Source organism: Papaver somniferum, chromosome 6 (genome assembly GCF_003573695.1).
Source record: "Papaver somniferum cultivar HN1 chromosome 6, ASM357369v1, whole genome shotgun sequence".
Lineage (NCBI taxonomy): Eukaryota > Viridiplantae > Streptophyta > Magnoliopsida > Ranunculales > Papaveraceae > Papaver > Papaver somniferum.
In genome coordinates, this window is record NC_039363.1 from 81,307,577 (window position 1) to 81,379,665 (window position 72,089).

At 37.0% G+C, this 72,089-nt stretch overlaps 4 protein-coding genes and 1 pseudogene across 4 annotated transcripts; 2 read left to right on the forward strand and 3 right to left on the reverse strand.

Annotated features, from left to right (window-relative positions):
• Nucleotides 1-17,597: 17,597 nt before the first annotated feature.
• On the forward strand, nt 17,598-18,310 carry LOC113288155. Its single transcript, XM_026537115.1, has one exon. The coding sequence runs from the start codon at nt 17,689-17,691 to the stop codon at nt 18,043-18,045; it is 357 nt and encodes a 118-aa protein (XP_026392900.1). The 5' UTR covers nt 17,598-17,688; the 3' UTR covers nt 18,046-18,310.
• A 23-nt stretch (nt 18,311-18,333) lies between these two features.
• Nucleotides 18,334-23,604, reverse strand: LOC113288154 (annotated as a pseudogene).
• LOC113290984 lies at nt 19,051-20,308 on the forward strand. The gene is made up of 2 exons (XM_026540565.1): nt 19,051-19,635; nt 20,240-20,308. Exons 1-2 carry the CDS (start codon nt 19,051-19,053, stop codon nt 20,306-20,308), a joined length of 654 nt encoding a protein of 217 aa, XP_026396350.1.
• A 13,344-nt stretch (nt 23,605-36,948) lies between the features above and the next one.
• On the reverse strand, nt 36,949-37,886 carry LOC113285804 (putative protein FAR1-RELATED SEQUENCE 10). The gene is made up of 2 exons (XM_026534559.1): nt 37,721-37,886; nt 36,949-37,641 (listed from the first exon to the last, which is right to left on the reverse strand). Exons 1-2 carry the CDS (start codon nt 37,808-37,810, stop codon nt 37,123-37,125), a joined length of 609 nt encoding a protein of 202 aa, XP_026390344.1. The 5' UTR covers nt 37,811-37,886; the 3' UTR covers nt 36,949-37,122.
• Nucleotides 37,887-38,069: 183 nt separating this feature from the next.
• On the reverse strand, nt 38,070-38,855 carry LOC113285805 (putative protein FAR1-RELATED SEQUENCE 10). The gene is made up of 2 exons (XM_026534560.1): nt 38,285-38,855; nt 38,070-38,180 (listed from the first exon to the last, which is right to left on the reverse strand). Exons 1-2 carry the CDS (start codon nt 38,690-38,692, stop codon nt 38,097-38,099), a joined length of 492 nt encoding a protein of 163 aa, XP_026390345.1. The 5' UTR covers nt 38,693-38,855; the 3' UTR covers nt 38,070-38,096.
• Between the last annotated feature and the right edge of the window lie 33,234 nt (nt 38,856-72,089).

Genomic DNA, 72,089 nt, shown 5'->3' on the forward strand with positions numbered 1-72,089 from the left:
CAATGAAGTCTTCAAGTCGTTAACCTGCAGGGTCTCGATAGATGCCTAAGGTTAAAGGAGAATCGACTCTAGATAATACCACTAGTATCACACAGGAGGTGTGGGGATTAGGTTTCCGAGTTGCTAGAGTTCTCCTTTATATAGCCTTTCAAATCAGGGTTTGCAATCAATGTTAGCTTAGTAACAAAGTATTCAATATTCCCCGTTAGATGAAAACCTAATTAGATTCAAGCTAATATCTTTCAACCGTTAGATTGAAACTTAGCTTGTTACACACAAATGAAATGCACGTTTATTTAGGTTTGTGTAACCGTATACAAACACGTACATTTAGTTGGTTCAACAGTAGTTAACCAAATGGTTAGCCATATGAGCACTTTCATATCAACCATATTCTTCTTTACCATAACTAGTTCAAATGACTCAAATGAACTAGTTAGAGAGTTGTTCAATTTCTTAGATATTATAGAAGTATACAAGGCACAATTGAAGCAAAAACGATTTGATTTCCTCGAATCGATTCATGAACTTTATAGCCACGGTTTGCAAACTTGCATTCCTTAGTTTATATAAGTTTAAGTTCACGAATAATCGTTTTTAGAAAATAACCAACTTAAGTACGCATACTGGTACGCGAACTTAAGTACCCGGACTAAGTTTGTTTTCAGTTCACAAACTCCAGCAGAAATTCACGGGATGTGAACTTCCGACAGTGCGCGTTCTGGTACGCGGACTTTAGTTCTGGTTTTTCTGAGCAACAAAGTACACATACTTTGGTTCACGGAATAAGGACTTACACACGTATGAGTTACCACATAATGTTATATCCAATCATGGTTATATAATCTAAACTCTCATTTCAATCATTGAAACATTCTTAGAGGACGTTAGATAGTTGTTATTCACAAACCATTTTATGTCAAAGAAATTTTCAAGTAATTGAAACTTAAATGACTTTCGTCACTAGTAAATATGAACTTGGCCAAAGAGAAATCTTACCAACACATATTTCGAGAAATTGATAAGCGAGATAAACTCGGCTCGAAATAGAAAATGTGTATAATCAAAGTCTATATAGCAATACGACTTTTGTCTCAAAATAGGAAATAGAGTAGATAGACTTTTGAGTGATAGATAAGTTCAAGTCTCCACATACCTTTTATTCGATGAAGTTCCACCAGTTCCTTGAGTAGTTCTTCTCCTTTGTATGATGATCGTCATGGAGTCTTTGAGTTCAACTACACTTTCTATCCTAGTCTGAGACTTAGATATAAGTAGACTAGAAATCAAGAATTATAGTTTTGGAAACTAAACTTGACAACAAGCTTGAGATAGTAACGCTTGTGAGTTCGACCGAGCTCTAACAATCTGCCCCTTTGTCAATTTTAGTGACAAAACTATCAATACATATGGAATACAAAATAAATAAATAAACTTTTGTAGCTTCTCTTCCACATGCATGATCCTCTTGGTTCGTCATCATTACTCGAAATCTTCGTCACTTCCAAGTAATCCAATGATTCCAAAGGTTGTAAGTTTAGCATCATCGTTTTTGAAAATCCGTAGCCATAACAATGAGAAAATAAGAATTCTCAATCATTGTTACACAATGTCATAGTATTATTACACAACATCAAAGTTCAATCGCATCACAACTTCGACAACAATACTATGGTGATATGTATCACTCTCCTTAGTCCATACTCCATCTCACATGGAAACCACTCCCCCTTACATAATGATCCGAAAACCATATGTATTTGTAGTGTGACCTACACATTAATTCTCCCCCTTTTTGTCAATAAAATTGGCAAAGGTACGAAAACTAGTGCGATCCTAATGAAATTTCCATAGAGACATTTCATGACCAAAAGAAAACACATATCAACTTTTTAGATGCAATCATATAGCCGAAGCTAAATGCTTTCATCAAGGAGTTTATAAAGATACAAGATAACCCCTATAATATTTCACAGCCGCACTCCCCACAAAGATTTGGAAATTAAGCACAAGTTCAATTAAGAACTCTCCCCCATAAAATGTCATTCCCGAAAGAACAACAAGAGCGACCTTATTTTCACAAGAAAAGAAGGATTCTTTGGACATAACAAATCACATACGAATATGAATTTGAATCCAAAAGTACTCAACTAATTAACCACAAGAAAACATATGATTAATTTAATTGGAATTGCTCAACATAAAAGAACTTACAGAGCCGCACAGTATATACATAAAAATATGGATCAGAGAAGATAAATACTGCGGAATAGACAAGGATTCATTCTATTTTCCATCACTATTTGCACAATGACATACAATAGACATAATTCTCGTAAACAAAAGTTCATCCTACCTTACATCAATATTTGCATAATGACATATAATAGGCTTAAATTTTTTGTAATGTCAAAAGTGCATTCATTCTTTAATCAATACATACATATCGACATATGAAAGACTTAACTTTTGACAAGGTATGGGACAATCATAGTTCACGGACACAAACACACATATCCAATAACAAATTGCAATATATAAAACCATAAAGATTAATACTGCAAAAATCATCTTCCAAACAATTTTAGAATTTAAACAAATAAACCTAAAAACATGAAGATGAAAACGTTGGACATAGTTATGTGTAATCACAATAATGGCTATTCCAAACTCTAGTTATTCTTCTAAAAAAACAAGAAAATAAATTCTCATCAGAAGATTTACTAGATGTTAAGACCTTTGAAGAATTCTTTATTGTCCCCGAACTCCTTGTCGTCAACAACCATTGGGACATAAGGTTCATGAAGATAGGAGTTAGTGTCAATAAACCTTCTTGACTGATGTCGAACCAGGGCCTTCTGAATCTCATGAGTCTTAAGCACAAAAGTATTTATCTGTTGAATCTCCTTTCGTGTCTCCTTCAACACTTCAAGAACATCATAAGACTTCTGAGAATTTGAAGGAACAACTATTGGCTTCCCCACATTCCTTCTTTTCCTTTTCAAAGTTGGAGACAACAGAGATTTAACTTTTTCCTTCATGATTGATTGATTAACAATCATATTAACATATTTTCCATAAGATTGCTTGGAGTATCCATGAGCGTATGGGTTTGTGATAGGAAATCACAATTTAACTCAACAAGTAGTCTTAAGATAAAATAAGTTTCAGGAAAGGAAAAAGGAATGTAGGATTACGTAACCTTTAACAGGTTCGTGCACGCATAATTCTGAACCCTAGAAAGAGTAGAATTGTCGAGAATAACCCTCCTTTATTAATAGACATGGAATTCCTATTTTGCATAAAAACCAAAACTAATAAAAGAAGAAAACAAACTTTTCCTAAAACCTGAGAGGTGCACAACCTTGTCTCTTTTGATCAGGCACATGAGACAAGATACATAAAACAACACAATCAAGTTGTGTTGCGGTGAACAATAATTGTCCACCATGTTCCTTTTGAGAGAAAACCATAGACCTTTGTCTATCAAAACGATTCGACCATACTTTCTTCTCTAATGGTCTTGTTTTATCCTTGGAAACTAACTTCTTTGACGAAGATAAAATCTTACATACCTCAGCGGTCTTTTTAGCAAGTTTAAGCTTGTTTGCTAATCGATTTGCTCTTCGTTGAAGTTTGTTGACATGTCTCAATTTGTGTTTGTACTTTTAAAACTTTGATAGTTCATAACCTTTGAGTGAACAATACGATCACGTCAATCTTGGATATAATTCAGGCGTAAATCAATATTTTCACAAAGATGTGCAACATTTGATTTTTCATCTTCATTAGAATCATAGGTGTCAGACATTTCATCAAGAGTTGCAGCTAGACCTTTGTTCCCTGTGTATTTCTTTCAATTTGGACACTCATTTTCAAAATGACCAAAACCTTTACACTTAAAGCACTGAGGCATATCCTCGTCATGGTTTCATCATTAACCCTATTTTTAGGAGGAACACGATTATGAGGTTTATCTGATGACTTGAATTTATCTCTGGAGAACCGTTTACTTCTCTTCAAAAGAAGATCCCTAAATTGTCTTGTGATCAACGAGTCTGACTTGTCAAGATCTTCATCTGATGAATCAGCCTCAGAAAGATCATCTTCAGATATGTAAACACTTTTTACTTTTATCAATTAGTTTAGTGTTCTTTAGTGCTTTGAAAGCAACATCCTTGCTGGACTTGGACGTATGCTCATGATCAAAGATCTTTAGCTTCCCAACCAGAGTATTTCTGGACAGAGTTTCGAGATTATTTCTTTCAAAGATGGCATGCTTTTCTTAGAATCATATCTAGATGGCAGCAATCTGAGAATTTTCATCACAATGTCCTTCTCAGGAATTATCTTACCCAATGCAAAAGATGCATTAACAATTTCAGACACTTTGTGATTAAACTCATCAAAAGATTCTTCATCTGTCATACGAAGGTTTTCCCAATCAGAATTTAGGTTTTGAAGCCTAGCTTCTTTCTCATTGGTATTTCCTTCAAATAAGGTTTCTAAGATATCCCAGGCTTCTTTAGACTTTGTGCACGTAGTCATATGGTGCTGAAGATCTGGGTTAATGGCATGTATGATAGCATTTAAGCCGTCAGAATTTTTCTTTGCAGCAAGAATTTCCTCTGGACTATATCTACCAATATCCTTAGGTATAGATACGTCGCCTTCTGTATTAACCGGAGGATCATAGCCATTAACAACACGTACCCATGTTTGAAAATCACGAGCTTGAAGAAAAGCACGCATAGAAGTTTTCCACCATAAGTAGTTTGAGCCATCAAAGACTGGTGGTACATTTATGAAGATAGAATTTCTGTACATAGAGTCAGATCGCTACAAACACATACTTATAAGGTCTTTAAACGTGTTTGTCTGCTCTAATACCAATTGAAAAAGAGGGGGTCTAACAACCACACCCAATATTTTTCTTAGCAATCTGTATGGACAAACTCCAATATACTTTTAAGAGAATCAACTAGACATTCAGACTCAATCTTAATAAAAGTATTTCAAAGATTTATATCTCACTTTCTCGATTCAATACTTACTCAAGCAAATAGAAATCTGCCAGTCTAATTGAATACAAGATAAATCACTTGAATGGTACCAAAGACCAACGTTCAAGGATCAATCAATTTCAATTAACAACCGAAGGTTGGATTTCCCAATTGATCGATGCAACACACAACCTGTGATATTACAATTATATAACAAAATATAATGCATAAAAGAAATAACACAGACACCACAAGTTTTGTTAACGAGGAAACCGCAAATGCAGAAAAACCCCGGGACCTGGTCCAGATTGAACACACATTGTATTAAGACGCTACAGACACTAGCCTACTACAAAATAATTTCGGTCTGGATTTTAGTTGAACCCCAATCAATCTCACACTGATCCAAGGTACAGTTGCGCTCCTTACGTCTCTGATCCCAACAGGATACTACGCACTTGATTCTCTTAGATGATCTCACCCACAACTAAGAGTTACTACGACCCAAAATCGAAGACTTTAATAAACAAATCTGTATCACACGGAAAAATCTACGGTAATAGATAAATCTGTCTCCCACAGAAATACCTACGAGTATTTGTTTCGTCTTTTGATAAATCAAGGTGAACATGAACCAATTGATAACCCGGGCTTATATTCCCGAAGAACATCCTAGAATTACCAATCACCTCACAATAATCTTAATCGATTAGCGAAAGAAGATATTGCGGAATCACAAACGATGAGACAAAGATGTTTGTGACTTCTTTTATATCTTGCCAATCGAATAAATCAATCTCAAGCCAATCTTACGATTGTACTTAGTACGATAGAAACAACAAGATCAGATCACACAACTACAAGAAAAGTAGTATCGATCTGGCTTCACAATCCCAATGAAGTCTTCAAGTCGTTAACCTACAGGGTCTCGATAGAAACCTAAGGTCAAAGGAGAATCGACTCTAGCTAATACAACTAGTATCACACAGGAGGTGTGGGGATTAGGTTTCCCAGTTGCTAGAGTTCTCCTTTATATAACCTTTCAAATAAGGGTTTGCAATCAATGTTAGCTTAGTAACAAGGCACTCAATATTCACCATTAGATGTAAACCTGATTAGATTCAAGCTAATATCTTTCAACCGTTAGATCGAAACTTAGCTTGTTACACACAAATGAAATGCACGATTATTTAGGTTTGAGTAACCGTACCCAAACATGTACATTTAGTTGGTTCAACAGTAGTTAACCAAATGGTTAGCCATATGAGCACTTTCATATCAACCATATTCTTCTTTACCATAACTAGTTCAAATGAACTAGTTAGAGAGTTGTTCAATTTCTTGGATCTTATAGAAGTATACAAGACACAATCGAAGTAAAAACGATTTGATTCACTCGAATAAGATTCATGAACTTTATAGCTACGGTTTGCAAACTTGCATTCCTTTGTTTATATAAGTTTAAGTTCACGAATAATCGTTTTTAGAAAATAACCCAACTTAAGTACGCATACTGGTACGCGGACTTAAGTACCCGGACTAAGTTTGTTTCAGTTCACAAACTCCATCAGAAATTCACGGGATGTGAACTTCCAACTTGGTGTAAACGATCCTATAACTTGTGCAACCGATCACAAGTAATACCATGAGATAGTGGTAATCGATCCTGGTACTTAGTTAGCCATTTTATGGAAATTAGTATAACCGATCCTAGTAGCCACTTGGAGGTAGAACCGAACTTTGTGTTTGGTAGAACCATTAAACCCATGAATGGTGATTGAATGTTTTTGATCAATCACATAGTTTTTGGAAATGAGATGAACCAATTCTAAACTCGTTTGGAAGTGTGGCAAATCGGTTCCAAGATTGTAAATATGAAAAAGGATTTAAAAGTAAAGATGTCGACATACTTTGAACATGTGCAGTAATTCTTATCTATTATTGTTCAAAGATATTCCTTAATAACTAAAGGAGAATCCCGGATCGAAATAAATTGAGAATCTTTTAATTAAGGTTTTTAATTTTATATGCTTTTAATTTCCAGCAATTAAATGCATATCTTTAGAAAATAAAAATTGGTAATGTGCGTTTACTAATTGGAGATTTTCTACTGAGATTTAATTAATATTTGAACAGAGCATTTCCAGGAATTATGAAAATCGATTTTGGCTTTATTGCATATCTTTGAGAATATTCGGTTTTGGAAATTCCTTGGTGTCCAAACTTCCTTGGTCTAAAGACTTCCTCGGAGAGGAAAGTACCCTAATTAGGCGAAATCTCTTACGATCGCTCGTTTTAAAGACTTCTTTGGGATTGAGAAGATCTACGAGTACCGTTGGTGGGAAACTAGATAATTGCAGTTTATTATTAGTTTTCGATTGATTTGATTGACTAACGGTTGTTGAACTTTGATTGCACCTAGTTTTTTTATGCTTGAGAATCTTCTCTTATGATAAAAGATTCACTCAAACTAGATCGAAGTATCGACGGGGATCTTTAGACTGTTTGTAGATTTAAAGATGTCTTGTGATAATCCATCGTTAACAGACTTCTTTTGGTGTGTGATTGATCACAAGAGATTCAAGTTGTTTGTGTGCAGGTGTTTATTGAAGATCTAAGAAGATTTGAAGACAAAGAATATTTCTTATTTGAGTTCATAATATTTGGTGTGCAGAAAACTTGATCGGCTGGGGATCCAACTATAATCGGTTTATCTTTTGATAGATTGGATTGATTAGTTGCGTAGATCGGCATCAATACATTTCTTTGTGATTCATAGTATTGATTGCATAGTCTAAACAATTACTTTGGTATTTGTTAAATAGATTGATCTAGAACCCGACAAAGGAGTTTATTGGTTAAACGGAAGAGCCTTTTGTCAAACTCATATCACGTTGTTTGAAAAAAGTTGTTATCGAACAGATTTGTTGTTCCTTTACTGTTTGGAATACGAACCAAAGGAATTGTTCCAAGTACATGACTTATTGCAAGTTGGAGGCGCTGGGATACTGAAGGAACTAGGTGAACTATAGGTTTAATTGCTTGGTCTCAACTATACGAAGTTGGTTTAGATTTTGTATAACGTCTTAATTCGGAGAGTATTCAATTCTAGACAAGGTCCCGGGGTTTTTTTCATTTGCGGTTTCCTCGTTAACAAAATCTTGCTTTGTCTTTTACTTTTCTATTTCCGCAATTATAATTGATTTATTATAATTAGAAGTAAAATACACAAACGTTAATTCCTAATTACTTGATAGCAATCAGATAGTGTTTGGTTAAGTCTGAACCTATTATCAAGTAATCATACTTCGTTTTTGTATTGTCTCGATCTTGTATCCATAATCAATCACGCAAGTTATCTTGTTGTCGTATTGTCTTGATCTCGTATCCATAGACGATCACACTAAGTGTGAACCGATTCGTTGTATTGTCTCGACTCAGTCCATAGACAATCACATTCGGAGAAAGGACTTATAGGTGGAATTTTTTTAGATTGAGGTATATTTGGGTACCATCGTCTTTTCATCTGCCTTAGGGAAATTAAATCAAACTTGCGGAAATAAGAGAGATAATCTACATAATTATCAATTATCTTGTTATTGGACTGGTATTGGTTGTTGTTCCATTTCTTCTTGACCTCATTCATAAGCTTCTTATCGTCCATTTGGATCCTACAATGTCTTTCATGATGTTGTTGTTTCCACTTCAGAGCTTCTAGGAGACACATGGTGTTCCCTTGTTGGTGTGTTTCCACTCTGCAAGTGAAGAATTTACAGTCTTCAATTGAGTTTTCTTTATCTGCAAAAATAACAATTACTAGAGAGCGCAGTCCTCGTTTACAATATATGACAACAATCCTCGTTTTCTGTTGAGTTCTCAGTTGCATTGTGTGGAGTTGAGTTATTGTTGGGTGTATGTTGTATATATGTGTAGAGGGTGGCGGCTCGGTTTGTATCAGAAGTTGTTTTATTTGGATGATTGTTGTTTCTGGTTTGATCGATACTGCTTGGAGGCTCTTGGCACATCGATATTTCCATATACACCAGCAGACCACAGATTCAATGCGTATTCTCTTTATACTATCTTTAGTGGGTATGCCTGCGTTTATAAAACAATTTTGTATCCGTCGATGGATAGTTTCATTAGCATCAGATGGGCCTCTACATCCTAGGCCGAACCAGACTTCCCTACTGAAAGGACAGTGGAGGAGCATATGATACAAAGTTTCATCCTGCGCATTACACAGATCACAGACAGAGGAGATATGTGCCATATGGGAGGACAGTTTGGACTTGACTGGGAGAATGTCACTATAACATTTCCATATAAAAACCTGAATTCTATGGAGGAGCTTTAGGTTCCAAATGAGATTAGGTTGAGCTAATTGCATAGTCGTCTGATCCATTTCAGTGAGGCACTTATAGACAGATTTGACACTCGGAGATACATTGGAGGTGTATTGCCAAATTAGTGTATCATGTTGATTTGCTGAGGCATTTATCTGAATTTTCAGTATATTTTCTATTGTGTCCTGGTAGAAGAATTACTTTAGAAAAGAAACATTCCATTGTCTTATTTGCTCAACTATCACTTCACTCACATGGGAGAGGGTATTCTGTATGAATGGTCTAGTCTTCTCTTCAGTGAGCTGGTTTAGGTAATTTTTAGGGAACCAAGAGTGTTTCCAGATTTGTATCCTTTCACCTGTTCCTATTTGCCAAGTACCCCACTTCTTTATTATCACTAACCCAACATTCAGAGACTTCAATAAACAAGAGCTATTTGATTTTAGTTTGTCAATATACAATGGAGAGATACCTTTTAAGTATTTTTCCTCCATGACTATAGCCCAAAGCAGATTTTTGTTTTCTACCATTCTCCAAGATGTTTTTTGTGATTAAGGCTTTGTTGAACTTTTCGAAGTTTTTGAATCCCATTCCTCCCAATTCTTTTTAAATACACACATATTTCCATCTTTTGGGACAATATCCCCTCCCATCTTCCCTTTTGTGTCCCCACCAATAGGATCTATTTCGCTTATCCGTTCTCTTAGTGATAGTTTTGGGTATTATGAAGCACGTCATGTGGTAGGTTGTTAAAGAATCTTCCACGTGTTTGATCATAATGCCCTTTCCAGACCCAGATAGGAGTTTTCCTGTCCATCCCGATAATCGACATTTGTGCTTCTCCGCTACCGTTTCAAAGCATTCAACTTTGGATTTGTGGGTAAAAGTGGAACTCCTAAGTATTTGTCATCTAATTTTATTCGTCCCACTTTGAGAATGTCTATTATTTCCCTAGCTTTCCTATTAGAGGCAGATTTGCTGAAGAAAATCACGGATTTTTCATAATTAATCAATTTTCCGGACCCTTTACAGAACATTTCCAGAATTTCTATTAATCTCCGACATTCCTTTTTGCTCGCTCTAGTGAAAATTATACAATCATCCGCGAAAAGGAAATGTGAGATAGAGAAGGAGTTCTTGGAGAAACTGACCCCATTTATCCATTTTCTTTTCTCTGCTTTAATTAGCACTCTTGAAAGGCTTTCCATACAGACAATGAACAGGTAGGGGGATAAAGGATCTCCTTGACGGATTTCCCGGCTTGGTTGGAAGAAGCTAGTCGGAGAACCATTTACTAGGACGACATTAGAGGTAGTACTAAGGCATTGTCTTATCAGGTCCATCCAATCATCGCTAAATCCCAATTTTCCCATTACCGCAGCTAAGAAGCTCCACTCAACTCTATCAAAAGCCTTCGACATATCAAGTTTTAATCTCAAGTATCCTCTCTTTGTTTTCTTGGTTCTCATAGTATGAATAACTTCGTGGGCTATCACTATGTTATCAGAGATTTGCCTGACAGGGACAAAAGCCGATTGATAAGGGAGATGAATTTATGTAGGAAAGGCTTCATTCTGTTTGCAAGCAATTTAGAGATTATCTTGTATATGGTATTGCATAGCGAGATAGGTCAAAAGTCGGTCGGGATTCTGTAGCATCTTTTTTGGGTATGAGAGTGATGAAAGTGACATTAATTTCTTTCAGGAGATGTTTAGACTCGAAAAATTGTTTAACCAGACTAGTAACATCGTCTTTAAGGAGATGCTAATTTTTTTGGTAAAAAGCTGCTGGGAAACCATCCGGTCCCGGGGATTTATTTGGGTGCATATCGAAAACGACAAGTTTGATCTCATGCTCCACGGGAGTTCTCAGAAGTTTTATGTTATCCAACTCAGTGATACTTGTTGGAATAATGTTTATGATTTCCTCCTGAGTCAAAGGTTTTGAAGAAGTCGCCATTTTCTCAAAGTGTTTGAAGAAGGTATTGGCAATATCAGCGCGATTATGGCATCAGTCACCATTGTCCTTTTCTATTACCTCAATCCTCAGTTTCTTTGCCCTTACTTTAGCCTCCGAATGAAAATAACCGGTATTTTTGTCGCCTAGAGTTAAGTTATTATCGATTGCTTTGATTTTCCAAAAAGCTTCCTCAAAATTATACCATCTTTCCGATTCTTCTTACAAATGGGTTATCCTTGGGCTGTTTTCCGTTTTTTTTTTCAGAGTGTTTTTGGCATGTAAGAGAGTATGGGTGATGTTTTTAATATTATTTTGAATATTACCAAAATGGTCTCTATTCCTAAGTTTAATCTTTTCCTTTACGTTTTTTAATTTGGAGACAAATTTAAACACAATCGAACCATCAACTTCTAGCTCCCATGCTTCTTATATAAATTTGAAACATGACGGGTCTTCTTGATAAATTCCAAAGAATTTAAATGGTTTGGATCCATCCTTCCAGCAGGGGATGCTCTGATGGGCAAAGGACTATGATCTGATCCCATCACCGGTGGGTGATATACCACGGCTCTGGGAAAAAGATCAAACCATTCCGAGTTAGTCAAAGCTCTATCTAGCCTAGCTTCTATGAAATCCTTACCTGCTCTTTTATTAGACCAGGTAAATTCGTATCCCACAAAGACCAAATCCATTAGGCCCGCATCATCAATGAGATTGGAGAAAAATTGAGATTCAACAGAATCCAACTTCTTTCCGCCTCTCTTCTTACCAGACTGAATCACAAAATTCAGATCTCCCACAACCAACCAAGGAAATCAACTGTTTCAGCAAGGTTTCGAAAATAATTCCAGCTAAGATGTTTTCTAATCTTGTAAGGGCATCCATGAACTGCTGACAACATCCACTCAAAATTTCTAGGTTTATCGGTGACTAGAGCATCAATTTGATTATCTGAGGTGTGAAGAAGTTGAACAGAGACATTGGAGGACCAAGCCAAAACCATTCCCCCCAGCAGTACCAATTACCCTAGTCGGATTTACAACAATCATATTCAGGTATTGAAGGTTTGATGTAATTTTCATGATGTTTAGTTCTTGGAGGAAGATGATGTCTGGGTTTTGGGTGTTGATTAAAGTTGCAAGATGTTTTTTGGTGTTTTATTTAATCCCTGACAGTTCCATGCTAATATATTGAGAGAGATAACTTTGATCGAAAAATTTCTAATAAAATTGAAGATATCTGATTGAGAAATTGAACTATCTGATTGTAGAACTAGTTTGCGATTTACCTGATTCGCCGCCGAGTTTGATCGCATTGTACTTGAGATAGAAGCTCCATTGTCTGTGTTAGAGTTCACAACTGTAGTCCATTTCTCATATTGTGCTTTTGTGCAACTTCGCAGGGGATATATCTGAAGGCTCTCGCTGCTTGACCCCACATTTCTATCAGCAGTGGATGGGAAAAGGATGTTTAGAGGAAGATCGAACAAAGCATCATCAGTCACATGTAATTTAGCAGGGTTCAAAGCGGATGGGAAAGGAATGGCTAAGGGGCTTGATCTGGATATGGAGGCTGGCAGAGGAAAAATTGGGATGGATGATGGAATGATTTGGGTTTGGTTGAGGGGCAAGGTCTCAACAAGTACTTCACCACCATTCTCTTGATTTTTGAGCATGAGTTGATGAGGGAGTTTCAGATTAGGATTGATTTCAAAGTCCATGTTGATTACTTTTTTCTTCATCCTTTTTTGTTTTTCCTCAGTGAGTTTAAGCATTGCTTGCATCAGTGCTTTCTCCAAATTAGTCTCAAAGGATTCTGGTCGATAATCTTGCATTCATCTTTTTCTTCTTCCTGAACCTAGTCTTTCTTGAGGTATTTCCGTTTCTCCTTTGGTGTTGTTGGGTTAGAGCATGTGTGTTGACATTGATTGAGGGGAGCTGTCCAACAACATGTTGCATCGGTCTCATTTGTGCCTGACTCACTTTCACCTTTTATCCAGAGCTAATAGAAAGTTTCGATTTGCTTGTGTATACTGCTTAGATTGGAAAGTTTCAAACTGATAAATTCTTTTTCCTGTAGAGCCATCTATTGAGAGAGTTGTTTTTCCTTTCCTTCCCATGCAATATTCCACCATTTCTGTTGCTTCAGTTTGCTTTCCTTTTTTTTTGTCAGTCTTTATCTTACCCACTTTTTCAATTCCAGTAATATTCTCTATTTGGACTCGCTGAGTTGATTTTGTAGTTTTCTTGAACTTTTCGAATGCGGGAGGAGGCTCTGTGAATGTGCTTGGATTTATCCGGTAAAAAACTGAATCTTTTTGAGCTTCAAAACTCACTTCTGCTGGTGGGTTATGCACAAATCTGAAGCAAGAGCCTGAGGAGCGATGCATTCCACTCGCTATCTCAGAGTCTGTCCTCTGAATTTTATTGGCTGGTGTTATTTCATCCCCATCAGTTGATGGTCTTTTAGAGTATGCTACCTATTCTTCTAGCAGAGTCTCCTTATGAAGTACCCCTAATTTGAAACTCGGTTTAGCTTTCACCCCTTCCTCCACTTCCTTGTCTTCCACCATCTTTTGAGTTTGATTTATTGGCTTGGTCTTGCTAGATTCACCCTTGAAGAAGATTTTAGCGCCATTAGTGAGAGTGGACAGTGAGTCCTTAGAAGCAGCAACTGTGATAGCTAGGAGTTGATCTTCTACAAAGTTCTCTTCTTCTTTCTTTTCCTCCATCTCTTCCATTTGAACATCTTGGGGTAACTCTCTCTGAATTTTTTGCACGCACTTCTTCTTTGGATGATTGAGAATCCCGCAATGCTTGCAGAAACTTTTTTGGAGTTTTTCGAAGAAAAGCCTCACTATAACTGGTTCAGTTTTCCCAATATTGACCGGAATGCGGTCCCATAATCTTTGATTGGCGTTTATCTCCACTAGGGCTCTTGGGCATGAGAGAGTTAACTTGCTTCTGGATGGTTGTTCTACCATGAGGCATGTAGCCATTGAACTTGCTATGTTGTACGGCATCGGATCTGTTGCTAACTCAGGTGTAAGATTCATAAGGCGAGTCCACATCGTGATGATGTCCATGTTGATTGAAGCAAGTGGTACCCCATAAAGATATTCTTGGACCACCAGTAGAAACAGACCAATACTCCACAGGTTCTTTGTTAGAGCACATTGTACCTCGCTAGTGAAGTCAAGACCAAAAACAAAGATGTTTTTCTCCTTTCCTTTGAAAATCAGGGTGCACTCCGGTGTGTGATTAAGATGCCAGACATCTTGTACTATTTTTATAGCTTTCTACATGCTGATCATGAACTCACAGTTGATTTTTGTTATTATTAAGAACTTCGTTTTGACTATGCTGACAACTATTTCTTTTTCACCCATCTTGTATTCTCTGTTGATATCTAAATGGGACAATATTTCTTCAGTTTATGCCTCTGTTGATTCCTCCGCATTCATTGTTGGGGATAAAATATGAATTTTTAAGCATTCAGGCGAGATATTTGACATTAGATCTTTGATTTTTTTTTGCACCAAGAGTTTGAAATCATTGTGACTAATGCAAATAACCAGAACCAGTAAAACCACCACAGGAAATTTACTTCCGTTTTGACCAAAGTCTTGAGGGACTTAAAGAAGCAGGTACGTGAGCCCCAGAGGGAGACCATACTCAAATAAATTCAAGGGCAAGCCTACACACTAGCAGGGCAGATAGAGAAAATAAAGACGGGCACAAAACAGTTGGGGGAGAGGGCTGGTAAGAGACGCTAACAAGACGGAGAAGAATAAGAACGAGAATAATTAATGCTATTGAAGAAGCATAAAAGCAGTTGGGGAGCAGAGGATACATGCAAGGACTGAGAGCAAAATTGAATACGGTTAGGGGCATAGGGTATTGAATAATGCACTGTTGAAATCAAACCAACCCGGGAAAAGAGGAAGCAATAGAGAGAGCAAAAGAAATTTGTAATCAGCTCAAACACCACCAGGAGAAGAACACAGGAAGGGAGAAACTGATAGATTATAAAGAAGCTTGAGCTACTTCAGACGAATACCCTGCAAAAATCACAGCATATTAGCACAAATAAAGGAAATGAGACTATTATCTTATAACTCCATTACTGCTAGCTCCTGGGACTCGGACGAATTAGGCAAAACAGTTAGTTTGCGCACATTTCAAGGGACAGGAAAAGGAGAGAGAAATGAATAACCGGAAAGAAGTTTGGAGGGAGAAATAATAGAATGATGAGAAAAAATGTACCCCATGCAATGTGGGGAAAAAAAGCCTCCCTAAATTGGGTCATATGGATTTCTTCATCCACCCCATAGAGAATGATAAGGGGCGTACAAGTTTGATGAAACTATCATTTTACCCTCTATGAAATTTTAATACTACCAATTTATCCTCATTAAATCCTAATAAAAAAAATAAAAATAAAAACTAAATCAAATCAAAATCATTTCCATTTCCATTTCCATCAAAATTAAGAATTCAAAATCAAACGAAAACATTGTCGATCACCAAATTCACTAAAATATGTAATTTTTCGTTTTAGTTCCAATCAGGTACTTTTCTCCCCTAGAATAGGTTTCAATAACATGTAATCACTCAAACAATCCAATTTTTTTAAATCAAAGTTTTTTGGGTTTATAACAATCGGCCTTGTAAACCGATTTCATTTATAAACGGTTATTGTTTATGCCCACAAAGACCGATTATCCTGGATGGGCATTCTGGTTGGAGGAAATTGAACCAGAATCGGTTTACGTTAATGCCCACATAGCCCAATTCTGATATGGAAGAGATAATTATTTTTCTGTGTTTTTTTGTTGCTAGAATCGAATTACATGAGCATTTTTATAAACCGATTCCTGTTGTGCAATGTCAGGAATCGGTTTTTATATATGTATCGTGTAAACCGATTCTGGGTAACCCATTTTTTTCAGTTAATACTCGGGTATGAAATCATACTCGATTTCATTTCGATTACAATGATTTTACCCAATTTGAAAACGAGTATAACTTTATACTCGAATTGAAAACAAGTATAACATCTTTAGAGATTTGAGATTGAGTATGAAGTCATAATCATTCTTAACTCGGGTATAGAATGAATTTTAAATTTATTTGATGTTTAACAACACATAATTCACAAATAAAAAAGAAAAAATTCACCCACAATCGGTTTATGTTCATGCGCATATAAAACGATTCTGGATAAGCGGTTCATTTTCATGTCCATATAAACCGATTATGGGTAGAAGTAAGTTTCAAAAAACCTATGTATGTTTTTGAGGTTACAATCGGTTGATACCAATGACAACATATACCAATTCTGAGTTGGTGTTCTTCAAAAAATTTCAAATTTTCAAATTTTTTCATGTTCAAATGATTCATTAACACAAGTTATAATTTTACATCTAACACGATATTTTATCACTAATCACCCTAATTAACATTAATTAATCAGGAATAAATTAGCCATTAAAAAAATAATTGGTTAAGGAGTTTTCCATTTTACTTTAAAATGTTTTTTTTTGTCACGTAGTGATAGGCCCAAATTAATCTTTATAACCCAGTTTAGCCGGGAAAAAAAGACCATGTTCTCTAATGTGAACTTTATTTTGACACCCACAGTAATTAAACACCAAACCTGTGGTTAAAGTAATCCTGTTTTATTGCTTAAGAGAATATGCGGCTCAAATTTTTACACATTGGACTTTTTCTATTTTTGTGATAAATGAACCGTTGAACCTTAAAAGCATTTTTGTTTTCTTTGGGAAAGGCTCAAAGAAGACCACAGATTTAAGCAAGGTATTAGTATTAAACAGTGCTTTCCCATTTGCTCCTTCAAGTCAAGTGTGGGTGGGTAACACTCAGTTTTATATTGACTGGTGCAGCATCGTCAGGTGTGATTCAAGTACGTGTCTATGTCGACGTAATCAGGAGATCTTAGCACGTAAGTTGCTTTAATTAGTGTTTCACCCTGTGTTAACACGTAATTTGCTGCTGTAATTAAGTTCCACTTCTGTTGAATGAGACTACCACGTAACGTATAACGCGTAAGATCACCAAAACAGAAACCAAAGAAACAAATACCAAAAGCGACTGATAACTAAGGTGTAACGAAGGAAACAAGATCTTTTATAGTCACCAGTCAGTAAAACCGCAGTTGTTTTCATACCCATCATGACATACAGTGTGCGCTAGCTGTTTTTTTTCCTTGTGCGAGCTAGCTTCTAACTTTACCCATTCAACTCTCTCTATATATATCTGTTGCATCTCAAATTGGGTTTTCCAATTCAAGCTTTCGTCTTCCTCTAGTTCTTTTAGCTTCGAAAAATAACTTCAAAGAGTGACATCAAGATTTCGTCGATGATCATGGAGACTTTCATGCTATTGAAATGGCTTGTTAACTCAATAGGCACAATGAATTTCGGGTGCAATAATTCATCGTCATCGAAGAATGATAAGGCTCAGGAGATAAGTTTCTACTCGATGCATGATGATGAAGAGAAGAAATTCAACAAGGGCGCAATGAAATGTGGTGCATCATCAGGTTTTCAAATGCCACTTCACTATCCTCGTTACAAGAAGTCGGATTATGAGAAAATGGAGGAATGGAAGGTTGATGTGCTTCTCAGAGAATATGGTCTTCACAGTTTTAAGGGTACCCTTGATGAGAAAAGGGAATTTGCTATGGGTACTTTCTTGTGGCCTGATCAGATCTAATTATGCACCACCAGTCCACCTCCACCACCAACTTAAATTCTGCAGCTCTCGGTATCTTCCTATAGTTGCTAACTAAATAGTTGTAGAAAGTACTTCAGTATCTTCTTTTTTTTATTATAAGGTATCACTAATAGTATCACCAGTGTCCATGTTATTATAAATGTTCCTCGGTATGCTAGTTTTTGTTTTTGTTTAGGGTTTGCTGTACACTGTATGTAAGCTTTTCCATAATCAAGTGGTGGACATATTGACAGTTTACAAATGATGATTGGTAGCACCATGAAACACTGACAAGAATAGTCACTTTTTGTACTGACCAAGATAAAACCCATTCAAATTCGTTAGTTACAAGAATGAAATGAATGTTAAAAAATTTGATCAGCACAAATGCACAATAATAACTGTGCTCTGGAGTAATGACTTCGGCAAAATAAAATGCAAATGATCGGCTTTCTACACTGATTAATAAAAAATTGGGTGCTTCAATAAGAAATTTGATAGCATTCAGTTTTTGATTGCGACTGTTTCAACAACCTTCATCTATCTTTTCACTTTACATGGAATACATAATAGGGACGATATAAATACGAATGACACAACAATGCTGGGCCATATATATGCACCTGAATATTAGTGGCTGTAGACGGGGGAGTGTAAATAAAAATTCATAGTTGATCAAATTACCCGGTTGATGAAGTATTTTTCCGGAAATTATCTTCCCTTAATCTGAGGGTACTCAGGTCTTGTCCTAATCCAATAAGTTACTCCAAAGAAAGTTCAAGAATCAAGAGTGTTGTTTTATCAAAGATGGGCAAGTTCAGCAAAGTTACTCTTCATTCCTTGAGCTTATAAATAGTGAACAAATAAGAAATGAGCACACATTATCAGTTGATCTCATCCATAGCGTGCAACTGCGCGAACACAAAATCTCTCTTTATCTCTGTGGAAGCAAGTAGTTACAAAATCAAGCCCAAGTACTGAACCACTGATAATTAACTAAAGAAGATGGATCAAATTAAACATCATCAAATGCAACAAACCACTGAAGGCAGTAATGGTGTTTTTCAGAAACCAGACAACTTACTAAAGAAGCCTACTATTCTTCAATTCTTAATCTCTCTTCTCTCAATACTTTCCTTAATCTTGTCCTACTCATCTTCACAGATTCCTGCTTTTTCTTCCCTTTCTTTTCATTTATTTACTTACACTATTGATAGGAAGTACATGTTCCTCCTTTGTAATGGAATCCTTGTATTCCTTGCCAGAAACTTCGAATTCCTCTCTTCCACTGATCAGCATCAGCAGTACTTTAGTGACAAACTAAGCACAGGAAACGTAGACCAGTTGTGGTTGAAGCCGGAGGTTTTGGAGGTGGATGGTTATGAGGGAGTATTTGTCAAGGAGAGTACAGGGACTTCAGAAACTTGTGATGACGAACTACTAGTCATCGATGAAGGGGGGAAAGAAGTAACAGAATGTCTAAAAGAAGAGGAATATGAGTTAATGACTACCAAAGACAGCGAGAAAGATGAGAAAATTGGAACTTTGTTTACCAAGGATGATGAGGAAGAGGATGCTAAAATACATTCAGTTACAGAGGATGAAGAAAAAGATGAAAGAAAGGAAGATGAAGATGATGAAGAAGATGGAGGAGATGGAGAAGGGTCACTTAGTGTAGAAGAACTGAACAAGAAATGTGATGATTTTATAAAGAAGATGAAGGAAGTAATTGTATATGTGTAATTACTTAAATTGGAAGAACATTTACTTATTGTTTTACGGCAATAAAACTTCAGTAATTATGACTAATCTCCTTGCATTATTTAAAAAAGCAAGGACAAGAAGAAAAATAATACTAAAACTTCAGTAACTACATTCAATCACTAGCTAATCATTAGTAAGTTGGTTGTACTTGTTACTCATTCTTCTTTCTCAATGTCTTCCTACCTCCTTATCGGCTGCACTGAACTTTGCTTTTAGGAGCTACTAAAGTTTGTCTTTAAGGTTTCAATTTTTTTTTGCTAACTTGCCTTGCAATAAAGTGCAGAGTGAGGAAGTAATCTCATTTTTGCATTTGTTAGTGTTCAATCTTTAACACAGCAACTACTAACAGATGTGGTCTTAGAAAAATAAGATAAAATAAAGAAACAATTAAACGTACCTTATGATACAGCATTTCAGTATTACTGTCTAGCATTTTAGCGCAGAAAGTAATGGCTACCCTGCTTCCCAAATTGACGTGGCAGTGCTCACGGCTCAGTAAAAGGATGCTTTAATAATTACGACTTGCCGGATAGAGAAAGAAAGTAACCTAATTACCTTTCAGTTCCCATGGATGTTACGTCCACATCCACATCCACAACCAGAATCTCAGAAAATCTTGCAGTTATGTGGTCAGAAGTTTTTGGCTTTCCTTTCTATTCTTCTGGCTTTCACTCTCCAACAGAAGTAAAATGGATGCCCCACACATTTTGAACCATCATGTTCAGTTTAACTAAACATGTCCTTCATTTCCCCAATCAACAATCACGGTGGAATCCAACCATCCAGAACTAATGGCCCAAAATCTTTATCAATTGATTGTTTTCTGTGGCATTAACAACCTCTGTAAATAAGTAATTATGATAACCAAACTTGCAGAACAATCCTGGTCCTAAAATTTGACCAGATTTTCATCGAAGGTTTTCAAGTATTCACATTAATATCCTACACCGCAAATGGAAACCATCTTACAATTCAGGTGCAATACATTTACTTAGCATCAAAAGAACTGATTAAAAACCAGACCTCTTTCATCTTCTTCTGATCTGTATAACTCTTCATGGAAGCCGAATAAGAACCGAGAAAGAGAATTTCATTGCTGAACAATATCTTGTGTCTCCATAGCCCCTTCAATACCTTTCAGTTCTGTATTGGCTATTGGTTAAAATCAATTCCAAGTGGAGTTGCATTCACTGCCATTTGCAGCAGCATCTATTCTAACATCTATTGGTGGATTACACTCCAAATTCAAAACAACTCCATCACATGCAGACATATTTCTAACATCGTTAAGTACCCTTACAAGTTCTTTACGAACATAATCAACACGCTCCTTTGAAAGTGATGACTCGGCATATAAAGCTGAAGTAAGGGAATGAAATGCTTGAGACCAACCATCAGTGTTGCTTTGAAGTAAAGAGCTTTCTCGTCGCCACCGAATTGGTAAATATTTTTCTGGAAGGTTAAAATAGTTCTTCAGTGCAAGTACCCGAAGAATGTGCCTACACAAAATTCCTGACACTTCAAATTAAACGTTTGCAAGAACAACAGATCTTTTCATCCTTTGGCATCCAACTAACAAGACACCCTCCATCCATCCTCCTGTGGTGCCGCACAAGATATGATCCATTGGCCGTTTCAAATGCTGCACATTGCATGGATAATACAATTTCATTTTGTAATAAATTGAAGGCATAAGGTGTTAGGATACTAGAAGCGTGTTCCTCAATGGGCATTGAAGTTTTAATATGCATATCTTCCATCTCTTGCTCCCCTGCTTGAGTTCTAAAATTGGAAACAATACCAACCTGCATGTGTTCCATAACAATTGTTACAACCACGATGAGTTCAAAATCCATATGGTAAAATAATAGATTGTACAATGTTGTAGCCACATACCTGCTCAAAGAAGCTTTCTAAACATGTTTGTGCACTCAAGATCCCTTTCAAGAAAGCATCTACGGACTTAGAATATTCTGCAGTTGTCATTTGGGCGATAAAGTGACCTCTCAGGTAAGGTAGTGCCCATGATGCCCGGTGAGAGAAGAGTAAGGCAATGTGTTTATTTGAACCAAGTCCAAACCGATTAACCATTAGGATCCACTGACTCTCAAAATCCTTTTTACTTTCGAGATTATACAACCTATCAAACTCGGCCTTGAAATCTTCATATTGTGGTCCCAGTTGAAAAGAGAACCAGCTCGAAAGTTTTGGAACAATATGCCATATGCAAAAGACTTGCTTACTACTTGGCAACCCACTTGTTATAGCATCCCCAAGCCCCAGATCAATATCAGTTAGAATAGTCTGTGGGCATCTGCCATGCATAAATTGGAGAAAAGCCTGCAAAGACACAAATCTGTAAGAAAAAGATAAAAATAAACATATATTGTGTTAAAAATAAGTTGATGAGTAACAACCTGCAATGCCCAGGAAAAAGAATGGTAAGACTCGTCCCTCAACAGAACACATCCAAAAAATATGGTTTTCCCATGGTTGTCAATACCAAACCACACTCCAAGAAGTCTGTCATAAGTGATCTCCCGATACGTGGCATCAAATACAACTACATCACCAAATGCATTGTATGCACAAACAGAATCTCCATATGTCCATGCAATGTTTGCAAGCTTCGCATTCTCATCCATTGTAAAGTCATACACAAAGTCTGCATCTCTTTCCTTTACAGACTTGCACACATTAAGAAGCTCTGAAACATCATTTTCCCGATCAACCTTCTTACAAGACTGAACAAAGTTTCTCACGTCCCTCCCGATAAATGGCAGTTGTTCTTCCTCTCCCTTCTCCACTTGCAGCACCTTCATTATATGACGGACAGAGCACCCAGCTTTATGGAGTAATAAAATGCGTTCTCGATCTGCATCAGGAATTTTCCGATACGCAGGAAGAAGACGTACTTGATCATCTTCCAGCAACTCATGGTTATGCTCATTAACAAATTTCTTAACAGACCATCTAGGAACACCTCCAATAATCTTCTTCAAAATGTACATTTTGGATTCACATCCACAAACGGTTGTTTTCCGGTCTCTCTTGCGCTCAGCCTTAGCTGATTTTCTATGTCTTTCAGGTCCATAACGATGACAAACAAATACTCTTGAATAAACACCTCTATCTTGATTACTCCTCGAGCTCTCCCTTCTAATGGCAAACCCACTCTTCCTAGCAAAATTGGTATAATATTCAAAAGCTTCATCATCAGTTTCAAATGTTTGTCCAATAAATGGTGGCGCAACATCGACATATATGATTTCTGAGGGTTCGGATGATGATGATGCTTCCTCATTCTTGCCGTCCTCAAATCTTATATAGCACTTTCTTTCTCCACATGGACATTGTTGCTTTCTTATCCAACAATTGATACCAGTTTGTGCTTTTGATGTTATCATTTTCACCAACTTAACATCAACTAAGCTTGCTTGACTAGTACCACTAGCTTTCAAATTTCCATTTCGTTGACAAATTTGTAACTAAATTAGTTCAAATTAATACTGAGTTCTACTGAAGTTTCAGAAAAACAGGTAAGCGAGTGGAATCTGGAAAATAATGAAATTATACCCAACTTTAGAAAGAATCAGAGTATATTTCTACAAACACATATTCATAAGTACAGAGGGCGAAGAGGAGAAAGGAAGAGAGTTACCTTTAGATTTGTTGGTTGCTTTCTGCATCCCTAGTTTCAGAATTTCTGTAATTGTAGAATTTGCGCCTGGCGATAGAACTAGGTTTTCAGTTTATGCTTACTTGTTTTGTTTTGAACCCTCGTTTGGGGCATACAGGATAATTTTGGGGCACACTGGCTTATTATGCCATCCAATGATAGATTATAAGGGGTGTCCTAATGATGCTTAAGTTACTATAATACCCCTGCATAGTTTAAATTACATTAATACCCTTACACTAAATTAAATTCTAATCCTAAAACTCTCCCACTAATTAACCCATCCCCTAATTAACTAACCACCCACTAATTAACCCACTAACCGTTACTTAAAAGAAAATTATAAATTTATAAAACCAAAAACCAAAAACCTTTCTCTCTCACTCTTCTTCTCATCTTCTTCTCCAAAAACACAAACAAAATTCTGAAAATTTCTTTGTTCGATTAAGTTCTCGATTAAGCACATTAATGGCACCTCGTGTTAAGCGATGCCCTAGAAATACGATGCTGAATCCTGGTGTTGCTTCTATAGAATCTCAATCTAGGGTTTATGGAAAAGATGGTGATGAAGAGGATAGTGGATTGATTGGTGTTGGAGAGCGAGAAATAGAGCCCGATTCTTTAAAATTGCACATAGAAAGGTATTTCCCACAAACCCATTGCTTGGTTTGTCGTATTTCGTTGATTTGTGACATGTAATCGATGATTCCTCTAGGTTTTGGAAGTTCCAGAGTAGTGTCCGGCTGAAATTTAGCAACCGAGTTTAAGTTTTTTTTACAGGCGAAGAACAGTTCGGCTGAAAACATGTAATGTTTTGAAAATCGCTGGTTCGGCGCATTCGATTTTTGTATGATAATCAACCGAACTTGGATACCATTATTTATTAATCGATCTAACACTGTTGGGCACATTGTTCGGCTCACAATGATAAATATCGAATGTGCCGAACTTTACTCTGTGTATGGCCAATAGCTTACTGTAAACTTGTCCACTTATAGGTGACTTATCACATTGTGTAGTAGAATCATATTTATTTAATTTGGAAAACTAATTAAGGTTTATCATTTGTTTTAGCACCCATCCGGAAAAATTGAAAGCCAAGCTTAAAAGGAGAACAATGGAAGTGACTCCTTCTAACTCAAAAACTCCCAAACCTCGAGGTGGTGGCACAAATAACTTACATGCAGGGAAAAGGGGAACTGACACGACTTGCTCTTTTCCTGTAGAACAAGAGGATGACAATGATGAAGATGTTGGTGAGGAAGGTCAAGAGGAACAAGAAGAAGAAGAAAAAAAACTAGAACAAGAACAAGAGAAAGTTGTTACATCAAAGGAGACAGGTAAGCACATTCCTCATCCGGATAATGTGATATGTCCTCGCAGGGATGGTTTGCCCCATGGTCTCCCGGAAGATGGTGGAAGAGTGTTGATTGGCTACAAGGAGTCATGGGCGAAGATAATTTACGAGACTCCGGATCACAGGGATGTAGTCCGCGTACTTAGACACCAAAGCGCCGCATATTGGGATATTTTCAAAGAGACTCCTGAGGTGGTCGCTTTAGGTGGTGGCTTTAGTACAAGGATCTGGTTTATGGCCTGCTATTTTCTATGCACAAGAGGAATTTGATGCAGTTACAAACTCAGCCTTTTGTGAGAGATTTTGTCCGGAGACTTACACATTTCATCTCCCCTTTGGAGAGATGTCAATTACTTGTGATGATGCACATAAGATTAGTGGTCTTAGAATGAAGGGGAAAAATGTGAACTCAACGGTTTATGAAATGACTTGGGATGAGTTGTATGTACTGGCTAAGGAAACTCTAGGTTGGCCAAAAGACAAGACATAATTGGAATTTGCCTGCGCTGCTAAAGAGGTGAAGTTTGTGGATTCTAGCACAAAGAAGCTGAAGAAAATCAAGTTCATCGCTTTGAAAAAGTATTTTGGAGACACGAAAGAGAAAATTTCAAAGGGAGACTTGGTTATGGACGAGGTCACATCTAGGCGCGCTGCTACCGCCTATTTGTTGTATACTTTAGGAAGCGTTATGTTTCCCGATAACAATGGAAACAAGGTCAATGCTCAATATCTTCAATTGTTAAGGGATTTTAAAAGCTTCCACAAGTACTCTTGGGAAACCGCGACCCTTTCTTTCCTAATCGAGCAACTTGGAACTGCCTCTGGAGGTTATTTCATAATGCTTCAGGTAAGTTTACACATTGTAGTTCCATTTTCATGACAAAACTCGGGTTAATATTATAGTTTTTTTTTATGCCGAACCTACTTTTAAAAAGGTAATGGGTTCGGCTTTTAACTGTGATTTGCATATAAGCCGAACTTGCTTCTGTTTCCCAAAGTTGACAACCTCCATGATCCAATTCTACTAATTCTAATAAATAAGTTTTGGGATTTTTTTTTAATATTGTTGATGTAGGTATGGATATATGACCATTTCCCAGAATTGAATTTTTCCAAGGAAGATGACAAGTGGGTAGATACATTTCCTACCTCGGCCAAATGGAGTTTCAAGGAAAGTAAGAAGAGGAATAAAAAGGAAATCTTGATAGCTTTGAGAGAAAATTTAGACTCTTTGACTGTTGAACAAGTTGTATTTTAACCATACAAAAAGGATGAAGAAGATGATGAAGGTGTTGAGGATGAGGATATGCCATTGGGGATGTACTACGGGCCGTTGTTTTATCCCGAAGGCTTTACATTGTTTGATCCCCGTCGAGTACTCCATCAATATGGATTTATCCAAACGATTCCGGTGCTAGAGGAATCAAAGTTCAAGTTGTTGCCCAAGGGTTTCTAAGGGAACAAAGAGTACGGAAAGTTCATGGAATGCCGAATATGATCCCGATCTTACCCTTGATTGTTGGGATAAATTGGAAGAGAACAAATTAAGTTGGGTTGACTTAGAAGAGTTACGTGAAGATCCTTGTGAAGTTGAATCGGCTTATATAGATTGGTATAACCAAATTTCACATCCCTTAATCATTAATAGGGAAACCCAAGCTTTGGTAGATGGTAAGAGGGGAAAGCGAACACAAAAGGAAGTGGATCCGAAGACGAGGAAGAACACAAAGGGCATGGTTGAAGATGTTTCGAAGTCTTACCGAACTATGGTATATTGAGTGCATACTTTTAAATTTGTTTTCATTATCTTTGTATATTACTGCTTATATGTGGTAACTAAATTTTATTAGGTGGATGGGGGTAACGACGTGTTGAATACGATGAAGAAGATAATTGATTGCAATGCAGACATGGCGGTGGAAGAGCAAGAATATATGTCCAATCGTTAGGATGGAGTAATCAACAAAGGTGAAGGTGCGAGTGGAAGTGGTGGTAAAAAAGGTCGTGGTGGTGGAAGACGCGGTCGTGCTCAATAAATGATTATGTTCAAATTGAAGTACACTAGGGTTTTATGGTTTGGTTTTTAAGTAATGTTTGAATTTAGCAAAATTTTATTTACTTGAAGAAACAATGTTATGTGTTTGGTTTTCGGTACAATGTTTCGATGTTTAACTACAATGTTATGCTTTTATTTTTAAGTGAAATGTTATGCTTTGAGTGCAATGCGATATCTAAGTTATAGTATCAGGTTCAGCTTATAAATATGTAATACGTATTAGCCGAACCCTGTTGCTGACATTCCTTAATTTTCTAAGTAAAACGATCGGCTTATAAGTGTTTAACGCGTATCAACCGAACCAAAGTGCTGGCACTCGATAATTATCCAAGGAATCATGTTCGGCTTAAACCGACAATTTATCAAGATCCGAACTATTTGGAAAATACTAGAATATTCTAGAAACTTGTAAATTATTAAACTGCCCTTAAGTTGATATAAAAGCAAAAAATTATCTTTCGGGTCAAAGCATAGGAAATATCAAAGGACCTCTTTGGTTCCTATGCTCTTCTCTATTCGAACCAAGTCGTAGAAAAACGGTTAAAATCATATTTCATCGCTAAATTAATCGTCGATTCATAAAAATTTGATCGTCGATTAAACACAACTATAAAATGGCTCATGGAAAACAAAAAGCAATTGGTAAGCGGTCGAATTCATCTTCTAATCCATCAATTGAAGACCAACAACCGTTAGAAGGAGTTCAAACTGAAATTGACAAAGAAGTTCAATAAAGTGAAGAAAAAACCCCGTAAATGAGGATTAAAAGGTATTTTATACAAACCCAACCATTCAATTTTTTGATTAATGCATTTTATTGTACTGTTAGATTAGGTTTAATTCAAAAAACCTAGGTTTTTTCGGAACACAGAGAAAGGTTCGGCTCATAGGGTGTTATTTATTATAAGCCGATCTTTTATTCAAGAACAGTTCGGCGTATTTAAAACATCGCCGATCTTTGAATTTCTTAGGTTCGGCAGTGTCGTATGGCGTTCTTATAAGCCGAACTTGTTTCTGTAACTTTTATTTTTTAGGATATGTTGTGTATTCTGTAGGATTGTACTTCTTTATGTTTTTGTACTATGTATAGGAACCAAATGGGTAAAATGAAACACCGGGAAGATCAACCAAATGTGGAAGATCAGCATGAAATGGAAGAACAATAACAACCAGAGAAGCAAGATGCTACACCTCGTGTTGTTGGGATTCACATTCCTGATGATGATGATGTAATAGATGCATGAGAGGATGGTTTACCACACGGTCTTCCAGACGATGACCCTTAGTGTCACCGGCGAAAGCGTGGATGCAGCGTTTTATAATATGAGTTGGGATGAGTTGTATAAGTTGGCGGAGGAAACTCTAGGTTGGACAAGATCAATAACCGAACTAGAGTTTTGTTATTCTGTGAGAGATGTCACTTCTACCCATGATGATAAAGGTGCATCCAACAAGAAAAACAAGAAGTTCAAGTTGTTGAGGTTGAAAAACTATTTTTCGGATACAACGGAGAGGGTTAAAGATGGAAAGTTGGTGATGACTGAGGAGTTAGTGAAGCAAACTGCAACATATATGTTGTACACTCTTGGAAGAGATATATTTCCAGACCTTTCTGGGAACAAGGTGAGTGCTCAATATCTCCAATTTTTCAAGTATATTCACTCCGTTAATAGTTATGCTTGGGGGACAGCGTCACTTTCCTACCTACTCAATCAACTCGCACAAGCATCTAGGTTGGCAAGTACAAACATTGGAGGAAATTTCACTACACTGTAGGTAATTATCTTCATTACATTTGAATTTGTTGTTCAAATTATTTTTTTTAAAACAAAATATTGGTAGTTCAGTGTCAAGTTCGGCTCACAAGTAAATCTACAATATCAGTCGATCCTTGTACTGTGCAGGTTCGGCAGGAAAATATGTAAATTTTACTCTTGTGCCGAACCGTTGCATTTTAGACGAAAACCAAGCATATTTTTTTGTGAATATTCCCAGAATTATTGATTAACAATAAGAATTCAGTTTCTTTGTTGGAGGATATTTTGAGAATTGTTGCATTATTTATGTAGGTGTGGGTGTATGACCATTTCCCGAAATTGAAATTGGCCAAAGTACATCAAAGTTGGGATAATACAACGCCAACAGCGGCTCGATATGAGTTTGAGGAAACCAAGAAAAGAAATAAGAAAGATGTATTTATTAATCTGAGAGATAAATTAGACTCTTTGGATGGTAGTGACGTCGTATTTGACCCATATTTCAGAGATGTTCAAGAAGATTATGTTGTTCAAGATAATCGTGTGCCGATAGGTATGTGCTACGGACCTTTATTTTATCCTGGTGGTTTTGTAATATATGATCCTCGTCGAGTACTACGTCAATTAGGATCTGTCCAAACGCTCCCAGTGGTTAATGATAAGTCCAGGTTGTTGCCATTGGGTTCCAATGGGACTAAAAGCACCACCTTTTCGTGGTGCCCCAAATATGATCCAGAACCAACCTTAGAGTACTGGAGAAGGTTGGAATCCAACAAGTTAAATATGAACCACTTACAAATTTTGGGTGACGTTCCTCCAGAAGGTGAGCCAGGTTATATGGATTGGTATAATGAAATTTCACATCCCCTTATTATCAATAGAGAAAGCCAAGTTGTAGCTGACAGGCAGAAGGCAAAGGTTGCCAAAAAGAAGTCCAAGGCCGTCAGCATTCAAAAGGCATATAAAACAATGGTAAGCGGCGTCTTCAATTTTTACTTGTTTAATTGTTACTTCTTAAATATTGAAGTTCTTCGACCTTTAAATGGATCCAGGTTGTGGCGGATAAGTAGTTGTTAAGAAATTTTAAGAAAAGAATTTCTTGCAAAACTAAGATGACAGTGGAGGATCAAGAGGATTGGTACAACCAGTAGGATGCAGTCATAAACAAAGGAAAGGACCGAATAGACCAGAAAAAAGCCGACGAGAAAGAGGCCACGACAAGAAGGTGAAGGCTCAAGTCAAGCTTCTAGGGGCGGGCCAACTGGTGAAGAGGACGAGAATGTACTTCCTAAAGGGAAAAGAGGTCGTGGTCAGTGAACTATAAGTTTGGATGTGTAAACTGCCTTGAATGTCTGGATTTCTTTCTTAAGTACACTTTCTTTGTTATGAGTCGTGAAGTACACTTAGTTTGTTATGTTTTGTTAAATACACTTGTTTTGTTAAGTACCTTGAATCATATGTTTTAATGTATTTTTCAATGGTTTTATATGTTTGGTTCGGCTCAACTTAGTATTTTCGTAGTTGCCGAACCTGTTTCCTTTAACAAATTTTAGGTTTCTGCGCATATGATTCGGCTCATTATGCTAGACTCGAATCAGCCGAACCCTTAATTCATCAAGTTCGGTTGACAAGGGAATCGTTAATATGAGCCGTACATTACACTGATTTCTGTAAAATACAACGGCTATTTTTTGTTTTTTTCCAAAATATAGATCCGTTGTGGCTTTTTCTATATATAATATTCTATTAATAGTACTGGGTCTGCTTAACTCATTGTTTCCTTATATACTAATTCATGGAACCATTCACCGTAGAAGATGATAAGTTGCTTGTTAGAGCTTTCATTCGGACTTATCGTATTTATGGTGAACATCCTAATGTGCATTATTCGACGTTTTGGAAAAAAGTAAAAGAATTCTATTTTCGGTTAGATGGAAATCCTAAACATCGTACGCGTTCGGAATTAGACGAAAGATTCCGACAAATCCGTTATACGATGAAAGATTACATCCGAGTATTAGGATGGGTTAATCAATATCATCTCAGCGAAACTAATGAAGAAAAAGTGAGTAATCCAAAAGCTTAATGTTGCATAGTTTTCTTTTTATAAAACTAACTTCTCATTCCTTTTTATTTAGGAAGCTAGAATTCAAAGCCTTTGGGCTATATGCCATGGAGGAAGAAGATACGAGCTCGGAATATGTTACAAATGGTCGAAGAGAAGAATTACGAGATTTATTAGAGAACTTTGCGCCGAGATACACTAGATGGTTCACAAATTTGCAGGTTCGGCTTTTAAATGAAAGTGAGTGTCTGCCGAACCTTGTAATGTTTTTCAAAATCTCAAAAACTAGTCGTTGGGGTTCGTACGTTTAGTATTGTTCGGCTTGTAATTTAAATACCGTATTAGCTGAACCATCTAGATTTAAACAATATTTGAAAGTGTATCTGTTACAAATAATACAATCCGTCAAACATATATATATATCCACATATGGTATCTCATTATCAAAGCACAAAATGGAAGCTCTAGTTCTAAGTATACTCTAGAAGAAGATTTGTCTCTTTGCAAATATTATGTAACGTACTATCCGGAGAAGGGTGTCGAGCGACGGGTAAAGGGTCTAATGAGTATGTACTACTTGGTCAGAATTCATGAAGCCTTCACCAACGAAACAGGTAATCCTAACAACCGGGATATGGCATCATTGTTTTGTCGAATCGAAACAACTAAAAATAAAGTTAGGGACTTCATAGCTATGGTTAGGATTGTCAATCGATATCGGCTTAAAGGTGAAACAAATGATGAGATTGTTGCTCGAGCTCTAGAGGAATGGCGAAAATGGAAAGGAAAAAATTTCAAATACCAAGCTCACTACAAAATCCGCAGGAAGTTTGTCATAACTCGTTTTGGTTATTAAAATCTTGTAATTGTTACTTTGTAATGGTTAGTGATTTTGTAATAGTTATTAAAATCTCAATTTGAAGTTCGGCTATTAGAACAAATACACTAAATCAGCCGAACCTGAATACACTAAAAGTTGTAAGCTCAACTAATATGGTTCGGCTGTATAAATAAATTGCTGATAAGCCGAACCATAACACTTCTGAAATCTTGTCATGATCGTCTTATCAGTTATATTCCCTAATCAGCCGAACATCACATTGTATGTCGTGAAAATGTGCATCATGCTAGTTCGGCTCACAACTATAGTCATCATTAAGCCGAACCATGACACTTGAGAAATATTTTGTTTAAACTTGGAAGGATCAGCTCAAATATATTTTTACGGTTTAGCCGAACCATAGACTAAAAGTTCTATTTCTTTAAATCTTTGCACCAACAAATAATTTAAAAAACCACAAAATATATTCAATTCATAAAATGCGCTTTAGGATACATTATATAGAATTCATAATCTCCTATCAACCTAGGCATCCAAAGAAAACAAAATGCAAAAAAATTATATATATCCACCCTATGTATTAGATTAAGTACTAGGGTGATCCTAACCTTACAATATCTTCTTCGTCATCTTCAAAAACATCTTCTTCATCATCCTCAAAAACATCTTCTTCATCATCTCCATCCTTATCATCGATTAGACATATTAGTCTGTGTGGAAGCGGTGGATGCAAACTTCTCCAAAGCTCCATCTCCGTTGCGTAATGAGCACACCAATCCATCGAGTAATTTTCTTTAAAAAAATGCCAAAAGGCTAAAAGACACAATGGAGGTATTGGGCAACCGGGTCTAAGATTAAGACCGATATAATGGCAGCCTTGAACAAATGCAATAACAAGTCTTCTATCTTTCACACTCTCATGGCAAGGTTTTGTTGGCGGCGCGTAGGTGTAACAACTTCCATCCCTCCCAAAAGAATGAACAACACAATTAAAGGTCTCCGCGATTAAAAACCCACATATCGGCATTTGCATCCAATGGTCACTTGTGATGACGGCATCCCCATGTAAACGCCGTTCAAAACTAATGAACTCTGCTGCGACCCCGTGGAATTCGCCACCTCGCATCATTGACTTGTAGAAGTCCTTGTTTCGGCGTAGTGTTTGTAACAATCTTTGCCGAATATAATTTACTTCGTCCCCTTGGACAACCGGATGGTTCCCATCTTTAAAAGGTCCTAGTTGTTCCGCGGTGACATGGAAACCACAATTGCCATCCCCTTAGACATCGTCCATGGATATAATAAACTCATGAATGGCTTCAGGGTAGGTTCTCCAAGTAGTTATTGTAAATCATATTAGAAGGTCTCAAATACTTTCCCAAACTATCTCTTTTAGGACCTTCCATTTTCCCTTCTGCGTATATGGTTTTTTTCTCCTTTTGCTTGGGCACCGGAGTGATCTTTGTTGTTTCCTTTTGTTGAGATGGAAACATCTTACCCTTAAGCTTGACGTCTCCTTCCAATGGGTGGGTGGGGGGGGGGGGGGGAGATAGAGAACCACTATTCTTACCTTATTTGTTACTTGTTTCACATTTATCCTTGCTCGGTCGACTACGTTTCTTTGAGAGTTTCACTTCATCCATCTTGTCTAACTTCTCTATTGCCTTCTTCTCATCTTCATACTTTGCATCATGGTACTCGACCCCGGATGGATCCCTTGTGGTAGGACCCTTGTTTTCGAAAGAGCATACGCTTTGCTCTTTGCACTCTTCGGGTTTCTTTCGACGGTGGCCTACCTTTTTGTGGCCCCTTTTCCGGTTCTTGTATACCTTGTTGGGTGTGAGGATATAGGATTGGCATCATGTTGTCCCATAAGATTTGTTTTTCAGGTCGTACCATCCCACGATACATTTTGGCTAACCTTTTCCCATAAGGTGTGTCCCAAATCTCTACATCATCGTCCTCGTCGGGCATAGGATCACAACTCAATTGTTTCCAATGAGGATCAATATCCTCAAAAGGTATAAGACAATCCTTGTATCGAAGTAGATCATGACGACACGGAAGTCCCATGCTCTCCCTCATTTTACAAACACACTCTTCTTGGGAGTTCGCATCCATTTTTTCCACCAAATCCACTTCCTTTATTATAAGTTTAATGCACAAATGAGAGACCCTATGGGTTAGTCCCCGGAGCTACTTATCATCCGGGAAATCATCATGCTTCATCATTAGATTTTTTTTCGAATAATGTTTTAATTCTTATAACATCACTCATGAAATAGTCTTCCATTGCGTCAAAAACCGTGACGAACGTGTCCACGCACCCAAATAGATTCCCCTTCAAACGATAGTGAGCCGACTCTACCATACTTGTAGCTTGGTTGTCGAAGTGCTTGTGGTGGTTTTTAAATGCACTAACAAATCTATGTTTGTTGGTATCCAAGAATTGCTTGCGTAAATATATAATGATTTCCGGTTATTTGACGCCCCAATTCCCAATGAGTTTTGCAACATTTTCTTCATACACTTCTTCGGTGATTGACCAAGTCAAAGCATCCCATTCATTGGAGAAACATGCCCACATACTTTCATTAGCCTCATATGCTTTCTTAAATTCTTTATTCTTCACTTCTCATTCTCCGTCCGGTAATTTAGCAATCTTCTCTAGCTATTTCAACTTGAGCGGTTGAATTATCCCTTGGCATTTCTTCCTAACATTATTCCATACATGAAAGGTACAAAGAAAGTTTTGCGCGTTCGGTAATACCTTCCATATAGAAAACATCAATGCCGCCTCTTGATCGGTTACCATGACCTTTGGAAGAGCATCCTCCCGTAAGATTAACTTCACTTGTTCCAATGCCCAAACATAGCTTTCTTTCAACTCATCATGCAAAAAACAAAAAGCAATGGTGAAAGGTGACTTGGTTGACGTATGACCAACAACGTTCATCAAGGGCATCTCATACTTATTGGTCTTGTAAGTGCAATCCAATATGAGAACTTGTGGGAATCATAACGCCAAATTTACGCATTCTGGATGGGCAATAACAAGGTGCATCACATGGCCGAATTCATCCAATTTCTTTTGACAAGCATAGTTCTTCTTTTGCGCCAACCACAATAATTGTTGCATCACCAACCTACCTTGCAAATCCTTTCTTCTCAAAGTACTTCTCACGTTATAGATTTGTTGCAACGTAGTCTTGTTATTCTTATCATCCGCCTTCAACTTGCTAAGAATTTTAGAGGGTGGTATACGTGCTCGTGTCATTTTATCTACCTCCGCATACTCATGATCTTTGAGTCTTCCGGCTCTATAATGTCCATGAAGATCCTTTGTACGTGGGTGGTTATGACGGCAATCCATATCTTTATTCATTGTGAAAACTCTTTCATTTATGTTCCTATTGAATACGATCTTGAAGGGACAATTTATCTTTCTTGTTTTAGTCTTATATTTTTTCCCGGTCTTCCCAATATACACCGCACCTTTTTTCTTCTTGCTTACTTTCTTCCCGCCTCTCTCACAAACCATCTCAACCAGCTCCTTTCGGCTTTGTCTACCTTTAATTAGGGCGCAATGGATTTTCCAACCATGTTCCTCAGCCCATTTAACAGCTTCTTCTTTAGTTTTCCACGTCTACACATCCACAAGCACAAAAATTAAGTTTTATTAATGATTTTGAATACAACATACTTGAAAATTAATAAAAACATAAATTATGTTACCTACCAAGTCAGTTTGGAAGTGATCTTTAGTATCTTCATGAATGACATCAACAGGCGGTGGTTGATCCTCCATAGTTTCCATTTCAGGAACAATCTACAACAATATCGCACAGGTTTTGGGTTAGGTTCGGCTAACTAGCAATACTACTTGAAAGCCGAGCTCAAATGTTCGCTCATCCGTGTTTGACTTATAAATACGAACTACCTGTCATACATGGATTCGGCTTATTGGGCACTAATATTATAAGCCGAACCATAAGACATGAAATTTATGAAAACAAAAAAAAAAGTTCGGCTGGATCACGTGTGAGCCGAACATTACACTGCAACTCATAAAAAAAAATTTGTACAAGGTTCGGCTGATATTAGCACATCCTATTCAAGCCGAACCATGAAAATTATTTGGCGCGAAAATAATTGAATGACAGTTCAGCGTATAAATATTTCAATCGCACAAACCGAATTGTTCTTATTTATCAAGGTTCGGCATACATTATATCCACCGAACCTAACTCTGTTGCGCCGAATTATATGCAAAAATCATAACTTTTGGTGAAATCAGGCTACAAAACGGACATTAAACAATGTATACAACCATACTTGTGTATTATTAACATTGGGTTCCTCATCCATGTACTCATCTTCGGGATTTGGCTCCATAAAGTCATCATCTTGAGCTTGAGAAAAAAGTTGAGTTTGGGTAAAATCATTTTCATAATCCAACAAATAAGCCATTTGCGGATCTCTATCGTAATTGATATGTATCTTCTTAGCTTTACGTGATGAAGATTCACCTTCGTCACTCGAATTTGGATCACACATCTCTCAATAATCACAAAAATCTCAAAGAAAAAAAAAAGTTTTTTCCTCCTCCTCCTCCTCCTCCTCCTCCTCCTCCTCCTCCTCCTCCTCCTTCTAAAATAACTCACTAACTATCTTTATAAACAAAATTATTATCCTAAACTAACACTAAACTAACTACAATCATTAACAACTAATTAATCAAATTAACACTAATCAGTCAGGGATATTTTGGCATTTATGAAAATAGACTGGATAAGGGATACCCTAAAAATACTATATACAACCCTATTTTTGTCTTATTCAATGTGCCCCAAAATTTTCTTGTATGCCCCAAATGATGGTTCTTTGTTTTCTTAACTTATAAAGTTCCCCCAAATTAATTAACACAAAGTTAAGTTACAGCATTAAGCCCAAGCCCAGACCAATCCCAAATGAAATCCTAAATGCACAATTGTTTTTCTTTTCTTGTTACAGTCTTACAGATATCACAGATATGGTTAATTCCATTCAGTACATCTTTGAAGTTGCCAAATTCCATTCAATACATCTTTGAAGTTGCCAGAGATGTAGAAAAATGTCATACAAGTTACACGGGAGCACATTTGAATTTTGTTGAAATCCAGGTAAATATCCAGAAAGAGAGCTGTAAGAAATTGAAATTTACCAATGATACATCAAACGAGTTCATTTTTTTTTCTTTGTCAGAAACAAGATAGAAAAGACCACTGTTCCAGCCTCTTCAACATATAAGCAAAAAAAGTATGAAATGAAGATGTACGGTTATGTACAGATGCCAACAAAACCAAATAATAATGAACCTCTTGTTTTCTTTCTTATCAATTACAACTTCATTAGTAGCTTACGGTGGTTTTCTTTAGTGGTTGCTCGTCGATTGCTGATTGAAAAGGATTCCCAGTGGAGGTGCAACCACTACAACTGGAATCATCATCCACTACAGTATTCATGTGTTGACACTCCAAACTAAGTGTAACTCCATCATTGGCTGGCATTGTTCTTACTTAGTTAAGAACCCTCGAAAGTTCTTCATGAACATAACTGATACGCTCCTTTGTTATTGATGATTCTGAATATAAAGTTGATGTAAGGGAATGAAATGTCTGAGACCAGTCTTCAGAATTGGCTTCGAGTATAGAACTTTCACAGCGCCATCTAAATGGCAGATACTTCTCCGGAACATGGAAATAGTTTTTCAGTGCAAGTACTTTTAGAGCATGTCTGCATAAGACTCCTGATAATTCAAATTCCTTGCAACTGCAGTTAACCTTTTCATCTTTCGGTATCCAACTCACAAGACAACCTTCATCGACATTTTTGTGATGCCGCACAAGATACACACCATTGGAAGTTTCAAATGCTGCACACTGCATAGATAAAACAACTTCAGTTTGCAGCATTCTGAAGGCAAACGGTGTAAGAATACTTGATGCATGTTCTTCAATTGGCATCGAAGTCTTCATAAGAATCTGTCCAGTTTCCTTTTCCTCTCTTTGTCTGACATTGTTTGCGGCAATACCAACCTGCAGGATCGAAAATGTAACTCTAGGATCAGATTAACAAGAAGTAAAGGTGAAAATAGCAAATATTTGTAAAACCCACCTGCTCAAAGAAGCTCTCCAATGATGTTTGTGCACTCAAGATTTCTTTCAAGAATGCATCTATGGATTTAGAAAAATCTGTTCTTGTCATTTGAGCAAGAAAATAACCGCTTACATAGGGTAAAGCCCATGATGTACGGTGTGAAAAAAGTAAAGACACGTGTTTATTAGAGACAAGTCCAAAATGAGTAAGCGTTTGATTCCACTGCGATTCAAAATCCTTTCTACTTGCCAAACTATACAACCTATGGAACTCAGATTTGAATTCATCATATCTTGGTCCAAGTGGATAAGAAAACCAACTTGGCAGTTTCGAAACAATATGCCATAAGCCAAAAACAAGTTTGGTATTTGGCAATACACTTGAGATAGCCTCTTTAAGCCCCAAATCTACATCTGTAACAAATACCGGCGGGAACCTTCCTTGCATGAATCGAAGAAAAGCCTGCACAAGGAGAAGACTAAAAGGAAAAGTCCATCATATAATGAACAAATGTGTGAGGATTTTCTGTTATGAATACAGAAGATGACTAAATAAACAGATAAGGATTCTTTCCCCACAAACCTGTAAAGCCCATTTGAATGAGCGAGATGTTTCATCTCGTAACAGTGCGCAGCCGAACAATATAGTTTTCCCATGATTGTCTACGCCCATCCATACCACAAGGAGTCTGTCATAAGTGATCTCATGATACGTGGCGTCACAAACAACTAAATCGCCAAACACCTTATAAGCACGAAAGGAATCTCCATATGACCACGCGATGCTGCTAACCTTAGCATTATCGTTCATGGTAAAATCATACAGAAAATTCGCATCCTTTACTTTGGCAGCCTTGCACATATTAAGCAGCTCCGGTAAATCATTTTCTCGATCGATCTTCTTAGAAGATTGAAGAAAGTTTCTGACATCCCTATCTAAAAACGGCAACTGTCCTGATTCTTTTCCCCTTTCAGATTGCATCACCTTCATTATATGACTCACTGAACACCCATATCTAGAGAGCGATAAGATACGTTCCTGATACACATCCGGAATCTTACGGTATGCTGGAAGTAAACGCACTTGGTCATCTTGTAACAATTCATGATTATGTGAATTGCTAAATTTCTTAACACACCATCGTAGTATCCCCCCAAACACCTCCTTCACAATATACATTCTAGCCATACAACCACATACTGATGATTTACGACCTCTTTGACTATCTGGTTTAGCTGATCTTCTAATACGTAATGAACCTGATCGATAACAAACTAACAATCTAATATACACCCCAACATCTACATTGCTCTTTGAGCTTTCTCTCCTAATTGCAAACCCATTTTTCTTAGCAAAATTAGTGTAGTATTCAAATGCATCATCGTCAGTTCTAAACTTCTGTCCTATATAAGGTGGAGCTAAATCTACATTACTAAAATCAGACAAAATTTCTTCGTTTTTCTCTTCTTCAAGTCGAATGTAACATTTTTGTTCTCCACATGGACAATGTTGCCTTCTAATCCAACAATTTATACCGTTTGGTGATTTCGATGATGTCATTTTATTTCCCCTAAAATATCAAACCAAATGTTTCTAATATCAACTGAAAACTAAACGAAAGCAACAATCAAGTTGATTGAGAGCGAAATTACGTATAAATAATTTAGACAAAACCCTAAAATTACCTGAAGAAGAAGACTGGTCTGGTCTCTGGTCTATGCTGCCTACAGAGAGAAATAGGGGTGCACATATCCTACCCTTACCCGCCAATCCTACCCTACCCGCCAGTTTTTTAACCGTATCCTACCCTATCCACTATTTGGCGGGTAGGGTGACGGGTAAACATTATTTCATCCGCCAGTTAGCGGGTAGGGTGACGGATATAATCCGAAATTATCCTACCCTATCCGCTTACCCGCCTCATATATGTAAAAGACCAAATAATCCCTGTCCTTTTTTTCGTCTCGTGCCCATTGATCCGTTATTTTAAAACAAACAAGGGGTAAAATGTTAACTCCGTGTCTTTTGTCAAATCGATCTAAATCATCTAATACAGAAAATTATTTCTCGTTTTCTTCCACATCGTTTTCTCCTTAAATCATTTCTGTAATAGAATCTTAGATTCTCAGATAAATCTTTGAAGTACCAGAAAGAAAAAAAACGGTTATATTTTATATTTTGTGTATTGCAAAGATTCTCATTTTTTTCTATTTCTCTTTATCAGAAAAAATTAATTCATAAAACCTTGGTTCGTTGATACTGGTAGAAAAGAAATGATACATTCACTTTCACAATAGTAAACGTGAATACCAAAGTCCTCTTCGATGGAGGCAATGGTGAAACGCAACATTCCAGTACCACTTGACTGCCAGCAAAATAGAGCATCTCACAGCCGTTTTAATGACCGTGAAGATATTAATTTTGTATATCAAAATATACCATTTGAAAAATAGTCAGATTCTTAATTGAACATGGAATTTCATCAGTGGCGTCCTTCATCACAAAAATACAACCCCCATAACTTATCTCACTCTTTATAAATAAAAGTCACTCAGCAAAACTTGGATGAACTATCGAAGTTTCTTTTCGTCTCTGTTTTCGGATGTTAGCATTTTACGGTTTTTTTTCCTCTCCAATTTATCCACAATTGCCACTATTTTATCAACATAATCAGAGAAAGATATCTCATATGTTATATCGATCTTTTGCAAGTTGCTTCTTAGACTTAGCACCTTATGGACGTCGGTCGGTATTCCCAGCTCTTGAATGTTGGTGGTGCTAGCTTGGAATGCAATTGGTTACAGGAGCATGTGATAAGTTATTCATTGTGAGCGAGGTGCAAACGGAACAACCAACGTTAACATTCAAATTAAGTGCAAGGTACTAACATTCTTACAATCATAACAACCTAACCGTTGCGGTTGTACACATAGCTAGATAGCGGATACTTCCTTTTTTCCACAGCCATTTATGATCCTGTACTTACACACAGTGAATAACCAAATTAGATCAAAACAACATCAACAAAATCAAATACAATACAATGTCATTCATCATTACGCAAGATCCACTTTCAGTTTCTCCAACTGACCACTGTTATCATCCATCAAAAACCAAACACAAACCAGATTAAAACTCTATCCAGAAAAACTTACATCCTTATAAGCATTATATCAAACACCTTATCAGCAATAATCTTCTCCATAGTTTCACATCTTTAGCATTAAGTTCAGGCACCTTAATCTCTACATCATCTGGCTCTTTATCGTTTCCAGGTTCAATAACCTTCGAAATTCGCAAAAGAAAAAAAAAACGGTTATACCCGCCACCCTACCCTACCCGACCCGCCAGAGAATGGGTTGGGTAGGATCTTACCCTTTTTTAATGGCGGGTAGGGTGGCGGGTAAAAATTTTCTTAACCGCCAGTAAACGGGTAGGATGGCGGGTATATGCCATATCCTACCCACCCTACCCGTTGTGCAGCCCTAGAAAAAAACCTCGTTTTTGAAGTTTAACCAAAGTACTGCAGAAAATGGAGAGTGAATCTCTGAACCAATTATCCCAGAATGGGTTCCATTCTTGTGATTAGTACAAGATAGAAATAAACAAAATCCGGAATCATTTTGTTCCGGATAGGGTGGTTTGGAAGACATCGATTGACTAGAGCAAGTCAAGTGGAGACAAACATGACATGATTGCTAAAAGGGATACCAGGGGGTAAGTTTGAGAAATACGACCAATCAGTTTTTATCGTGTTAAAAGGGATACCACGGGTACGTTTGAGAGATACGACGGTCCGGATCAGTTTTTATCTTTTTACCTTATATAGAAAATGGTATATCCTGTAAGAACTGCCATTAGCCTTTAACAATCATGCAAATAAGATGGCTATTCGATGGTCCACGTGGATGCACAAAGTCACTTTTTAACAATAAAAAGGTTTGCTGAGAAAGATTGAATCCGTTGGTGGATCCTCCTAAATTGAGCTAATGATCGGTTCAACTTGAGTCGTTCCGGTTACATTGGAGTTGGTCGTCCATGGGTTGGACGATAACGACTATATTTTTAACTGTTGTTACGGTTATATCTCCTTTTAACTATATAAATCTCTTCTCATCCATTAATTAATATACATGATTTCTATTTATTTTTTGTTATCACAAAAATTCATCTAATTTCTCCAAAATATTACTCATTTCTTGCCTTTTCAATGAAGATTTTTTTTTTTTTTTGGATCCTAATTTGAAAAAAAAAATGAGGAAGCATGCACAGTGATGCTAATCTTTCTCCAATAAAAACAAGCATTTATGCAGCAGTTGGATCAAATGGATGACGATTCAGACGATGAGGTAACAATGACCAACATCATGATACGATTATACACAGGGATAACATCGCGATCTCTAGAACCAAAAGCAGTATTAACAAGAAGATATACGTGGATATTTCGAGAGGATGGACACCAACGAATGATACATGATTATTTTATTGACAGATGTGTGTCCTTTGATCAAGACTTTCAACGTCGCTTCCGCATGGCGTAATACCTGGTCATTAGAATTATTGGAAAGCTTCATGGGTAATTCCTAGATTCAACCATCAATTTGATGCATGAAATGTATGAGGAACATAATCTTGAACAAATGGTCATTGTAGTCCCAAAGATTCTAGATTATGATTTGCCATCGGATGCCTGTGATGAATATATTCCTATGTCAAACACAACAACATGTGAAAATCTCAGTTGGTTTTTGCGGAACTGTAGTCAACCATTTTGGTCTACATTTTTTTACGATAATCAACCCAAGATGGTGTCGAACAACTACTTGTTGAAAATGCAAAGAGGCGATTTTCCGGAATGCTAGGTGTTGATTGCATGCATTGGATTAGCAAGGTCAGTTTAATGGCCACTGCCCAAAACCAACTGTTATTCTGGAAGCAACAACTTCTTATGATTGTTTGATATAGCTTTTTTTTTAGACTTCCGAGGTTCAAATAACGAAATCAATATTTTGCATAATCTCCTTTGTTTGAAGAACTGAAGTATGGAACTGTTCCAGTTGCATATTCCATTATCAATGATAATAGTTATAACATGGGATATTTTCTGGCGGAAGAAATTTATCCAACATGGTAGCAAAGAGAATGCATTGGATGGATGGCCGGGCATTGAGAAGGAAGGAGGATTTCAGAGGCGAAAGTCCATGGGGAGATACCGTCTGTTAGAGCTGGCAAACGGGCGGGCCGGGGCTTGCCCGTTGCGGGTTCCACGGATTCGGGTTAATACGGGTTGAAACCCGCGGGTTGAAATTCTTCACGGGTTGTCATTTCTTCAACCCGTCCCCGTAACGGGTTGAACCCGCGGGTTCACGGGTTAGCCCGCCCGTTTCAGAAATAAGTTAAGATTCTCATTAAATAAGGCTAGGTACAATTTTATACAAGTAAACTAGTAAGAATATAATCTCTGATTTCAACTGCAGGATCTCATTCTCTAACTCTACTCTAACAGCAGATTCTTTAACTTTTGCTTGTCTCTCTGCCTCTACTCGTCCTCGCTCTTCCTCTAATGCTGTCAAAAGAAAACCACCACATTAAAACGTTATACACCAAAACAAAAAGTTGCATAAACTAAATCCAAAACAATTAGGTTATTCGAAGACATTTCAAAAGCAAATGCATTCCCCATGATTTACAGAACAAGTCTGCAACAACTAAGAATGGGGGGAAATGACTGTTATCTAGGTATCTACGAACAAATTTGATCCCTACACCAACAAATTGTTCAAATTTTGAAATCAATCAAACAAAGAATTAAAATCAGATTCAACAAATCATTTTTCTAAGAAATATGACGAAAAATCAGAATGGTTGGTTATATACTCAAACCCATACTACCGCTTATAGTTGCTTTCTTGTCTGATTACTAAAGAGATGTATCCAACTAATAAGGCCCAAATTGACAATTGCCATCCTAACCAATAATATCCTTGTACCCACTGACAAGTTTGGTTACTATAGCACCAATGAAATTAAGCCTAACAAGTGATGAAGTCTAAATTAATCCTAACAAGTAATGAAGTCTAAGGTCTAAGCGTTATGTTGATTTTAGAAATGTAACGCCATTCCTTTCATGGCTAATGACCACATAAGTAAATCAATCGACCAAATTTAATTCAAACTATCATTAATTTATAATGTATGGTGTTTTCTTTCCAAAACTTAATAAGCTAAGGTTGGATTCTCACTTCACCCATTTATCAAACAGATTGTAGGCATAAGATAACATTAAGTGCATACATGAATTGACTGGTATTACTATTCAAGAATTTTATCCAAAATCAAATGAATTTATGTTCAGGTCACCCATCAATTATATTTCCAATAATTCATAAAGGAAATTGTGAAATTCAAAATGACAATAATTCATTTAGCTAAATTTATGAACCTTAACAACAATTTCCCATATGCTTCGTTTTTCAAAGACCGTCATTTTCTTTTTACAAGACTGAACACCATGAACACTAATTAAGAGCAGTGCAATTAAAATCTAAATTAGAGTGTGGTGATTGTAATATACATACCGAGTTTGCTTCAGAATCGCCATCAACATAACCAGAAGCAACAAAGATTCATTAGCATAGGATCAAAACCACCAGTATCATGACCCGGTTTGTACATGCAAAATAGAATTGATAAAACCCCGTTCTTCTTAATTAAACCAGGACCCAAAATCACTTTAACCCTCTTCAAGAATCTTCTCAACTAACAGTAGCAACCATTTTCTTTTAAGAATTGGGGGAAATAACTGTTATCTAGGTATCTACGAACAAATTTGATCCCTACACCAACAAATTGTTCCAATTTTGAAATCAATCAAACAAAGAATTAAAATCAGATTCAACTGCTAATCTTTAGAGACAGTAACATTCTCAGCCTGAATCTTATTGATATGAGCATTAAGAAGCTTCACGGCTTCTCTAAGAGCATTCCTTTTCGCTACCACCTCCGTGTATTGAAATTTCCACTGATTCACACACACACACAAAAAAAAGTTAGTTGAGATTCCATCAAATCGAAAATAGATACACGGCAGGAAAGCCAAAAAGGATGAGTTGAAAAACCATACCACAAAACAACAAGGATTTACTACTGGTTCTTCCGCCATTGCTAACAAAAGAAACAAGAAATGATTAGGGTTTCGCTAAGATTTTTAGGGTTCAAAGTAGAATAAAGAGTATTTAGGGGCGAGATGTGTACGAGTTAGGAAGGTTAAGGTAGTCCTCCTGTAGAAGATGAATCCGCCATTAATTAACGAAATCCGAAGCTCTTTCTTTTTATTTTCCAGAGAGAAAGCGAATTTAAAACCCCTTTTAAGAAAAACCCTGTAATTTCGAAGTGGTCTCTATAAGGCGGTATAAGTCTATAAGAGGAAAGTAGGTGATGGAACTTCCCTAATAGGTAACGGGTTTACGGGTTGAACCCGCGGGTTCACGGGCCGGGACGGGTTAACCCGTTTACTCACAAGCCGACATTTCTCCAACCCGAACCCGGTTTGTTTTGAAACAAGCCGAACCGGGTTCGGGTTCTCACGGGCCGGGCACGGGTTAACCCGCGGGTTTTGGCTTGTTTTCCAGCTCTACCGTCTGTGATCCATGAATCTCCGATCGGGAAACCGTATCCAAGTTCCGTATCGAGCCTGCACTCAACTTTAGTTCAAGCTTACACTAAGATACCTGAACACGAGAAGAACCGTGACATAAAATATTTCAAAAAAAAAAATTTGAATATTGAATTCTGAAGTTGATGCTTGTGCAGCATCTTGAGCTTCGTTCCTGTTTCTTTCGCTCTTTTGACACCCGCTTCATCATATTTTTCTCCATTTCCATTGACATTAAGATTAGAATTGAAAAAGCGGGGGTCTAACAACACCACCCAATATTTCGCTTAGCAATCTGTATGGACAAAATCGAATATACTTTTAAGAGAATCAACAAGACTCAATCAATTAAAAGTATATCAACGAGTTTATATCTCTCTTCTTGATTTGATTTACTCAAGCAAGAACTGCGAGTTCTAATCAAATACAAGGAATAACTTGGATGGTACCAAGACCAATATCCAAGGATCAATCAATGACAATCAACAACCAAAGGTTGGATTATTCTAATTGATGATCTAACACACAACCTGTATTATTTCAATTATAAAGATAAACAATATAATGCGGAGATAGAAATAACACAGACACCAGAAATTTTGTTAACGAGGAAACCGCAAATGCAGAAAAACCTCGGGACCTAGTCCAGATTGAACACACACTGTATTAAGCCGCTACAGACACTAGCCTAATCCAATCTAACTTCGGACTGGACTGTAGTTGAACCCCAATCAATCTCCCACTAATCCAAGGTACAGTTATGCTCATATGCCTCTGATCCCAGCAGGATACTGCGCACTTGATTCCCTTAGCTGATCTCACCCACAACTAAGAGTTGCTACGACCCAAAATCGCAGGCTTTGACAATAAAAAAATCTGTCTCTCATAGACAAGTCTATCAAAGGATCAATCTGTATCCCACAGATAAACCCTAAAGGTTTTTTTCCGTCTTTTGATAATAATCAAGGTGAACAGGAACCAATCGATAATACAGTCTTATATTCTCGAAGAACAGCCTAGAGTTATCAATCACCTCATAACAATCTTAATCGTATGGTAGAGAAACAAGATGTTGCGGAATCACAAACAATGAGACAAAGATGTTTGTGATTACTTTTTATATCTTTCCTATCGGAGATATCAATCTCAAGCCAATCAATATGATTGTATTCATACGATAGAAGATGCAAGATCAGATCACACAATTACGATAAAAGTAGTATCGGTCTGGCTTCACAATCCCAATGAAGTCTTTAAGTCGTTAACCTGGTTTTAGAAGAAGAAAACCAAAGGTTAAAGTAGAATCGACTCTAGCACGCAAACTAGTATCACACGTAAGGTGTGGGGATTAGTTTTGCACAATACTAGATGTCTCCTTTATATATTCTTTCAAATCAGGGTTTGCAATCAATATTAACTTAGTAACAAAGCATTCAATATTCACAGTTAGATGAAAACCTTATTTAGATTCAAGCTAATATTTCTCAACCGTTAGATCGAAAACTTATCTTGTTATACACACTTGACAATGCACGCTTCTAGGTTTGTTAACCGTACCCAAACGTATGCACTTGTTGGTTCAACAATAGTTAACCAAAAGGTTAGTCATATGAGCATTTCATATCAACCATGTTCTTCTTCACTATAACTAGTTCAAATGACTTCAAATGAACTAGTTAGAGAGTTGTTAAATTGCAATGAAATATCATGTACTACACAAGACATAATAGAAGCAAAGATGATTTGATTCACTTGAATCGGTTCATGAACTTTTATAGCCACGGTTTGAAAACTGCATTCCTTAGTTTTTTTAAGTTTAAGTTCAGAAATCATCTTCAGATATATAACCTTCTCAAGTTCGCAGATTAGGTTCGTGGACTTAAGTTACCAGATAGAGTTTACAAACTCCAGCAGAAATTCTCGGGTTTGAGAACTTCGCTGGTTCGCGGACTGGGTTCGCAGACTTAGCTTCACGCAAGTAGTTTGTCAACTCTAGCAGAAATTCTCGGGTTTGAGAACTTCGTGAGTTCGCGGACTTGGCTCACGCCATTCTTCCGGTTCTCTTGATCAACAAAGTTCGCAAACTTTGGTTCAAAGAATAAGACTTATACATAAATGTGTTTCCACAACAATGCTTATGTCCACCATTGGTTATGTAATCTAAACTCTCATTTCAATCATTGAAACATTCTTAGAGGATGCTATATAGTTGTTACACTATTTATCGTCAAAGCAGTTTTCAAAGTGATTGAAACATATCATGACTTTCGTCACTAGGTAAAGATAAACTTGATCGAAGCGAAAAGCTCACCAACACATATTTCGATATATAGATAGACGAGGTATACTCGGCTCGAAATACCAAATGTGTATAATCCAAGTCTATATATATAGCATACGACTTCTTGTCTCAAAGAGTAGGAGATAGAGTAGATAGACTTTTGAGTGACAGATAAGTTTAAGTCTTCACATACCTTTTTGTCGAGAAGTTCCACCGGTTCCTTGAGTAGTTATTCTTCTTGTATGATGAATCGCCATGAAGTCCTTGAGCTCAACTACACTTTCTATCCTATTCCGAGATTTAACTATAATAGACTAGAAATCAAGACTTATAGTTTTGATCACTAACATTGACATACATGCTTGAGATAGCAACGCATGCGAGTTCGACCGAATAATGCTCTAACAATCTCTCCCTTTGTCAATTTTAGTGACAAAACTATCAATACATATGGAATACAAAAAAGATAAAGAAACTTTAGTAGCTCATATTCCACATGTATAATCTTCAACATTCCTTGAAATCTTCGTCACTTCCAAGTACTCCAATAATCCCAAAGGTTGTAAGTTTAGCATCACCGCTGTTGAAGATCCGTAGCTATAAAAATGAGAAATCATCGGTCTCGATCATTGTTATATAGTGTCATAGTATTATTACATAGTGTCAAAGTCCAATTGTATCACAAATTCAACAATAATACTATGGTGATATGTATCACTCCTCCTTAGTCAATACTCCATCTCACATGGAAACCACTCCCCTTTACACAATGATCCGAAGACCATATGTATTTGTAGTGTGAACTACATATTAATTCTCCTCCTTTTTGTCAATAAAATTGGCAAAGGTATAAGAACGGGATCATAATGAAATTTCTGAAAGAGACATTTCATGACTAAAAGAAAAAATATATACCAATTAATTTAGATGCAATCATAAAGCCGAAGTTAAATGCATTCATCAAGGAGTTTAAAGATACAAGATAACCCCTCTAAAATTCCACATCCGCACACCCCTCAAGATATCACCATTAAGCACAAGTTCAAAAGAACTCTCCCCCATTTGATGTCATTCCCGAAAGAACAACAACGGGCGACCTTAATTTCAAAAGAAAAGAAGGATTTTTATTAGACACCAAAAACCATGAGAGTGATTTTCTATATCCAAAAACTCAATCAAATTAATCACAAGTAAACCCATGATTAATTTAATCGGAATACGCAACCAAATTAAACACAAAAAGTGATCAATTCAATTGATTTTGCTCAACATAAGATAACTTATGGAGCTACGACTAAGTCAACCATAAGATAATGATTAGATTAACCGCTCATATACTCAACACAAGAAAACCTTATGGAGTCACGAAAATACTCAACTAGATTAATTACAAGAGAACCCATAATTAATCTAATTGAAATACACAACCAAACTAATTACAAAAGTAATCAATTTAATTGTCATTTGTTTTGCTCGACATAAGAATGCTTATGGAGCAATAACTAAATAACCAAATAAGATGATTAATTTAGTTCAATATGCTCGACATAACATATCTCATGGAACAACAACTAAGCTAAGAAAATCAACTTGGTTGTATAATGCTCAACATAAGATACATTACGGAGCCTCACAGTAATATGGATCAGGGATGATCAACACTGCGGAGTACACAAGGATTCATTCTATCTTCAATCACTATTTGCATAACAACAATAATAGACATAATCCTTGAAAACAAAAGATTTTAACCTATCTTCCATCAAATAATTTACAATATAGGCTTAACTTTTGTATTTGCCAAAAGTTCATTCATTCTTTTACCAGTACATGAATACCGAACACGAACGACTTTATTTTTGACAAAGTATGGGACAAACATAGTTCACGGACGTAAACACCAATATCCCATAACCCATTGCAATATAACAAATCATAAAGATTAATACTGCAAAAACGTCATCCTCCAAATATTTTTTAGAATTTAAACCAATAAACCTAAAAAAGAACACGAAGATGAAACATAATAGCTATGTGTAGTCACAATCATTGCTATTCAAGCACTAGTTATTCTTCCAACTAAACCAAAAAGAAGACATACTAGGCAACAAGAAGCTTTCCCAAGGCCTCTTCAGAGAATTCCTTCTCGTTGTTGAAAAAACCATTGATAATGGGATCATTCAATTCCTCCAACTCTTTGGAAATAACTGACAACTTACTAAGTTCTCTTTTCAATTTACGTACGGTGTTCGTTGTTAGAGACAACATCCGTTCATAGTGAATTAGCTCTTCCAAAGACGAAGCGATTTGATATTTTAAATCGTTTCTTTTGTTGATGAATTCTTTTACCAGGTTCCTGAAGTTAACATCACTTTGATAAAAGGACAAGAACCAGTTTGAGGAAGGACCTTTACCATTAATTGCAGCCTTCTCTTTCTTCACCCTTGTGGAGGAAATTCCTATACACCGTCGTACATTAGATGCTTCAACTGCATCACTGCTTGTGCTACTTCTAGTTACATGAGCCATGAAACAGTATTCCTTTGGGAATAACACAACGTTTACGAACGACTAAAACCCTAGACAACAATACTTTTGTAGTTTTAAAGGTTCATTATTTATATAGTTTTAAACAAAACTTTTTAACAAAGAAAATACTACTTGAATCAAAAAGACGCAAAACCCCATTTTCTCAAGTTAAAGATGAGGATGCGAACGTTTATGGATTTAGATAGAGACGTTGTGAGCCAAAAGCTCCCTTTGTTTATCACATCGTGAATTTTCAAGGTTTGTTATGTGAGCAGAAATCCTCCTCCTTTTGATTATGGAAATACTCGTCTCATAGGATCTATGACGATTATCCATTCAAAACAGCTTGTCCTTAAGAAAACAAGCATGGGCTAACAAAAGTTGAGTAGACTCAGGGCATCCCACAGGAACAAGGGTTTCGTTAAACACAAATTCTTCAATCTTTGAATATCCTTGAGCAACAAGTCTGGCTTTGTTTCTGACAGTTGTGCCTAATTTATCAGACTTATTCTTGAATACCCATTTAGAACCAATAATATTGATATTGGAAAGACATGGTACAAGATCCCACACGTCTTGTCTTTGAATTTGATTTAACTTTTCATGCATCGCATTCACCCAAAGGGGATCGTTCAGAGTTTCATCAGAGTTTCCTGGTTCTACTTGTGAAAGATAACAACCAAACTTGCACATAAAGTTGTCCTTTTGTTTTGGTTGTAGGATCTCTTCCACCTTCATAGTCGATAGATGACACACACCATGGAGAATCGCCTATCAAATGTAATAAATAACTACTTCTACTGTCAAGAAACAATTGAAATAGAGATGTATGAATTAAAGCAAAGGTACCCATAGTATCAGTATTTTTCTGTTTAGAATTTCCTAATAGTTTTGTATGTCTTTTCAGAGTAACAACAAGTTGTTTAGTTTTCTTACAAGGATCACTTGCAACATTCAGACTCTTTTGAAATGACATACAAACTTGTTGAAGGTGATTGGAAGAATCACAACAACAATACGGGACAATACTTTGAAGTTTGTCTGAGTGGTTCCTAGTCATATCAGTTTTCACAACAAGGTTGATTACCATCTGATTTACGACTATTCTTTAAAGAGGAACAACTGGAGTTTCTCAGATTCACCAAGGGACTATTACCAGATATCAAATCCTTAAGAATTGCAATTTCTGCAACAAGATCAGAGTTGATCCGGATTTGTTCATCCAACCCCTTTTGAAGAGTAACCAGTTTATCAGACCTTTTTCTGCGGTTGGTTTTTGAACCTGGTGAAGCGTCAATTGAGACTTTATGGTCCATATAGTCAAATCGCTACAAACACATACTTTTGAGGTCTTGAACGTGTTTGCCTGCTCTGATACCAATTGAAAAAGCAGGGGTCTAACAACACCACCCAATATTTCACTTAGCAATCTGTATGGACAAACTCGAATATACTTTTAAGAGAATCAACAAGACTCAATAAATTTAAAGTATATCAACGAGTTTATATCTCTCTTCTTGATTTGATTTACTCAAGAAAGAACTGCGAGTTATAATCAAATACAAGTAATAACTTGGATGGTACCAAAGACAAATATCCAAGGATCAATCAATAATAATCAACAACCAAAGGTTGGATTACTCTAATTGATGATCTAACGCACAACCTGTATTATTTCAATTATAAAGATAAACAATATAATGCGGAAATATAAATAACACAGACACCAGAAATTTTGTTAACGAGGAAACCGCAAATGCAGAAAAACCCTTGGACCTAGTCCAGATTGAACACACACTGTATTAAGCCGCTACAAACACTAGCTTAATCCAAGCTAACTTCAGGATGGACTGTAGTTGAACCCCAATCAATCTCTCACTGATCCAAGGTACAATTATGCTCCTACGCCTCTGAACCAGCAGGATACTGCGCACTTGATTCCCTTAGCTGATCTCACCCACAACTAAGAGTTGCTACGACCCAAAATCGCAGGCTTTGACAATAAACAAATCTGTCTCCCACAGACAAGTCTATCAAAGGATCAATCTATCTCCCACAGATAAACCATAAAGGTTTTGTTCCGTGTTTTGATAATAATCAAGGTGAACAGTAACCAATCGATAATCCGGTCTTATATTCCCGAACAACCTAGAGTTATCAATCACCTCACAACAATCTTAATCGTATGGTAGTGAAACAAGATGTTGCGGAATAACAAACAATGAGACGAAGATGTTTGTGATTACTTTTTATATCTTACCTATAGGAGATATCAATCTCAAGCCAATCAATCTGATTGTACTCGTAAGATAGAAGATGCAAGATCAGATCACACAACTACGATAAAAGTAATATCAGTCTGGCTTCACAATCCCAATGAAGTCTTTAAGTCTTTAACCTGGTTTTAGAAGAAGAAAACCAAAGTTTAAAGGAGAATCGACTCTAGCACACAAACTAGTATCGTACGTAAGGTGTGGGGATTAGTTTTGCACAATACTAGATGTCTCCTTTATATAGTCTTTCAAATCAGGGTTTGCAATCAATGTTAGCTTAGTAACAAAGCATTCAATATTCACCGTTAGATGAAAATCTGATTTACATTCAAGATAATATTTCTCAACCGTTAGATCGAAAACTTAGCTTGTTATACACACTTGACAATGCACGCTTCTATGTTTGTTAACCGTACCCAAACGTATGCACTTGTTGGTTCAACAATATTTAACCAAAAGGTTAGCCATATGAGAATTTCATATCAACCATGTTCTTCTTCACCATAACTAGTTCAAATGACTTCAAATGAACTAGTTAGAGAGTTTTTCAATTGCAAGGAAATCTCATGTACTACACAAGACACAATTGAAGCAAAGATTATTTGATTCACTTGAATCGGTTCATGAACTTTTATAGCCACGGTTTGCAAAATGCATTCCTTAGTATTTTTAAGTTTAAGTTCAGAAATCATCTTCAAATATATAACCTTCTCAAGTTCGCAGACTAGGTTCGCGGACTTAAGTTACCGGACAGAGTTTACAAACTCCAGCAGAAATTCTCGGGTTTGAGAACTTCGCTGGTTCGCGGACTGGGTTCGCGGACTGAGTTCGCGGACTTAGCTTCACGCAAGTAGTTTGTCAACTCTAGCAGAAATTCTCGGGTTTGAGAACTTCGGGAGTTCGCGGATTTGGCTCACGCCATTCTTCCGGTTCTCTTGATCAACAAAGTTCGCAAACTTTGGTTCAAGGAATAGGACTTATACATAAATGTGTTTCCACAACAATGCTTATGTCCACCATTGGTTATGTAATCTATACTCTCATTTCAATCATTGAAACATTCTTAGAGGACTTTATATAGTTGTTACAGTATTTTTCGTCAAAGCAATTTTCAAAGTGATTAAAACATATCATGACTTTCGTCACTAGGTAAAGATAAACTTGATTGAAGCGAAAATATTATCAACACATATTTCGAGATATAGATAGGCAAGGTATACTCGCTCGAAATACCAAATGTGTATAATCCAAGTTTATATATATAGCATACGACTTCTTGTCTCAAAGAGTAGGAGATAGATTAGATAGACTTTTGAGTGACAGATAAGTTCAAGTCTTCATATTCCTTTTTGTCGAGAAGTTCCACCGATTCCTTGAGTAGTTCTTCTTCTTGTATGATGAATCTCCATGAAGTCCTTGAGCTCAACTACACTTTCTATCCTAGTCCGAAGACTTAGCTATAATAGACTAGAAATCAAGACTTATAGTTTTGATCACTAACATTGACAAACATGCTTGAGATAACAACGCATGCGAGTTCGACCGAGCAATGCTCTAACAAGAATTACCATGTTGAGATCAATCTGTTTAGGTCTTGAGTTTGTTTTTGGTGAAGAATAAGGAGACCCGGGTTGTTGAGAAACATTATAGTTTTGTAATGTGATTCCTTAGTTCCATTCAACATATCAGGGTTAATATCGGTTCAGCTTTCTGAGGATGTTGAAATAGGCTTCGTGCTTGAAACTCACCGTTCTTGTTTTTTTTGTCATTCCTCTTGAGTTCTTTGTTGCTACAATTTGAACATTTATAAATAAGTTATTATAACAAACATAAAACGTTTTAAAAATCAATTAAACAAAGCGAAATACAATTTGCCACATCAACTTCAGTATCACTGCTCATTTTACTATTCATGTATTTGTTAAAACGACCTAATAACCCATCAACATCACGAATTTTTGGATTCCCCGTTTCCTAACAAAATTGTTTAAGAAAAATATTCCCCTAAAGCATATTTTGTTGTTGTTGGACACTGTTAAACCATCGCTCGGTCGAACTCGCAGGTTTTATTATCTCAATCTTGTTGTCAATGTTAGATATACAAAAATATATCTTGAATTCTTGTCTATTAAATCTATGTCTCAGACTAGGTGCAGTTTTCCTCGTTAACAAAATGTTTATGTGTGTGATTTTACTTTTTCGTATCTTTTGATTATTGAAAGTACTACACGGGGTCATACTACTATCAAAAGAAAAAGTTGGTGGTTTACTTAATACCCTCCAATTTTCAATGAGTATTAGAGCAGGTTCGTGTACTCCGGTTTAATTACCGACATGACAATCTATTGCTTTGATAGGAGCAGCTCGTGTAGAGATTCTGAGTGTGTTCTAGAAACCATCAATGACAATTCTTGTATCAATCTGGATAACGTTATAGATAATCTTTGTAATGAGAAACAATGATTTATAAGGAAAATTGATGGACTTTATAGTGACCTATATATTAAGAATTCAGAGCTTCAAAAAGGATCTGAAAGAGAAAGGATTATTCAAAGGGATTAGATGATCAAATCCGCATAAACAAGAAAATTGTTGCCAAGTTAGTTTCTTCACAAGATGTCTTAGAGAAAGCTCTTGTGGACTTGAAACCTGAAAATGAAGCATCCAATTTTTAAAAGGATCTGAATCGTCAAGAAAACTACGGGATCATAATGAAATTCTCAAAGAGATAATTCATGACTAAAAGAGAACATATCAACTTTGTTTCGATGATTTTACATAGTCGAAACTTAGTGTATTCATCAAGGAGTTTATAAAGATACAAGATAACTCCTACAATATTCCACAACCGCACTCCCCAGAAAGATATGGCAATTAAGCACAAGTTCAATTAATAACTCTCCCACATTTGATATCATTCCCAAGAGAATAACATGAGCGACCTTACTTTTACGAGAAAAGAAGGATTTATTTGGTCATTAACAAACCACATGGATTTGTATCCAGTAAACTCGAATAAATTAACCACAAGAAGATCTTATTGATTAATTTAATCAGAAACACTCAACATAAGAAAATGATCCATACAATACTTTAACATAAAAGTGGATTTGGGAAAGATCAATACTGCGGAATTTTTTTTCTTCAAAATTCCATGCTATCTTTCGTCAATGTTTGCATAAAAACACGATAGACTTAACTTTTAAGCATATCCAGCTAAACTTCTTATGGATTTAACACATTTAGCAATTTAATTGAAAGATGAAATCATTCAAAACTGAAATACCATTAAAGTTATTACAACCATTACAAGATAACAGTTTTAATAAGTTCGACATAAGATGTTCAACAGAAACATAACATAACCACATAACAAACAAGAAAAACCAGTTAATCCAGGTTGATATAAAAGTCCTTAGCAATTTCATCAAACAGTTCAACCAGTTCTGGATGAGATTCCAAAGCATAATCCACTTGTTCCTGCAAGCATTTAACCTGTTGTTGAAGATGGATAAACTCAAGATTTTGAGCTTGAGTTCTAGATGTAGTTCTGCCCATCTTTTCAATGCTTGCCATGGTCAATACTTTTAGTCCTCCAAGACTGGGTCCAAAAGGAGTAATGTTGTACCGACTACAAATCCTTGAAATGAGACAAGGAAAGCATGGAGTCTTCTTCGAAGTCTGTCTTACACTTATCATCTTACGAATAATAAGGCTACAATTGATATTACTCTCTTGTATAATATAGTAGAAAAGTTCCGCAAGAGATCTGGTTCACAATTGTTTGTCAATTGTGCTAGCCATCAAGTTTGCCACAACCAATTTTCCAGCATCCTTAAGAAACATCTCAGTACCATGAACATCAATCTTACCATCCTTCCAGGTTACATCCTTTGCAAGAAGAAAGTTTGCAAGATCATTTGGTGTAGGCCTCAATTTTTCAGGTTGTGGTAATTGGAAATCACCAACCTGGGACAAATTCAAGAGCCCAACAATAATTTTGCGATTCACAAGAGTGACTTCATTTTTTACGAAGGTTTTGAAAGTGCAGTTAACCATATATGGCTCATGTAAATTTGCATAAAATTGAGTTGTCATTTCTATATGTGTTGTTCCCATAAAAATGATGAATAATACCACAAACATGATTCCCAAGAGAATAACATGAGCGACCTTACTTTTACGAGAAAATAAGGATTTATTTGGTCATTAACAAACCACATGGATTTGTATCCAGTAAACTCGAATAAATTAACCACAAGAATATCTTATTGATTAATTTAATCAGAAGCACTCAACATAAGAAAATGATCGATACTTTAACATAAAAGTGGATTTGGGAAAGATCAATACTGCGGAATTTTTTTTCTTCAAAATTCCATGCTATCTTTCGTCAATGTTTGCATAAAGACACGATAAACTTAACTTTTAAGCATATCCAACTAAACTTCTTATGGATTTAACACATTTAGCAATTTAATTGAAAGATGAAATCATTCAAAACTGAAATACCATTAAATTTATTACAACCATTACAAGATAACAGTTTTAATAAGTTCGACATAAGATGTTCAACAGAAACATAACATAACCACATAACAAACAAGAAAAACCAGTTAATCCAGGTTGATATAAAAGTCCTTAGCAATTTCATCAAACAGTTCAACCAGTTCTGGATGAGATTCCAAAGCATAATCCACTTGTTCCTGCAAGCATTTAACCTGTTGTTGAAGACGGATAAACTCAAGATTTTGAGCTTGAGTTCTAGATGTAGTTCTGCCCATCTTTTCGATGCTTGCCATGGTCAATAATTTTAGTCCTCCAAGACTGGTTCCAAAAGGAGTAATGTTGTACCGACTAGAAATCCTTGAAATGAGACAAGGAAAGCATGGAGTCTTCTTCGAAGTCTGTCTTACACTTATCATCTTACGAATAATAAGGCTACAATTGATATTACTCTCTTGTACAATATAGTAGAAGAGTTCAGCAAGAGATCTGGTTCACAATTGTTTGTCAATTGTGCTAGCCATCAAGTTTGCCATAACCAATTTTCCAGCATCCTTAAGAAACATCTCAGCACCATGAACATCAATCTTACCATCCTTCCAGGTTACATCCTTTGCAAGAAGAAAGTTTGCAAGCTCATTTGGTGTAGGCCTCAATTTTTCAGGTTGTGGTAATTGGAAATCACCAACCTGGGACAAATTCAAGAGCCCAACAATAATTTTGCGATTCACAAGAGTGACTTCATTTTTTACTAAGGTTTTGAAAGTGCAGTTAACCATATATGGCTCATGTAAATTTGCATAAAATTGAGTTGTCATTTCTATATATGTTGTTCCCATAGAATGATGAATAATACCACAAACATGATTTTCAAAAAATTCAGGAAGATGTTCTACCCTAAGTTTTGATGCATCATATATTTTCTTCATAATAGGAGTTTTGGTACTATACTCCCTATAAAGGTCGAAAGCCTACCTGTTGACGAACTTAGTTTGCATTCTTGGACAGAAATAAGAACCATCATGATTTTGAGTCTTTGAACTCTCACCACGGATAATTCTCTTCCTATATGCCATTCTAATTTGAAAAGAGACAAACAGTTGTTGGATAACTTACCGGGTTCTTGAACCGTTGTTAATGGTGTTGAATACCCGAACTGTTGGTAATGGTGGAGTAACGAAACGGTGATTACAATGAAAAACGTTCTTGACCCAAGGTACAAAAACTTCTCCTGAATCCAATAGTTTAAGCAAAACACAAAATGATTAAGAAATGAATGAGAATAAGATGAAGGTAGGCGAACCTTAGGTTTTCCTTCTTAGGCTCTCGAACCGTTTAAGAAGAGAAGGAAGTGACACAAACTGTTAGAGCACTGCTCGGTCGAACTCGCATGCGTTGCTATCTCAAGCATGTTTGTCAATTTTAGTGATCAAAACTATAAGTCTTGATTTGTAGCCTATTTATAGATGTCTCGGACTCGGACATAGATTTTCTAGTTGAGCTTAGTTTTCACGGCGTTCGTCATTTGAAGACGAAGAACTACTAAGGGGAGCTTGTGGAACTTCATCGGCAAAAGGTATGTGGAGACTTAAACTCATCTATCACTTGGGAAGTCTATTTCTACTCTATCTCCTATATTGAGACATAAGTCGTATTACGATATAGTTTTCTATATACACATTTGAGATTTCGAGCTGAGTTTAACTCGCTTACATATTTATCGAAATATGTGTTGGTAAGATTTCGCTTCGACCAAGTTCATCTTATATCATGTGAAAATTACCGAGTAACATCTTACATGGTTTGTGTGATACAATCATTTGGTGTTGTCTTGGAATGTTTCATAATGATTATTTCAATAACTTGAAAATTGCTTTGATGCTAATAGTGTGTGAAACCGGCTATTGTCATCCTCTAAGAAAGTTTCAATGATTGAAATAAGAGTTTAGAACACTTAACCACTATTGGATATGTCATGTTGTGCACTCTTGCACATATGTAATCCATGTCCGAGAACCATAGTATGCGCACCCGTTTGCGTACCTGTTGGTTTGAGAAATCCAGGAACCTAAGTATGTGTACCCATTTGCATACTGGCGTACAGGTTCATGTCTGAGAATTTCTGTTGGGATTTGAATTTCGCGTACCCATTTGCGTACTGGCATACAGGTTCATTTCCGAGAATTTCTGCTAGGATTTGAATTTCGCGTACCCGTTTGCGTACTGGAGTAACTCAATCTTAGTCCGGGTATTTCAAGTATGCGTACCCGTTTGCATACTTGAAGGTTAAATTTCTAAAATCGGTTTTAAACATGAACATAAACATTTATATAATAAGGAATGCAATCTTTGCAAACCATGGCTGTAATGTTCATGATTGATTCGAGTGAATCAAACCGATTTTGCTTCAATTTTGTTCTTGTATAATTCTATGAAAATATAGCTATTGAACAACTCTTTAACTAGTTTCATTTGAGTCATTTGAACTAGTTATGGTTAAGATGAATAAGGTTGATACGAGAGTAATCATATGTGTTAGAGCACTGCTCGGTCGGACTCGCACGCGTTGCTATTTCAAGCATGTTTGTCAATGTTAGTGATCAAAACTATAAGTCTTGATTTCTAGCCCATTTATAGATGTCTCGGACTAGGACATAAATAGTGTAGTTGAGCTTAGATTTCACAGAGTTCATCATTTGAAGACGAAGAACTACTAAGGGGAGCTTGTGGAACCTCTTCGACAAAATGTATGTGGAGACTTTAACTCATCTATCACTTGGAAAGTCTATTTCTACTATCTCCTATATTGAGACATAAGTCGTTTTACAATATAGTTTTCTCTATACACATTTGAGATTTCGAGCTGAATATATCTCGCTTACATATTTCTCGAAATATGTGTTGGTAAGCTTTCGCTTCGACCAAGTTCATCTTATATCATGAGAAAATTTCCAAGTAATATCTTACATGATTTGTGTGATATAATCATTTGATGTAGGCTTGGAATGTTTCGATAATGATTATTTCAATATCTTGAAAATTGCTTTGATGCTAATAGTGTGTGAAAACGGCTATTGTCATTATAAAAGAATGTTTCAATGATTGAAATAAAGAATTGAGAATGTAACCATGTTTAGATATAAGCATATATAGTGTGTTCGCACATGATAGACATATTTTTGTGCCGAATTGTCCTCAATTTTCAGTATTGTTAGTACTCGATTTTCTACTTATTATGGTGTTTTATGTGTTTGTACATATTTTTGGGAAATTCGGCTCGAAAAGTTGGTATAAGCACCCGGAGGACACATGTTATTCGGACTCTCAGTTTTGGATAAGGGGCACCTAACTGATAAGGGGCACCCCAGGGAGCCAACTGCTAATCACACCCCATTACTGGTTAAGGGGTCTCCATCTTCTTCCTTGATTTGAAAAGAAAAATTGGCGGGAAATTTGGTTTCAACGGTAAAGGATTTATTATCTTTAAGATAAGAATATCTTCTTGCCTTACAAACATGAAGTTTTGAAGAAAAAGGAAGTTATCTTGTATTAAACAAGAAAGATATCCTTAGAAGATTTTATCTTGGATTTTATTCTGCGAATTAAAGAAGATATGGGTTTAGTAAAGACATATATAGAATAAAGAGAAGGAAAAATCCTTGAAGATATTTTTAATTAAAAAGAAGAAGATTTTGGAGTTATGGAAGAATATATTTGAGTGATGTGTATTTGTGTGTATAAATAGAGAGCTAGAGAGCACATTTGGGGAGAGTTTTGGAAAGAAAAGAAAATCACTGCTTTAATAATTTTCTCACATTTTCATCATTTGTAAACCACTTTTTGAGCCATGAATAAATATTTTAAGTGTGTTTTCGACGTGATGAGCGAATCTCCAACACTGGGACGACGGAGGAAGACGAATTTCATACATGTGTAAAATTATTTAATTCTTTTAAGACTTTTGCATTAATTTTAATTGAAATATGATTTAAATTAATTGGTTGTCATTTAACTTGATGAGGTATGCTTAGCTTAAATGTTTTGATACATCATGCTTAGGATTTACAACTAATCTTTTGAGAATCTACCTTGGCAAAATCAGAGTCCATGTTAATTTTATTTATTGAGCTTTAATTGTTGAGAATAAATAAATCGAACCCTATGTTATGAATTCGACGAAATCCTAGTCCCAGTAACTCTCTTCATCTTGTGACAATATTTTGTATATTTTTTCTTTCAGTTTAATTTATTAATTCTTAAAATCAATCTCATCAAGTCCGGGTGAACGACAACTCTATTTACCACTATATTACAATTCGATCAGCACATTAGTGTACAAATCCACAAATCGGTAACCAAGTGTATGCATATGTGTGTATACCAAATTGGTGAAGGAGACAAGATAAGTATGCGTACCCGTACGCATACTGGTGGAAGTTTTCGAACCGAAAATATCTGTTGAGTTTGGGAAATACAAACTCCTAAACTAGTCACCTTAAGTATGCGTACCCCTATGCTTACTGGCGGAAGTTTTCGAACCGAAAATTTCTTCTGAGTTTGGAAACTTAATAAACTCAAATTCGGTTGCTTAAGCACGCATACCCGTATGCATATTTAAGATGGTTACTTTGTCAAATCGGTCAGTTCATGGACTTAAACCTTTAAATCATAAGGAATGAAATCTTTACAAACCGTGCCTATAATGTTCATGATTGATTCAAATAAATCAAACCAATTTGATTTCAATTGTGTGTTCTATAACAATTGAACAACTCTTTAACTAGTTTCATTTAAGTCATTTGAAATAGTTATGGTTGAGATGAATAAGGTTGATATGAGAGTAATCATATGGCTAACCTCGGTTAATTATTTGTGAACCAACATGGTGTACACGTTTAGGTACGGTTACATAAACCTAAATGAGGGTACATTTCATTTGTGTGTAACAAGCTAAGTTCGATATAACGGTTGAAAGATATTAGCTTGGTTGAATCATGTTTTTCATCTAAAGATGATTATTGAATGCTTTGTTACCAAGGTAACTTGGATTGCAAACCCTGATTTGAAAACTATATAAAGGAGAACTCTAGCAACTGGGAAACCTAATACTAGAGTCGATTCTCCTTTAACCTTAGGTTTCTTCTCGAGACCCTGTAGGTTAACGACTTGAAGATTTCATTGGGATTGTGAAGCCAGACCTAACTATTATCTTTGTAGTTGCGTGATATGATTTTTATTTCTATCGTGTTGAGTACAATTGAAATAATTGTCTCAAAATTTTATATATCCGATAGGAAAGATAGAAAAGTAATCACAAAAGCCTTCTTCTCATCGTTTGTGATTCCATAATAACTTGTTTCGCTAGTCGATTAAGTTTATTGTGAGGTGATTGGTAATACTAGGTTGTTCTTCGGGAATATAAGTCTGATTTATCAATTGGTTCCTATTCACCTTGATTTATCAAAAGACGGAACAAAAACTCTTGGGTATTTTTGTGAGAGACAGATTTATTCAATCCTATAGAATTTTCTATGTGAGACAGATTTGTCTATCCAGTCTTCAACTTTGGGTCGTAGCAACTCTTGGTTGTGGGTGAGATCAACTAAGGGAATCAAGTGAGTAGTATCCTGCTAGGATCAGAGACGTAAGGAGAACAACTGTACCTTGAATCTGTGTGAGATTGATTAGGTTTCAACTACAGTCCGAAGTTAATTGGTAGTAGGCTAGAGTCTGTAGCGGCTTAATACAGTGTGGTGTTCAATCTGGACTAGGTCCTGTCCCGGGGGTTTTCTGCATTTGCGGTTTCCTCGTTAACAAAATTCTGGTGTCTGTGTTATTTCTTTTCCGCATTATATTTTGTTATATAATTGAAATATCACAAGTTATGTGTTAATATCAATCAATTAGAATATCCAACCTTTGGTTGTTGATTTACATTGATTGACACTTGAACATTGGTCTTTGATACCGTTCAAGTAACTCCTCTTATGTTCAATCGGGCTCGCAGATTTCTATTTGATTATTGCGGATTGAATTAAGAGTTAAAGATATTAAGATCTTTGATATACTTTACTCTAGATTGAGTCTGACTGTCTATTTGATTCTCTAGAAAGTATATTGGAGTAAGTCCTCTCAGATTTCCAAACGAATTGTTGGGTGTGGTTGTTAGACCCCCGCATTTTCACAAACGAGAGAGGATTTTATCTGTTTATGTGAAAGTGGAATGCTATATGAACCGACCATTCCTATCCGGAACTAGATTTAATCCGTTCATGTTCGGGTCCAAGATCACCGTTCGCGAACCGCACATGTGTGGTCAACATCTTCACGGTTTTGACAGATTATCAATTCTCAAAAACAAATATTTTTAGCTCAATAAATTTGTCCAGAGGATATTTAGAGCACAAAAAAAAATGGCTTTCTCAAAAAGAGACCTTGTCAATAAATTGTAATTTGAGAACGATAAAAAGAAGGTTTTATGAAGCAATGCTCCAAGAATTTTGACAAAAATCTGAGGGTATAGTCATTAAGATTTATGACCGCATGACTCAATAAGAGAACTTCCTTCCAGTTGCATCTATACCAAGATGAGTTGCGGAAAACCCATGAGTCTGAATTTTCAAGAGCCTTACAAGACTTTAGGAGAACAAAAAAAATACTCTTTTTGTGTTCTTGATGTCTTGACTTGCATCTCTTTACAAACACTGTTTCGACACAACATCTAGTACTTTGAAAGGAAACTCTCTTGTGGAGAGACATCTTTACGTTTTTAGTAAACAACACAACACCATTATTCAGACAGGATACATCAGGGATTGACCAATGAGATGAGTCATGTTCCAAGAATATTTTCTCCATTATATGAGACTTATACTCCTTTTGTATCACATCCAGTTTACAACTCTCAGTGCTACACAGGACAGGAGTAGTACACTCACTTATCAACAAATCAATATCGACTTTAACATGAACATTTTTCATCATCACATTATTTAGCCTATCAAGAGAATTTTTTTCTTTCTGGAGAACCATCTCAACATCACGAGAGAGATTCTCAAGTTGCTTTCTAATCACTGATAGAACTTCAAGAGATTTTAAACCTGGATGAGGTTTAATAAGAATCTCTTCTACTGATTTTATCAAATCAGTTATGGAAGAGAATTCTGAATCCCCTGGATCTGGTGGTGCGTTTATGGAGATAGCACTTCTATCCATAGAGTCGGATGTTTTTTTTTTCTTTTTGCTTAATCACATATATTTTTATTAAAATGAAAAGCCAAATTACAAAATGTTTGTTACATCATAAAGCTTACGGAATGAAATTCAAAAGATGAAAACAATTGAACAAATTAGCAAATCCTATAATAGACAATATTGGGCATTTCAATTCTTTTTAAGAAACTGGGCCTTCTTCCATTATTCTTTCACCAGCTCTCAGGCCTGCTCCTCTTTTAGCTAGATTATTTGCAAAAAAGTTAACTTCACGAAAACAGTGTTGAAATATGATGCACTCCAGGTTTTGCATTGCATTCAGCCATCTTGCTCTAAACATCCAAGGAATGCAGTCATTGCAGAATTCATTAACCACAGTTTTTGAGTCTGATTGTTACAAACACATACTTATGAGGTTTTAGCGTGTTTGCCAGCTCTGATACTATTTGAAAAGGCGGGGGTATAACAACCACACCCAATGATTCGTTCGACAATCTGTATGGACTAAACTCCAATTTAATTCCGAGAGCACCAACTTAAAAGCGACACTCAATCAAGAATTATATCTAAGAGTTTTTTTTATCTCTTTCTCAATACAATCAGTAAACCAACTATATAGAAATCCGTGTGACTGATTGATATGAAAAATAAATTGAACGGTACCAAAAATTAGGGCTCAATGGATCCGGTTCCTCCCGGATATCACACTACACGGAACCGGACCCTATTATATTTATCGATTCCGGATCCTAACAGTTTCGGGTCCGATTCTTAGATTAATGGACCCAGAACCGGACCCAGTTAAATAGTCGGGTACCCATCGGTTCCGGCTATTTAATGGGTATTTACTAAATTTTTAAAATCAATCAATCACATTTTGAAATCAACTTTATAGTTTCAAGTTTACATTCTTTGACACCAACAGTGATTGTAAAGAGCTCAGTAGCTTTATAAATGTTCGAATCTTACATCACAGGTGTGCCTTTAGCGAATAACAACAAAGCAACATTGGTAGTACTACTATTAGTAGTCAGTAGCAACAATAACAAAGGCCACAGTTGAAATTTCGACAAAGGTCAATTAATTATTAGTAGTACTCCGTTAGTAATAAGTTACTGCTTTGGAATTAAACCAAAAAAATGAAAAGATTGGAAAACTAAGCCTATGAAAGAAAAATAAAAACAATATTGTACCTGTAGGTACATATTTTATCTTCCGCCACGTGTCCACAAAGACACGCGTGGAGGACATGCGGCTGATGACATCAAGATATGATATCACACGTGGACAGCCAAGATACGCGCCTTATCAAGATAGCGTCGCCACCCACCAGATCCAACGATAGGGGATCGAGGAAGACGGAAACACTAGAACACTGCGAAGCACTGAAGGATAACCCGAGATTCACTTTATCCTATCCCCAGAAAGATCTAAGATCTACGGCTGGGGATAGTCAGACTGACGCAAACAAGACAGGGGCAGAGGACAACTGTCTACCGCGGACAGACATCTCAACTACCCGCATTAAATATCCTCAAACAGCATACGTGTCAGTCAGCCTGTGGAGGAAGCGCAGATAGCACTGAATATTCAAACGGAACACGCAGAGAAGACCAAGAACACGAAGACCTCTGCGTAAGCGGCACAAGAAACACGAGGATAAGGTTATAACGGGCTTCAGAAGTGAACCCCATGTAACCACCCTATAAATACCCCTCTCTCCCAAGTGAAAAGGAGGGGAGAAAAACATTGAGAAGAGAAGAGGAGAGAGACAGAGAAATAGAGAAAGTGTAAGTGAGGTTCCTCCTGCTACGCAGGCTTATATTAGTCTCAAAGTCATTCGACTATTTCGGTAATCCCCACCATATAATGAAAAACCCAATCTCGGAGATAGGGATCTGAGTGAGAATCATATAAGTTAATCGTTTCGTCTATGTTCATACATCCATACTTTATATATTCAATTCGTTACTTATAGCATATCATGTTCGTACATTTTATACTTCGTCCATTATTTATCTTATTGTATGAGCTAAGGACAATGATTGTAATTGATGAACACCAAATCAAGGGTCAAATCATTCCGCTCAGATGATGGCCGAGCTAGCAGAATTAAGGAAGAACCAGGAGGCATACGCAGATGTTGTGGCGATATTAGCACAAGATAACCAAACACTCAAGGAAAGAATCATTCACAGCGCAGAGGTAGAAAACCAACGCGACGAAGCTCACTCCAAGGCTGTAGCACCCAATCAAGATAGAAGAATGGTGATCGCAAACTACCCGATTCCATTGAACCGAAGAGGAGCAAGGAGCAGCCAAAGATCAGACCCTGAGTACAATCCCGAGAACTCGGACTACTACGACGGTACCACCCTCCTAAGAGCAAAATCTACCATTCGTAAAGAGCACCAGATCGCAATGGAAAATATGCGTGCTGAAATGCTGGCAAAAATCAAGGATCTAAAAACTAGGTAGGGAGGCGGAAGGCTAGAGCAAGTGATGAAGGAAGCCAACACTACCCCGATGACGCCACACTTGGCCAGGGCTTCCATACCGCAAAAATGTTCGGTTCCTGCTTTCGATTGCTATGACGGGTCAGCTGATCTTGCGGCTCATCTTCGATATTATAATCGAATGATGGCCCGTTGGGATAATGAAGACTCCATACTGTGCAGATACTTTCCATCAAGTCTAAAAGGGTCCGCGTTATCATGGTTCGATAACCTGCCGTCAAACTCCATCGATTCCTACGACCAACTCACAGAAAAATTTCTAGCAACATACATGTACAACAAGGTTGTCAATACCGGCATGGACAAGCTATTATCACTGGAGATGAATTACAAAGAGACCATCAGAGAATATACTGATAGATGGCACAAGATTTTCCAAGCTATTGGCAACGTAGATCATGTGGTTAGTATCAACTGCTACAAATGGGGGATGGGCAGGATGAGTCCTTTGTTTGTGGAGATCCACGGGACCATCCCTACCACCCAATGAGATCTCCGAATAATCATAGAAAAGCATGCAAGGTTAGAAGAAATTCATCGTGAAAATCCCAGAGCTCATACTCAACGTCCCACATGCACAAATTCCGTGGATCAAGCCAGCGGGTCCAAAAGAGGAATCACAGAAGAGCATCCCAACGCAGAAAGGAAAGAACGAAGGGATGATAGACGAAGAGATGATCGAAAATTTAAAGATCAAGTCTATACCAAGCTGAATACCAGTTATTCGCGCATCCCGAGAGAGATCAAAGGGAGGGAGAACTTCGATTGGCCATGGTCCAAGGGAAAACAGCCTCCTAGATCAGAAAAATCCAAGGAATACTGTGAATACCACTGTTTCAACGGTCATCAAACAGAAAAGTGCAAAAATCTCAAGATAATGATTCAAAAACTAATCGATGCAGGAGACCTAAAGCAATATATACAGAAGATTGATAACGAAGATAGAACCAAGAGAGGCAAGCAGGTTCAATTACCAGAAGGCAACCGCACCCTCAACACAATTTCATGTTCAGAGATTCAAGGACCATCCCTAACCGCCCAGATTGGGAAGAGATTAAGAAAACAATTCGAAGATTATTGTGAGATTTATAAGATCGATGGGAAAGAGGTAAACGATCACGAACAATGGATGGACACACCCATGACCTTCGACGCATACGATGTGGAAGAAGACATGGAAGACCATAATGATCCTCTAGTCCTCACACTCCCAATAGCAGGGTGCAATGTCAAGAAAATTCTCATCGATGGAGGAAGCTCAGTCAACGTCCTGTTCTATGACACGTTCAAACGTATGGAACTCAACGACGAGCAACTGCTGTCATCTTACTACACCATCTACGGATTCAACGGCGCAGCTACAAAGCCCCTAGGGGACATTGTCTTACAAGTAGACGCAGGGCCCATGAAAGTGGACACTCGATTCAGCGTCGTAGATGCACCTTCACCTTACAACGCCATCATCGGAAGAAGATGGGTTCACAAGCTCAAAGGAGTAGCGGCAACTTACCATCAATATCTCAGATTCCCAACACCACAGGGAGTCATGGAAATTAAAGGAGACCAAGTAACTGCGCGGGAATGTCATACCTCACAGAATCAGATCAATAACGAGCGGGAAGAAAACCACAAGTCCCGAAGAGCCAAAAATAAGGAAATAACCATAGATACATATCTGGAAGAAATCTCCGGAAAAAACCTTCTGAACGTGAGCACCACTGGCAGCGCAGAAGCCAGCACCTCAGCGACAAAAGAAAACGGAGAGCACATCAAATAACAATCAAAGAATGTTCCTCTCTTGGGGGAACCAAAACCCACGTTTACGCCTGTCGAAGCAGCTAAAGAAATCAACATAGGTACTGAGGGAAATCTGAAGATTATCAGAATAGGCACCTTGATGGATGAAGAAAGACAAGACGCGCTAATCAAACTTCTAAAGGAATATGCGGACATCTTTGCTTGGAAATTAGGGGACATGCCGAGAATTGACCCAAAGTTAGTTCATCACGAACTTCTAATAAAACCAGGTACCCCCCCTCCCCTTTTAGGCAGAAGGTGCGCAAAGTAGCTCCAGAATACCATCGAGCAGTTGAAGTGGATCTCCGCAAACTACTGGACGCAGGATTCATCAAAGAAGTTAAGTACCCAACATGGATCTCTAACATGGTCATCGTACCGAAGAAAAATGGCGGAGTAAGGATATGCATCGACTTCACCAACCTCAATAAGGCTTTCCCTAAAGATATCTATACACTGCCAAGCATTGACCAACTTGTTGAGGCAGTTGAAGGATACGAAGATCAACAATCAATTATTCCTAGCAGAAGAAGATCAACAACATACAGCATTCTATACACCACACGGCCTATATTGCTACGTAAGAATGCCCTTTGGATTGCGAAACGCAGGGGCAACCTACCAAAGAATGGTGGATGCAATTTTCAGACCATGGATTGGAAGTACGCTGAAAGTATATGTGGATGATATGCTCATTAAAAGCAAGATGCACAAAGATCATCACCAAGACCTAAAAGATATTTTCCAAGCAATGACAGTGCACAACATGAAGGTAAACCCAGAGAAATGCACTTTTGGTGTCACTTCCGGAAAGTTCCTCGGATATTTGGTGACGAAGAGGGGCATTGAAGTCGATCCCCCTAAAATTGAATCCATCGTAAGAATGCCATCCCCAAAGAGTTTAAAAGAGGTTCAGAAACTCAATGGTTCGCTGGCTGCGCTGGGGAGGTTCATATCCAGGTCCTCAGATATATGTAAGCACTTTTTTAACATTCTCAAAAAAGGAAGCAAATTCGAATGGACGGAAGAGTGCGAGGAAGCTTTTCGAAATATCAAAGAATACCTGGCTGAGATCCCTATATTACAAAAACCAGACCCTGATGAAGTGTTGGCACTATACATAGCAGCAACAGAAGATGCAGTCAGCGCAGTATTGGTTAAAACCAACACGAAGATAGAGCATCCCATCTATTACATCAGCAAGACTCTGAACGAAGCAGAAAGAAACTACACGAAGATCGAGCAGCTCATCTTGGCGTTAGTATGGGCAACCCTGAAACTCAGAACTTACTTTTTGACTCACTGCGTCCGCGTCCCATGCAAAGCTCCGCTAGAAGCAGTCCTTAAAAACGCAGGAAAAGTAGGCAGAATTGCAAAATGGAATACTCACCTAGATCAGTTCAATATCATCCATGAACTACAGCACTCTCAGAAGTCACAAGTATTAGCAGATTTCCTAGCAGACTTACCATTGGATAACTGCGAAGAAGTCATCATCGAAGGACGAAAGGCAGCAGGACTACCAGAGATGGACGAAGGTAAAGACCCTATAGACATCTTGGAACCAAAAAATCCTAGGCAATGGGAAGTCTTCGTAGATGGGTCGAAAAATAAAGAAGGGGCGGGGATAGGCATCGTAATCATCACCCCAACAGGAGACATGATCATACATGCTTTCAGGTTAGAATTCAAGGGGCATACCAACAACAAAGTTGAATATGAAGCAGTGGTGCATGCCCTTCAGTTGATAATAGAAATGGGCATAACTGACGTGCGTCTGACAAGCGATTCACAGCTAGTCATCCGACAAATAGGGTTGCAATATAATGTTTATGACAGAACATTTTCAGCATACATGGAATTGGTGCAAACACTGGCATCACAAATCCCAAACATCAAATTCCGACACCTGGAAAGGAAGGAACTCAGGCACGCGGATGCCCTGGCCTACATATCATCGATGCTCAGAAAAGAGGACGTCAAAGCAATCAAAGTAACCAGGATTTACGAGCCTTCAATTGATATTCAAGAACTCTGCGCTGCACAGCAGAGGAACCACGCAGAAGAAGATATGGCAGATGATGACGTGGGAGAATTCATCGCGGATGATTTCGAAGAAGACGACATCATGGATAAGGCAGATCAAGATGAAGACTTCAGCAAAGAAGAAGATTGGTGATTTGAGATTCATCTTTTCCTAAAAGAAAGAATTCTACCCTCAGACCTAAAGCAAGCTAGAAAAATACAGTCAAAGGCAGGAAGATATGATCTGAGAAAGAAATTTTGTACAAAAAATCTTTTCTCGGACCATTATTACGTTGCCTATCCAGATCCGAAGGACATTTGATTTTGAAAGACATACACCGCGGCGACGCAGGAAATCACAGCGGAATGAGATCCCTAGCAGATAAGGCGAAAACTCAAGGATATTACTGGCCAATAATGATACGAGACGCTGCAAGAATGTCACGGAGATGCGAAGAATGCCAGCGTTTCGCCAAAAAAATCCACGCACCAGCAACAATGTTAAACCCAGTAGACATCCCTTGGCCATTCTCAAAATGGGGCATAGACATCGTGGGTCCCCTAATCGAAGGATCAGGGAAGAGAAGATTCTTGATAGTGGCCACGGACTATTTCAGCAAATGGGTAGAGGCTAAAGCCCTGGCAAGCATTCGAGACGCAGATGTCTTCACATTCATTTTTCAAAACATCATTTGCAGGTTTGGCATACCAGCTGAGATTGTATCCGACAATGGCAAGCAATTCCAGGGAAAAAACATCGACTTACTCTTCGATACTTTCAAAATTCTAAAGAACAAGTCAACACCAATTTACCCTCAAAGCAATGGTCAGGCAGAAGCCACAAACAAAACCCTCGCACTCATCCTCAAAAAGCAGTTGGACGAATACAAGAAGCGTTGGTGTGAGCAACTACACAACATTTTGTGGGCTTATAGGACAACTCGAAGATCAGCCAAGGGAGAATCCCAATTCTTACTCACCTATGGAGCCGAAGCTATTATCCCAACAGAAATAATCATGCCAACTACGAAGACTGAAGCATGGGAAAAGAACCTCACAGCGGACATGATATTGGAAAGGTTGGATGATATAGAAGAGAGGAGGGAGGCAGCACTACAAAAAATGGAAAACTATTAAAGGAAACTAGCAAGGGAGTATAATAAGAGGGTTAAGCTTAGAAATTTCGTAGAAGAGAAGTATGTGCTGAGAACCATTCCCCAATACCAACGAGAAAAGAAGTGGGGAAAATTAGCATCAACATGGGGGGGACCCTTCGTCATACATGATGTTGCAGGAAATGGGTCTTATTATCTGCGCAACCTAAAAGGGGAGATCCTCAAACACCCATGGAATGTAAAATATCTCAAGCCATATTACCTGTACAGGGCAACGCAGACCTGCATCTACGTGAAGAGCACCAGAATAAGAAAATGACGCTTGCGATCGACATGTTTCTATCTCTGAGAGAGGAATAGCAAACCTCAACCTATCAATCAAGCAAACTTTTGGCAAAAAATAGGCAATACATGGAGCGACATATAACAAGACGACTGTGTGTAAATATAACACCTCACGAGAACCCTACACCTGT

Coding starts and splice junctions, on each gene's coding strand:
- LOC113288155 (XM_026537115.1), top strand. CDS start 17,689: ATGATCATGGAGACTTTCATGCTATTGAAATGGCTTGTTAACTCAATA.
- LOC113290984 (XM_026540565.1), top strand. CDS start 19,051: ATGGATCAAATTAAACATCATCAAATGCAACAAACCACTGAAGGCAGT. Junction 19,636..20,239: donor AGGATGCTAAAATACATTCA/GTTACAGAGGAT, acceptor ATTACTGTCTAG/CATTTTAGCGCAGAAAGTAA.
- LOC113285804 (XM_026534559.1), bottom strand. CDS start 37,810: ATGACAAGAACAGATTTTTCTAAATCCATAGATGCATTCTTGAAAGAA. Junction 37,642..37,720: donor TGGAGAGCTTCTTTGAGCAG/GTGGGTTTTACA, acceptor TCGATCCTGCAG/GTTGGTATTGCCGCAAACAA.
- LOC113285805 (XM_026534560.1), bottom strand. CDS start 38,692: ATGAAGGTGATGCAATCTGAAAGGGGAAAAGAATCAGGACAGTTGCCG. Junction 38,181..38,284: donor CATTCAAATGGGCTTTACAG/GTTTGTGGGGAA, acceptor TTTTCCTTTTAG/TCTTCTCCTTGTGCAGGCTT.